This window comes from Balaenoptera musculus, chromosome 6, assembly GCF_009873245.2.
Source record: "Balaenoptera musculus isolate JJ_BM4_2016_0621 chromosome 6, mBalMus1.pri.v3, whole genome shotgun sequence".
Lineage (NCBI taxonomy): Eukaryota > Metazoa > Chordata > Mammalia > Artiodactyla > Balaenopteridae > Balaenoptera > Balaenoptera musculus.
Genome location: NC_045790.1, coordinates 97,184,198 through 97,256,286, shown reverse-complemented (window position 1 = coordinate 97,256,286; position 72,089 = coordinate 97,184,198). Strand labels below are relative to the sequence as shown.

Genomic DNA, 72,089 nt, shown 5'->3' with positions numbered 1-72,089 from the left:
GGTCCCCAGCCAGGTCTCTGGTGCTGTGCGAGGCCACGGTACTCTAAGATAAGGTGGAGATCCCCAAACGCCTGTATCTCTGCTGCAGGCAATCCCATCGAGCTGAATAGCTCCAGCATTCTAATTGGGTGTGGGAGTTTATGTTAATAGAGGCTAATATCAATCTGAAAACTTGAGAGGTATTCTCAGAATACCATGTATTTGAACTGTTTCCTAAACATGCATATATCCATTATCTCTTTTGGTCTTTACAACAAACTCATGAGGTTCACTGGGCAGGTACAGGTATCTCACCTTAGCAGGTAAAGAAACCGTAGCTAAAAAGTGAAGCATTTTGCTCACGGTTACAAAATTAGTAAGTAGTAGAAGTGAAGCCAAACCCAGAGGGTTCATCTTTATAGAGACATATTGGGTCAAGGGTATCCTCAGTTTTTATATCCATCCATGTCTCTGGGTATCAGCAATATGACTTATTTTAGTGCCTGGTCATTATGTCCTGTCATATGCCCCACAGGTTACCCATCCCACCTCACTGCTAAGTGCATTTATTAGTAGCCATGAGATTGTTAAAGAAATGCAAAGGGAAAAAAAAGGAGAAGTAATCACAATTCTTTTCATTCATACTTCATGTTAACACTTGCTACAAATGATACACACCCAACTCTGTAGCAGTTTTTGAAGCCAAGATCCTGGATGTCCCAGTATATGCTAGGAGAGAATTATATTAACTTATGATTTCATCTAAAATTATAACAGCAAGTATTCTGATGAACAGGAAGACATCTTCATTAAGAAAAACATGTTAAATATGGAAAAGTATAAAAATGAAATATTCCATAATTCCAAAGTATGTATGTGTGTTTGTGTGTATGTGTGTTTCTGTGCTTTCCTTCTTTTCTCTGCTTATGAAACTTGTGACCCTGACTCTATTCCGCTTACACTCACACTCTGTGGCCAGGAGAATCATAAATCCTCCTGTTACCTCCTTTCTACTTATAGAGTGCAGTGTGGGGACACCATGACTACGAATCTCATCTGGCCAAAGATGCAGAAAAGCTGCTGTTTCAAAATTTCCTCCTGGTCTTTTCGTAAGCATCACTGCATCCATGCTTTATGATGGTACCCCTTTCTTTAAAAGTAGACAGGCTCTGGGGGACTGCCAGTTCCCCAAAGAGACCTCCATTTATCAGGCAAAGTTGAGTTTTTACTCGTCACATAAGGGAGAACATCACCTTGAGAGGGTTTTAGTGTATCTCAGAAAGGGGAGGTCAAGGGTGTAGTCAACAGTACAGGATTGGAAAATCCTGAAGGGTGTGTTCATGAGTAAACAGTTGTTTGATGAGCAAGAGGGTTTGTGCTGTTGAGTAATCTACTGTCCTGAGAAAGGTGATATTTGCCCAGGTGAGCATTCAATCATCCTGAGCAGGATAAATGGTTTTTATGTGCTGCCTGAGGTTAAGAATGAGGTTATTTACTGGTTTGCAGCTTTATCTTTCTGGGGAAAAATTTCCTGGAACAAATTGTAAAGTCACGTTGGGCCTCAGCTTCAAGTCCTGATCACGGAGCTCTCGAAGTGCAGGTATCTCCATCCACCCCGGAAACCAGAGGATGAACCAAGAGAGGAAAGACCGCTCTCCATCCGCACCGAGCCCTGCTCCCGTGATGGGAATGCTCCCACAGTGGGCTGCCTTAGAGAATTAATATCTGTATTAATATGAGAGGATGAAGATGTGTTTGAGTGGTGCGTGCGTGTGTGTGTGTGTGGTGTGTGTGTGTGTGTGAGAAAGGAGGGGGGTGGAAATCAGGAAGAATCCTCGATTTCTACTTCTCACTGGCAACAATAATTTAATAATCATCAAACTTGGATATTCACCAAACTGGAGGAGGGGGTGTATGGTTTAGCTCCCAGAGGGACATTTGGCAATGTCTGGAGACATTTTTGGCCATCTCAAGTGGGAGAATAGTGCCACTGGCGTCTAATGAGGAGAGCACAAGAATGCTGCTCAGCATCTTGCAAAGCCCAGGACAGCCCAGCACCTGCCTGCAACAAAGGACTGTCCAACCCACGATATCAAGTGTGTAGAGGTTAAGGAACCCTGAACTATAAAAAATAAAGGTTCACTCAGGACATATGAAGAAGGAGGGCAGAAGCAGGGACCAGAAGACAGGAAAGCAAAGACAGGGAATGAGGACCCTCTGGAAAGCAGTCAACTTAAAAAGTGGGTTAGAACAATAGCGTACATATTGTTAGTAATCTTTTATTATGGTTCAGCATTGTAGCGAAGCACCATTTCTGTTTAACATTCTAATATTACGGGACAATTATATATCAGAGAGGACTGGGGGTACCCAAACTCACACAGCAATGTAGCATGAGAGCTGGGTCTTGAACTTAGGACATCTAATTATTTACTCTTCCATACCATGCACTGCACTCAGCTAGCTCATCCAATTACAGTCTATAAAAATACATTCCAGGGGCTTCCCTGGTGGCGCAGTGGTTGAGAATCTGCCTGCCAATGCAGGGGACATGGGTTCGAGCCCTGGTCTGGGAGGATCCCACATGCCGCGGAGCAACTAGGCCCGTGAGCCACAACTACTGAGCCTGCGCGTCTGGAGCCTGTGCTCCGCAACAAGAGAGGCCGCGATAGTGAGAGGCCTGCGCACCGTGATGAAGAGTGGCCCCCGCTCGCCGCAACTGGAGAAAGCCCTCGCACAGAAACGAAGACCCAACACAGCCATAAATAAATAAATAAATAAATAAATAAATAAGTAAATAAATAAGTAAATAAACCCAAAGTTTAAGGAAAAAAAAATACATTCCAGAAGATCTATAGCATAAATTAACTACTCTCCTTTGAATCCTGGAGATCAGAATCTCCATTTGCCCACATAATTGGTGTTTTAAACAGGTTCCATAAAACTCCAGTGATTCATGTAAACTACCCATGATGCAATAGCAGTTTACTTGAGCAAGAGACAGACAGTCATAAAATAAACGTATCAATGACATCTTGCTGGTGGCACCAAAGCAATAAAATATAATCCTAATGTCACTTGCTTCCTCCAGCCCTTTAAAAATCCAGATAAAGTTGACTCAAATCACTAACTTCATGCTCCATGGAAAAGCAAAGCCTGTAAGATTTCTGCAGATTTCCAGGGAGGGATTGCACTCTGATGTCTCCAAATCTGGGTTCCTGATTCTTCAAGTGCTGTTTATTCCACATTGCTACAAACCAGACAAAAAATCCAGCCCTTCCTCAATTCCTACATACACATTCACACACATGTGTGGCATCTTGCACAAAGAGCTGATAAGTATAGTATACTTACTTGAAGATTTACATAGGAGATAGGAAAGGGGTTGCATACCAACAACTTCAAATTGAACATTAAAGATCTTCCTTGTGAAACCTTCCTTTGGCCACCCTGCCACAAGGGAATTCCCACGGGATGTTTTTCCCAGGGTCACCTGGAAGCGGTAGAGGCACTCCCTCCAGGTACTCATAGACCAAGGGACTTGGAGACCAAAGCACTGGTTCCATTGCAGCCCTAACCTGGCCCCTCAGCCAGCCAGCCTGAGCAATGGCAACTTTCAGAACCTGCATACAGTGGCTCTGGCTTTACCCCATGTAGTCCTCAGTCACAGACCATCTCTCTAGTCCCTCCTTCCCCGTCCCCCGCCCCCCCGACTCCCTTATATGTCCCTGATTTCTCCTTTTCCTCACTGATACAGAGATAGAGACATATCTCTAAATTCCTCTTAGGTTCCCAAGTTGGACAGCTTAGCCAGTTTTTCTTTTGCTTGAGCTCTTACCAACCCTCTTGGAGTCTTACCTGCCACTCAGAGTGACTTGACATGTGAGCTTTACAAATAAGAAGAATCCCTTGATAGATGAATTCTGGCACCAGCTATTAAGACAATAAAAAGTTTACTGAGTTAGAAAACAAAAATATACAATACCTCCAAGACATTTTTTTCACAGAGGAAGATACATAAATATACCTCCCTGAAAAGCTGAGGCCAGGGGTGGAAGAGATCATAAAGTCCTGTCAAATGCCCCATTCAGTAGTTGTCACTCTTTGATCCTCCTCCAAAAAGGGCCTGGCCAGCCTCTGCCTAATGGAGAGTCATTCTTTGCCAAGGCAATTCTGACCCACTGTACCTGCCATCATTGGATCTGGTTCCATCACAGGATGAGGGAGAGGTGACATTTTTTATGGCTCCCACAGCACAGGTTCAAATATTTTAGCATAGAATTTGAGATTCTTCACTCTTTGGAAGCCACCTAAATCTCCAGCCTTCCCTCCCTCTTCTCTCCCCTACACACTCTGGTTTTCATGCCTCTGGCCTTTGTATATGTTGTTTTTCCTGCCTGGAATTCTCTTTGTCATGTTCCTAAACCTGGAAAAGTTCTGTTCATCTCTAAAATCCACTGCAACTTCCCCAGGTAGAGTAGTTCAATTGCTCCTCTGTTTTCCTGGAGCTCTCCTACATATCTTTATCATATAGCACATAGCAGACCATATTGGAATGTTTTGTTAAATCCTCAACCTTCCCCTACTACATAAAAGAAACTTCATCATCTATTTCTCCAGCTTTTAGCACAAGGCCTAGGCCACTGTGCATAATATACATTGGTCTGAATTACTGTACAAAAACTGTATCCCCTCTTTGACAGCCTTCAAAGGCATGAAGACAATGACCTTGCCCATCCTATTCATCTCTTCTCCACCTAGACTCCTAGAATCTTTCACTAATCCTTCCTTCACATGGACCCTAGCTCCCTCTCCATCTTTGTCCCCCTCCCTTGTATGCGCTCCCAGTTCCCGAGGTCACTCTGACAACTGGGACACAATGTCATACTTTCAGGAGAGTCCTGCAGGTTCTCAAGAACTGGCACCTGGAGGAAGGAGTAATTGTGCTCATGTAAATATTCAGGACTGCACTTCCCTACAAGAGCAGGGATAGGGTCCCTCAGATCAGGCAGGGCCAGGCTCGTAGATCTACCTCAACATTAGATGGGGCCCCTGGGTACCTCTGCCACACACCTGGCCAACTCCAGAGTCCTCACAGCTCTGAGCTCTATCCTGTGCACTCTACTTGCACAACTGCCAACTTCCAGAATTTTTTCTGCATAGCTGGAGGGATATTTACATTTTTTAAATAAAATTTTGTCATCTCACACATGCCACTTTGTAAACTGTTTTTTCATGCAAAAATTATGCTGTGCACAAATACCTTTCCAGGTTATTAAAGATACATCTAACATAGGGATTCTTAACATAATGTTCCATGGACTGACTTTAGGAAAATTGAGATTTCTAAAATTGAAAGTTGACGTTTATGTGTATGCGCATATATGGCTTTTTATGGGGAGAAGATCCATGGTTCTTGGAGACTCAAAAGCGTCCATGAGCCAAAAATTAAGAACAACCCATCATCACTTTTATTGGACACACAATATTCCATTATATGATTGTGCCATGCTTTATTTTTAAAATTCCCTATTGTTGGACATTTAGGCTGTTTCCACTGCATTGATACTACAAGGAATTCTCCTCTGGCTATTCTTGTGGATACAGGTGCTCATTCATTCATTCCTTCAGATGAATCCCAAGAAGAGAATTGTTTGCCTAAAGCACATGAACCTTTTTAAGGCAATTCTCTGGTTCTTATCTGATTCCTATTTGAAGGTTCTAGCCCTTGGTTTTTCAAGTCCAACTCTGGACCATCTCAAGCTCTGCTCTGAAGCTCCCCGCAATGCAGCATCATCTCAAGTCTGCCTTCATCCAACCACCCTTCGCTCCAGTCAAGTGACTTCACAGAGAGCTCTTTTGGCTTCTCTCAGCTACAGGCAGCCTCCTTGAATGGATCTGAGACAGAGCATTGGACTTAGTCTCAACAGACTTTTGCTCAAGCTACATCTCTGTCACATACTATCTGTGTAATCTTTGCCAATTCACTCAACTCCTCTGTGTGACTGGAGAAGATCATTTTTGCCCTGCCTAAGAATAAGTGTCTCATTTTACAAGTGAAAAATTTGACCCTGACTTGATGTGACTTATTCAAATAATGACCTTCTTTGCACTCCGGGCTCTAGAAGGACAGGTGAGGATTTAGAAACCGAGGCATCCCTTGGAATTTCCTTAAGAACTATCTTGCCATTTCCCTACTTTCCACCAGAGGCGTAATGAAAAGTTTCAAATTTCCAAAGAGGCATTTAATGATGTGAAATTAATTATGTGAGTCACACACTCACAAAGCAATTCAATTCTGGATTAACTGATTGAGAGATTATTTCAAACCTTCTCAAAAAGGGGCGGGGGGGGGGTGGCGGGAAGACTAATCATTTTCAAACTGAAACCTGAAACCTTTAGGGAAAAATCTCCATGTGCTCTTTTCCACCTTCTTCTCCACAGTGACTTATGTCTGCCAAAGCACTAGGTGAAAACTATGGGGTGAGCCCTGAGCCACAGGAATGCATCTGCAGAGACAGGTAGCTGGGGAGACAGAGGAGAAGTTATGAGTCTCTAGGCAGAGCTTCACTCATAATGGCAAAGCTCTAGCCTCACAGCCTGGTCTCCTCTAAACAACCCTACGTGTCCCAACATGACAATGGTATTACCTGCTTTAGGACTGATGGTTTGGCCGATGTAACATAGACCCAAATTGGCAATGGTACAAGCAAGGTTATGTTAGTTCTCTTTCCAGGGCTGGGATGGTGCCTCCATAATTATCAGGGCAGCATATCACAGCATCCACTGGAGTCCACTGCCTGTACTGCTTGGACCCACTTCTTCATATTAGTTCTGTAATAACATTCCTTCAGGATTCTAAAAGGTTTATAGGGAAACTACAGCCCCGACCATACTGCTATTTGTCTTGGGGATTTAAGTCAGTCATCATTCACTGCTCCACTATGCATTCTAGATTTTCCCTCACCCTCAGCTAGAAGTTAATGCCATGACCCATTCACCCATTCATCCTGGAAGAGTCTGAGGCCATGGTCACCTGCCCTCCTTAGACTGTGACTGCTGCATTTGTCCATTTACTATCAAGATGGGGTAGAAGAACACCAACAGAATGCCAAAGTGGATCACCTGGAGACCAAACATTACTTCTTACCGTAATTGAGCACTTTCTCCTCCTTATCAGAAATAATTCTCTTCATCAGGATGGTGACACCTCTTCTTGCATGATGTTCCCTTGGGACAAGGAGCCCAAAGCTCCCTGGAAACAGTAATAAACTATATTTCAATGGTCTCTCTCCATGTTTCCTTGAAAGTATTCCCTTTTGTTAACCAAGACCTCCAAACACTCAGCGTTCAGATTTTCCACAAAGGATGCATAAATTCTCCAAGTGAGGACACTCCCACTGCTACCTCCCTTGGTTACCAGTCCGTATAGTCTACCTTTTGAGGTCACAGTGACATACAAAGATCATTGATTTAGAATACACACTGCATCCTGGAAGATGACACATCATTCTAACACTAGTGCCTCAGCTGTGTCTTCAACAAGCCATTCCATCACTCTATTAGGTTGGCAATTTCTGGATGCGTGGAATGTGATATGATAAGTGAATCTCCAAAGCCTCTTTAACTGTAAAGTGGGTCCCCCCTCCCAATCTGACACAATGTTACATGGGATCCACTGGCAGTGAATGGTACAGTCTTAAAGCTCCCAGATAGTGATACCAGGTGAGGCCCTGCAGGCAAGAAAGGCAAAGCCACACCTCACCTATGTACCTATTCCTGTCAAAAGGAATCACTGCCCCTTCAAAGTGAATCATCCTAGAGTTTATCCCCTACCCCCTAGGAAGGGTATGTATGTGTTGTTAACACCTCTAACGTACTTGACAGTTCTTACACATATGGTCCAATTATCACGACATCATGAATATAAGTGTGACATTCTTCCTAATGTTCAGACAGTTCAGGTTTCCTCGGAATATATTATGACAGAGGGAAAGAGAGCTAACATAGCCCTGGGGCATGACTAATGTATACTGTTGTATGTTCTAAGTGAATACAAACTATATCTCATTCCCTTTTCTGATAGGGATGGAAAGAACACATTTGTCATACAAGTGGCCACATTCCCTGTATCTAAGACCCTGTTAATGACCCTATTAAAGGTACCACGTCTTGTATAACAGCTGCAAATAGAGTTCCATCTAGGTTGAGTTTGCAGTAGACTCGATCATCCTCCAGGAACCATCTGACCTTTGTAGGGGCCACACTGATGAATTAATGGCGATAAGGACAACCAACCCTATGTCCTAGGTCTTTAAGGTGACACTGATCTCTGTCACTTCCCACAGCATGCAATATTGTGCTGACAATACAAGGGAAACTAGAAAACATTTGAATGGAATGACAATAGTACAAACATACGAAAATTTGTAAGAAACAGCTGACACAGTGCTTACAGGTGAAAGATTACAAGCATTAATTTTTAATCCTTTTAATTTTCTAATGTAAATATGTAAGGTAAATTTCTCTCTATGTTCCAGTTCAAATGCTGTCTAGTTTACTTTGTATTACCTTTTAGGACCTATGGATTATTTAGAAGTATGTTGTTTAATTTCCAAATATTCAGGAATTACCATTTTGTTTCTGATTTCTAATTTAGTTCTGCTATTGTCAAATAATGTACTCTTCATGATTTCAGTACTTTTAAATTTATTGAGAACTGCTTCATGGTTCAGCATATAGTCAAGTCTATCTTGGTGAATGTGCCGTGAGTTCTGAAAAGAATATGTATTCTGCTGTCGTGGGTAGAGTGTGCTAGAAATGCCATTTAGGTCAATTTTTGTTGATGCTGCTCAATTCTTCTACACCTTTAGTAATTTTCTGTCTAATTTCATAGGAAGAGCATGAAGAACTCTTTGTAGGAAGAGCAATGTTGAAGTCCTCCAAATATAATTGTGGATTTATCTAATTCTTCTTTCTGTTCTGTCCATTTTAGAGTCATGTATTTTAAAGCTCTCTTAATTGGGTAGTTTAGGATTATGCCTTCTTGATGAATTACCCTCCTGTTCCTATAAAACGTCCCTCGTTAGTCTTGATAATATTCTTTGTTTTGAATTCTACTTTGTCTGATATTAATATAGCCAATTCTTCTTTCTTAGGATTAGCATGTGCACATTACATCTTTTTTCAATACTTTGAATTCTAACTTATCCGTGTCTTTGTGTTTAAAGTGATTTCCTTATAAGCAGCACACAGTCGGTCTTGCATTTTTATCCAGTCTGGACTGATTTCTGCCTTTTAATGGGAATGTTTACCATTTATATTCAATATAATTAATAATATAATTAGGTAAATTTACCTTCTTGTTATTTGTTTTGAATTTGGCCCAAATGTTCTTTGTTCCCTCTTTTCTCTTTCCCTGTCTTCTTTTGGATTAATTGAATATTTTTTATCATTCTAGTTTAATTCCACTATTGGGTTATAAGCAATACTTCTTTGTTTGTTCACTAGGGTTCACAATATGCATCTCTAACTTATCACAATCTACTTTCCATTAATATTATACTACTTCACATATAAATTAAAAACCTTGTAATAGTATACTTCCATTCACCTCCTCATGTACTTTGTGCTATTTTACCATAAAATTTATTCTCACATAGATCAAAATCCACAATATATTGGTTTGATTTTGCTTTCAGTATCAATCATTTTTACAGAATGTAATATACTTAAATTAAAAAATTATGTTACATTTACCATTTCTGGAGCTTTTCATTTCTCTCTGTAGATCCAAATTTTCATCATTTATTTCCTTCCATGTGAAGAACTTCTTTTATAACATTTCTTGTAATCCAGGTCTGTTAACCAAAACTTCTCAGTTTTTTTTTCTGAAGAAGTCTTTGTTTTGCTTTCAATATTGAAGAATATTTTTGTCAGATATATAAATCTAGTTTTACAGTTTCTTTTTTTCTTTCAGCACCTTGAAGACATTCTTCCATTCTTCTGGCATGCATAGTCTTTTTTTTTTTTTTTTTTTTAATTTACTTTTGGCTGCATTGTGTCTTCGTGGTTTGGTCTTAGTTGCTCCGCGGGCTTTCTCTAGTTGCCGCCAGCGGGGGCTACTCTTCGTTGCGGTGCACGGGCTTCTCATTGTGGTGGCTTCTCTTGTTGCAGAGCTTGGGCTCTAGGCGCGCGGGCTTCAGTAGTTGTGGCATGCAGGCTCAGTAGTTGTGGCGCACGGGCTTAGCTGCTCCGAGGAATCTTCCCGGACCAGAGATCAAACCCGTGTCCCCTGCAATGGCAGGCAGATTCTTAACCACTGCGCCATGAGGAAAGTCCCTGGCATGCATAGTCTTTGATGAGAAATTGGATTAATATATTTATTCTTCTATACATAATTTTTTCTGGCTGTTTTTAAGATTTTTCTCTTCATCTCTTGTTTTCAGAAATTTAATTAATATGCTTTTTTTTGTGTTTTTCCAGCTTGAGATTTGATGAACATCTTGGATCTGTGGATTTATATTTTTAAATCAAATTTGTAAAATTCCTTGTCATTATCCTTCAAATGTTTCTGTATACATATGAATTTAATATATGACAAATGTGTTTTTTAAGTCAGTGGCAAACATACATCCTGTGAAATAAATGGTTTGGAACCTTTATTTTTTTCTACTTCACTCCATTCACAAAAATAAATTGCTTTTATATTAACAACCTCACGTAAAGAACAGAAATATAAAAGTTTTCCTTGAAAATAAAAGGATTAGTTTAAGAACTTAGTGTCAAATATTCAAGTTATTGCCCTAGCAAAACCTGTATGTATTTATACAAAAATTACTGGCCCTGATAACACTTAAATATTGGCCAGCTGGGTAGGCACCCCCCAGCCATCCCCCAAATCAGATCTGCCATATGTGATTGCGTGGTTTATGGCAACCATGTTCCAAATATTTTTTTATCAGCTGTTCTTTGAAATAAAAATGATGAAAATCATGTGTTTCTTTTAAAAAAATGTTCCCTGTATCTGGTTCAACTGCAACATATAGTAAAACAATAACAATAATGTTTTAAACAAAATAGAAATCTATTTCTCTCTCATGTTAACATAGCAGTTCAAGGTTTATATAGAGGCTTGAATATCATCAGGTACGCAGACTCCATCCCTCTTATTGCTTTGTGGCTTCCAGCTTGTGATCCAAGCTCCATGTATCTTACCCATTTATCTATTTTATCTTAGCCAGCCAGGAGGAGAAACAGAGGAGAAAATCACGCCCCTCCCTTTAAAAATATTTCCTGAAAAAATGTCAACACTGATTCCATTTATACCCTACGGTCAGAATTTAATAACATGGCCATGTCTAACTACAAGGAAGTCTGGGGAATGAGGTTTTGTCCCGGGCTACGGTTTCCAGGTAATTTTCAGGTGCTGCATTATTGAAGGAGAAGGTGGAGAACAGATATTAGGGGACAAATAGCCTTTCCGTATTGCTCATTCTTTCCTTCAACAAAACTGTCTGGCCACCAATATATAAGGCACTAGTAACAGACTCTAAGAATGAACTTACAGTCCCTCCCACATGAACTAAGAACATGTATCTTTTATTCCCTGCCTACAGCCTATTTTCAACCAGTTTTGTGTGTAATTATATTTTGTTGGTTTAGTTCCTACTAATCACCATTACTAAGCTCCACATAGAACTCAGCACTATATTACGCACCATGAGAGATCCTTGAGTGTTAGAACGAAAGAAAACTTCAGAGATCATTTAATCCTTTGCGGTTAAGAAAACTGAGGTCCAGAGAGAAGGGACTTACCCAAGATGCCTGCTTCAATCTCTTTGTTGGCAGGGACTCAGATCTCTATCTGCAATCACCACAGAGTTTGTCAGGACTCTGAAATTCAAGAAGTAGAGGCTGAGCTTCCCTCAGGATTCCCCTGCTGTATGAGTCATAGAGAAAAACCCCTGGGGACAGCCAGCAATCCACAAAGCTGCTGCTGTATGAAAGTAGCTTGCTAGGCACTTGAACTTCTCACTATTTAATGGGAATTGATCCCACCTAGACTGCTAAAATACCTTTGATACCAGCATCTGTACCTGGAAAGAAACCAGTTAGCTGAACGTGCTGGATTTAACACCCTAATCCAACACCAGCTGTGTGTCCTTGAGCACACTGCTTAACCCCACTGAGTTTCAAATTTCTTAGCTCTAACTTAGAGGTGATCATCCCTATACTATTGTACTAAAAGGATCTAGTGAAATACCATAGATGATACCTTGAACACAATACCCGGTACTTGATAAATGTAACTTTTATTCAATAACATTCATGTATCATTGCTTCCAGGAAGAACTTCCTTTACCAAAACCATTTTGGATGATTCACTACCTCAAATCCTTCAATGGCTCCCAATCACTTACAGAAGAAAGTCCAAACCCCCAGCCTGATGTTCAAGGTCTTTTCTTAAAAAAGGGAAGCTTTGATAAATCCAAGATGGAGTTAAAACATAAGTCAACTGACTCTTGTTCTAATAATCCCTGAACAAATAACTATAGTAAGATGTAGAAGGTTCTACAAGAGAGATTAATATAGAGCCCTGGGGTGGAAGGGAGGACCATTTGTCATAATAATGCTTACATCTTCTCAGCCATTCCCGTCCAGGGATTGGAACACATCCTAAAAGAATAACTGTAGTCATTTCTAGGTGGCAGAGTTGTGGGTAGTTGTTAATAATTTTGTTATCAGTTTGAGTATTTTATATCAGCAGCAAAACATTTTTCATCAGTGTAATAAAAGTAATACGAAAATGATAGTAATATGCGGTGCCTATAACTGAAGGAAGTAATGAAGGGGAAAGTTTGTGAATGAAGTCCGATGTTAGGACATTTAATGACAAGATAACCCCAGTAGTCCTCAGGGTCATAAGAAAGTATATGTCACACAAAGGATCACTGCCAGTTTATTCTATCTCAAGTCCCAAGGTCATTTTTCTCTTTCTGAGACTCTATGGCTACATCTTGAGGCTAGACTTGCAAATGAAGGGCACTCCTCAGCTCTAAGATAATCAGCCAACAAGAGATTCAGATCTAAAATATAACAGAAAATCATGCAAATCAATAACAAACAGAAAGCCACCCCAATAGAAATATGGTAACAGGATACAAACAGTCAATTTCCGAAGAGGAAGGCTCAAACGCTAACAAGCTTTAAAGAGATGTTCAAAATCATCAGCAATTAGAGAAATGCAAATGACATTTTGAACCGAGGAAAAATTATAAGCATTTTGCACTAGCAAAAACAATTTAAAAAAAAAGAAAAAAACTGTGTCATAAACTTGGTTGGTGAGGTTGTGGAGAAATTGGAACCCTATACATTGTTGGTGGGAATGCAAAATGGTGCAGCCGCTATGGAAAACAAGATGGAGGTTCCTTAAAAAATTAAAAATATAGCTACCATATGATCCAGGAATCCCACTTCTGGGTATATATCCAAAAGAATTGAAATCAGAATCTTGAAGAAGTATCTGCACTCCCATGTTCAATGCAACACTATTCACAATAACTAAGGTATGGAAACAACCTGAAAGTCCATTGACACATGAATAGATAAAGAAAACATGGTATATACAGACAATAGAATATTATTCAGCCTTAAAAAAGAAGGAAATCCTGCCATATATGATAACATGGATGAACCTGGAGGACATTATGCTAAATGACATAAGCCAGTCACAGAAGAACAAATACTGCATGATCCTACTTATATGAGGTACCTAAAATAGTCAAACTTAGGGAATTCCCTGGTGGTCCAGTGGTTAGGACTCCACACTTTCACTGTCAAGGGTGTGGGTTCAATCCCTGGTTGGTGAACTAAGATCTCACAAGCCACGCAGTGTGGCAAAAAAAAAAAAAGTCCAGCTCATGGAAGTAGAGAATAGAATGATGGTTGCCAGAGGCTCGGGAGAGGGGAAAATGGGGAGTTGCTAAATGGGGATAAAGTTTCAGTTATGCAAGATGAATACGTTCTGGAGCTTTGCTATACAGCATAGTGCCTATAATCAACAATACAGTATTGTATATTTAAAGATTTGTTAGGAAAGTAGGTCCCATGTTAACTGTTCTTACAAAACAATCAATAATAATATTAATAATTACCCAAAGAGGCTCAAGGAAACTTTTGCAGGTGAAAGAAAAAGAAAAAACAAAACGGAACTAGTAGTGATGTGGGAACTAATGGCCCAGTGGGAGGATATCCTGGAAGGCAAACTAGCAACACTTACTCCCACTCCTTACTCTATGTGTAGATTGTTGGGTATATCTACACATACCCGACAATCTCCCTCCAGGGTGTAAAGCACAAGAAATTCTCACAAAGCTTCATCAGAGGACACGCCTGGAGATGTTTATTGTTGTATTTCTTTCTTGGAGCAAATGGGAAGATGGGGTGGAAAATAATTCTGATGCTCATTCCTGGGAAAGTGAGTAGGTAAAAGTAGGTAGAGACACAGCATAAAACACCATGAAATGTCAGACAGGAGTTCATAGGAACGGTTTAGGTTATTGTTATAGCAACACTGATGGATCTTGAAAACATTGCCCTTGATGAAAAAAAAGGGAAAACCAGAATGGATACATTGATGAAGATTCAAAATACATGCATATAAAATAATATGCATTTTGAGAGAACTCATGCAAACAGAGAGAGAGACATAAACCCAATAGCATCTCTTTGGCCTCTCCTCCTCCCACGCTCCCTGTGTGTCTACACATTCCATGCCAACAATACTGAACTGCTTGTAGTTCCATGAACTCAGCATGCTGTTTCACTATTGTCGGCCTCTGTACATGCTGTTCCTTCCCCCAACCCTCCTGTCTGGTTCACTGAGGGACGGGCACACTGAATCTTACTCACTACTGAATCATTGGAGCTTACAGCTTGCTACTTGGCGCAGAATAGCTGCTCAGTAAATATTGTTGACTTAAACTCAGTTTAGACAGTTTCATCAGGCCTCCCCTGCACCACAAGCCCCCTCCTCTCCTTTCCCAATCTTTTTGTGTAATAGCTACCTGTTATTGAGTACCTTCTAAATCCCCACACCATACTAATATGTGGAAGGCACACACGTGAAGGTCAAGATTCTGGGAGCTCAGTATGGAAAGAAGACTGGGGTATAAAGTTCCATGTGTTCATTCTCATTTAATCCCCACCACCACACATTTTCTGTAAGATAATCCTTACCACTGTACCTGGCATCCACTAGACCAGAGCCCCTCTGGTTCATTCCCATCAAGAGTAAACTTCCAGCCATATACCAGGGCATAGGAGAAGATGTCACATGATGCAGTTGCTTGGGGTGATCTAGAAGACCCTTTGCTTCTACAGATATTCAACCAGTCCTCCTCTTGGAAGGCCCAACTTTGCCCTGTTCAGAAGTTCCAGAATCCAGAACCTTTCTAAGGCTCTAGGCTATACATTTCTTTGCTCTCTTTGTTCTCCAGAACTTCTCAGGTCTGCTAATACCAATTGGACCAGTTGTCCATCTGCTTTCCAGCTTTCAGTATCCTTATCATCCCTTCTTCCCTTCTTTTTGTCCTTGAGTTTATGCCATGCATTATGCTAAATTTCAGTTACTGTCATTTTATTGGTGTTTCGGGAGAGAACAGGGATAAATGAGTATGTTCAATTTATCATCTTTAACCGAAGTCTGCCCATTCTCAGACGATGTAAATAGTTTAAAATGTTTTACTTAGTTTGAGGCAAAACAGGCAACTTGGTAAGATCCGTCTCGCATTCTTGTTTTAACACAGTAAATCTTCAGATATTAGAGAACACCTTCATTTCCCCTTTACACTTTGATTCCTCTCTTCTCCAGGATAAAGACAAACCCCCCTCCGGTATTCATTAAAATTATTTTATTTGTGTGTATAGAAACTACACCCAGCAAACATACAAAAAAAGGTTGAGGGGAGGCGGGTGCGCTGAAAGGAAGAACACTAAGCTAGCTCACAGCTGCCTACGCCATAGATCACTGGTTTTCAACATGCGCTCCCAGAGCAGCAGCAGCGTACTTGGGAACTTTCTGAATTGCAAGTTCTCATGCCCCACCCTAGACCTACTAGACCAAAAAGTCTGGGGCTGGCACCTAGCAATCCATATGTTAACAAGGAGACTCTGATGCACACTCAAGTCTGGGAGCAACTGCCTTAGGATCAGCTATGGCCAAGGACACAGGTACCTCAAGAACAAATCTGGCCACTGTGTTACCTGAGAAAGAGCGATTATAAACTGGAGAGCCACTCATTTGATACGAATTACACTCCAACCTCCCAGTAATTAAGAGTACTCCTACGGAAGAGACAGTTAACTTCCAGACGGTCGGTGTTGAAAACGACGCCCAGGACTTCCCTGGTGGCGCAGTGGTTAAGAATCTGCTTGCCAATGCAGGGGACACAGGTTCGATCCCTGGTCTGGGAAGATCCCACATGCCGCAGAGTAACTAAGCCCGAGAGCCACAACTACTGAAGGCGGCGCGCCTAGAGCCCGTGCTCCGCAACAAAGAGAAGCCACCACAATGAGAAGCCCACGCACCACAACAAACAGTAGCCCCGCTCGCCGCAACTAGAGAAAGCCCACGCGCAGCAACGAAGACCCAACACAGCCATAAATAAATAAATAAATAAATAAATAAATAAATTTTTTTTAAAAAAAGAAAATGACTCCCATCCATTCACACTTTAGTCTCATGCTTTCACTTGCTCTATTGTACGTGAGTGTCTATTCTAAGAGAGCTGACCCAGGTCTACAGCATCCTCTCCACTGGGTATTCATGGTGCTACTCATACTACAGGCTTGAAAACAGCTTTGTGCTGAAGGCTGATAGCCTTCTGGAGAGCTTTGCTCTCAGGAGCTAATGGTTTAAGGTTTTTTCACCAAGAGGTAATCTACAACAAAGACAGTGAATCTCCTATCCTTGGTTTGGTTTCATTCCAGCCTTAGAAAACATAGAGGGAGATGCACCCCAAAGAAACAATTTGATTTTGATCGATACTTGAGTTATTATGATTCAGAAAAGTTTCTGAGAAGTTTCAAGAAGAGAGTTAAAGAATCATAAATTGAAAAAAAAATAATAAAAAATTTTAAAAAAGAGTCATAAATAAAACAATCTATTTTTTTATTAATTTATTTATTTATTTATTTATTTTTGGCTGTGTTGGGTCTTTGTTTCTGTGCGAGGGCTTTCTCTAGTTGTGGCAAGTGGGGGCCACTCTTCATCGCGGTGCGCAGGCCTCTCACTATCGTGGCCTCTCTTGTTGCGGAGCACAGGCTCCAGACGCGCAGGCTCAGTAATTGTGGCTCACGGGCCCAGCTGCTCCGCGGCATGTGGGATCTTCCCAGACCAGGGCTCGAACCCGTGTCCCCTGCATTGGCAGGCAGATTCTCAACTACTGCACCACCAGGGAAGCCCCAAAACAATCTATTTTTTTTGTCACAGGGGCATTGTTTCTCATCTCTGACCCAACTTGCTCAGAGAGCCACTAAGATTCTAATATACCAAGGATCCAATATATTGAAAGGAAAATAATGGTTTCAATTTGAGGGTCTATTGTATGCCCAACAAGGTGCAAAGCTTTTATATGTAGTACGTCAATTCACTTAAAGTTTAAAGCATTCATGAGTTTTATCCTCCTTTTAAATATGATGAAGCTAGGGCTCAGAAAGGATGAACAGCTTGACCAAAGGCACACAGCTAGTAAATCAAGATTAAACTCCTATCTATCTGCCTGCAGCATCCTTGATCTTAACCACCTGCCACACTGGCTCCATGAACACACAGAGCTATGTTTCAAATAAAGCAGTTCCCAGTTTGGACAGAACTGGGTCAGTCCAAAAGGTATTCAGAGTTTTACTCTGCCCAGAACACATCTTAATCTCCACCACCACCAAACAGTCTTATCTGCCTAATAAATGATTGCATTTTCTTCAAGACCCAGTAATGGATCACCTCCTTTATGAAGCTTTCCTACCACCCCAAAACTGAGTCAGTCACTTATTTTATCCTGCTGTTATTTGTTTACCTGTATGTCTCTCCCACAAAACTGTGAGCTCTTAGAAAACAAGATTGGCTTGATCTCTTGCATCACTACCACCTAGGGCAGGGCTAAACACATAGGGTGTATTTAGTAGTTGCTTGTTGATTCAAAAAATAAATTAAAGAATGATGGATGGATGGGTGGATGGATGGATGGATGGATGGATGGATGGGTCTCAAAGGGAAATGATAGTAGCAAATACATGACTTTAGTATGGATAGCTCAAGTGTCAGTTAGGGCAAAACCAAAGCTATTTATCTAAAAACACTGGTGCTTCAGTCCAGTGAGTCTTGCCCTTGGTATTTCTTTTATATCTCTACCAATTTCGCATGTCTCCTATCTTCCCCCTTTCCCCCTTTCCTTTACTTCCGTTGTCTTCCTTCTCTCTCTCTCCCTCTTTCCCTCTCTCTGTCTCTCTCTCTTAAATGCCTATAATATAGAACTTAAGTCATTCATATAATATTTTCATTTGCTATAATATATGATTCAGATATAAATAACGTTCCCCATTCTTAATTTCAAAATACAATGGATGGAACATTTTTATAATGTCTAAAAATAAGATCCAAAACAAAAACACCCACAACTCTCTCCCTTGAGTTAACAGAATACAGTAAATTGATTTTTTCTTTTTTTTTGGTGAGTCAGTGACTATCAATAGGGAAAAAATTATCCAACTCTGTTCAATGGTAAGAATTAACACAGTTTCAGCACCTACTAAGTGCCAGCAATGCATTAATCATAAATATACAATAATTAATCACATATAATATATATTATTAATATATATTAATAATTAAGCAAATATCCTCCATCTTATTATCTGCAATTTATAGGAGACAACTGAGGCTCAGAGAGGGTTAAGTGACTCTTCCAGTACTACCCAGTAAGGAAGAGGAGGTGAGATTCCAATTCAAGACACATACTTTCTCACTCGAATTAAACATTTTCTCACGTGAAATCAAGAAGCCATATTGGTAGGAGAAAGGAAGAGGAAATTCCCCTAGCTAAAACAAAAAGGATTAAGGAACACTTTTTCAAGGAGAATACCAAGGTTACTCGGCCATGGTTTTGTAATCATGGGTGTAGAGCTTGCATGCTGACACTTCCTATGATTCAGCTCGCCGTCTTACCTTCGGCTTCTTTAACAGAATTAAACCACATTTTAGAAAAGGAAACAATATCAGACTGATAATAATTTCTGTTTAAAATCTGATAATTTAAAACAAAGGTGAAAGCCAGTGGAAGACAGAGATTTTATCTCACCTTCTAGTCACAGAAATGTTGACTGTGAAAAAAGTTTGAATTCCAAATTCCAGAAACAAAACTTCTTTGCTAACTCGGAGGTTTGTCATATTATTTCACAACCTACACTCCTCACGCCCCACTCTCATGAGTCTGCTTCCCCTTCCTCCCTCAGTCCATGCCATGAACCCAAAGACAGGCTACAGGAAGGGGCTGTTAGGGAGGAGCCCAGGAGTCGTTCCCTGCTGTGGCACTTCTGAGAATCTCTAATACCACCGCCCGTGATCCTCTCAGCGGCTCGGGGCTGAGCGAGAAGGAGGAGGAAACCGGGCAGTATGTTAGCCCCCGCTTGGGTTCTGAGAATTGCTACTTGGCCATAGTTTTTCTCTGGCTTGAACCATAGCAGCAGGCAAGGTGGAAAGTGCAAGAAAAGAAAGTGTAACTGATGTCCTCGGGCAAGTCATCAGAGTGAAACCAGTGGGGTCTGCAGGAGACCTCAGTTCTGGGCCAAGGCCAAGGTGGCCTGCCAAGTGTTGGTTGCCAGGCTTGCACCCCGTCCAGACTTGGGGAGCCTTGTAGACATCAGCGTCTTTCTCTCGCACCTCATTAGGTTACTATTGCATTTTGCACCTTCATTCTTAAGAAGTCACATGTCCCATTAAATGTGAGTCTTTCCCAAGGCCAGTCTGAAGCCTCTACTCTTCTGGGCTGCACCTCCTTGACAAGTTAGTACACTATTGTGGTTGAACATGGTCTGTGGATTTAAGCAGATCTGACTTCAAATCTGGGTCTGTCCTATTGCCATCTATGTGCCTTCATGTCATTTGGTCCTTCGACTTCTCTGTGAGAAGAAATCTCTAATCTATGTTTTCATTCCCTACCTCTAACATAGCCAACTGTCTGCTAAACATTTCCACTTAGATGTTCCTTTATTGCCTCAAATATGACAAACAAAAGCATTATCTACTCTTCCCCATCCCCTCACATCCTTTGTACTGTTCTTTCTTTCTGCTAATGGAACCACCAGCCATTGAGATCCATTTTTAACTCCCCATATTGAGTTAGAACATAAATCTTTTTGATTCTTCCTCCATATAGTTCTCTGTAGTCCAAATCTTCATTTCTAACAGGTTCTGGTCAGTTCATGACATTTCATTCCCCTATATGTGTACTCCTTTTGAAACAGGAGGGAAAGGGGACAGGGCACAACCTTTAAAAGAATGACATAGCCATAGGACATGACAAAAACTGGTTAGAACCAGCTAGGTCCAAGATGGCAGAAGATTCGACTTCCAGTGGACCTTGAGCCTCATTATATGCTTATTGTAATACATTAGCATCTAAATAACACACCCACCAGCACCACGACAGTTCTGAGGCTAACCATAAAAGGCCAAAAAGCAGGCAGTGGCCCAATTCCTGGAAATCCCCACCCCTTCTCTGAAATAGTTGGAATAATCCTCCCACTCATTAGCCTATGAAATTACCCAGCCCATAAAAACTAACCACGCCATATTTGGGGGCCTCTCACCTTCTGAGATGGCCCACACTCTGTCTGCAGAGTGTGTTTCTCTCTACATAAATCCACTTCTTACCTATTACTTTGTCTCTCACTGAATTCTTTCTGCAATGAGATATCAAGAACCTGAACTTCATTAAGTCCTGAGACCACGTGTGTGATCTCAATTAAAAGACCATGGGTTTAAGTCCCAATCTGGTTTTGGCCAGGTTCGAGTTCTGGCACGTGGGTTCAAGTCCCAGTCTGAGTTGCACAGTTTCACTCTCAAACTAGCCTTTATTCCACAGCCAGAAAAATTCTTTCTGAAATCACCTTGACCAAAATACCTTTCCATCACCACCTTCACTGCCATTAAAACCATCAACAAACTTCCAACTGGAAAAGTGTATACTCCTTGACCTGGTGCTCAAGGCTCTTCATATCCAGGCTCAGCTTCTTCCAGCATCATCTCCCAGGGCTCCCCACCTAAGGCTTCTGCTTCCATCAAACCATTTCACTCAACATGTACTCATTCCATTCACTAAATATTAGTAGAATGCCCACATTAAGCCAAGTATTAGGGATACAGGGGGTGAATAAACAGACACAGCCTCTCTGTAGTAGAACAGTCTTTAGACACATAAACACATGTATGATGACAAATTGTGAACTCCTGGTTAAACATGACAGATTGACCATAGCATTTATATCTTTTCTTTCCTCCAATGAAATAAATGACAACAACAACAGCAAGAAACTGTTTAACATATAAGTGGACAACACATCATGATGAAACTTTGGAAGACAGGCTATAGATAGATGAGCAATGATCAACTAAGCAGAGTGGAGAAAATTTCAACCTTAACCACCTGGAGAGGCGTATTCTGACATAATCAGTCATGGACCCTGTGGAACCATCTGCAAGGCAAGGCTCTCATGGGCCTGATCTTCCACAGAGGCATGAGGCTGCACATCCGGACACAGACAGGATTAAACTCTTAGATTCCCCCTTGGCCCTGCAGAGCCTGACAGCCACCCTACAGGCAGAAGACAGAAGAGCTAGTGTCTGGAGAAATTGTTTGAGGAAGCTCCAGACTCATGAACATCAGGCACAGAGCAGGACAGAGATGCACGGGTCTGAAAATGATCATGTCAGGGCCCATCACCGTGACATTCCAGAACTCCATGGATAAAAAGATGATCCTAAAAGCTCCAGCTGCAGAGTGGTAGGGAGACAGGAGATGATCGTATGCAAACAAACAGGAATCAGAAGTGCAATCAAGCTTCTACCAGAAATGCTAGAAGTTGGAAAAGAACTGGAGAAAGCCTTCAGGTTTCTAAGGAAATTTTTAATCTAGAATCCATTACTTAGCTACACTATCAGCAAACATAGGGGGAAACATATAAACATTTTCAGACATATGAAGGCTCAGAAAATTTACCTCCCATACACTCCCTCTTTTTTAGGAAGTTAGTTGAGAACATCCTCCTGCTAAGCAAAGGAATGAAGCAAAAAGAGGAAGATGCAGAGACCCAAGAAATAAGGGGTCCAAAACAGGAAAGCAATGAAGGGAATTTCCAGGATGCCAGCGGGGCAAGACACAAAGAGAACTCGCTGTACGGTCAGCACAGGGTGGAGGGCTCCAGAACAAGGGCTGTAGGAAAATTAAAAATGACACACATTAATATCTGATATATTTTACCAATTAGAACAGGGCTGGGCAAACTCCAGCCCGTGGACCAAATTCTGCCCGCCACTTTTTATTGGCACACAGCCATGCCCATTCATGTACATATTGCCCATGATTGCTCCCTCTGTAACAGCTGAGTTGAACAGTTGCGACAGAGACTGTCTAGACTGAAAAGTGTAAAATTTTTACTATGTAATCCTTCACTAAGAAAGAATTTGTCAATCCCTGATTTAAAAGGGAAAAAAAAAATACTGATTTGATGGACTGGGTGAAGAAAGAATAAATACAAGGAAAAAAATTCACACCAACTGGAGGTAAAGAAGCAACTGTGAACTCAGGAAATACAAAGTTGTGCGAGAAAAGAAATGATCATAGGAAACTACTTAAACTCTGCAGTGGACAATATTCTCATGATCATAAAAACATAAACTCTGATTCTGATTTATCAAAAAATTATGATATGCATATCAAGGGAAGAAGAGAGAAGAAATGAAGAGATGTATAAAAGATCTAAATTTTCATCTACTATAGCAGGAAGTCAACAGAAGTCTGTCACCGAGAAATCAATAGATAACAATATAAGCATATTTGCTAGAAATACAGAGGCATATGCCACAAGAAATAACTAAAAGAGCTAAAAGGTGATTTGTCTGGTGAGCAGGACCAAATGAGGTAGGGATTAGTAAACAGGCACTGCTATCTTCATTACAAATCTTTTGACATTGTTTTTTTGTTTTTAACTGTGTATACATATTATTTAATAAAGTGGCAGTTAATTTTCAAAAACACACAATCTCAAAAATTACACAATAGGTGTTATGAAGCCCCAAAACAAGATGCCATGATAAAGAATAATGAAAGTGGATAAACTATAAATTTACTTTTGTCTTCAGAGAAGTGGGTTCTAAGGAGATAAAATTTAAACTGATAACTTGCAAGCTAGCCAGCCAGCCGGTTTAGGCAAAGGGGACTCCCAGGCAAAGGACTAGCATGTGCAAAGGCCTGGGGTGAGATCAAGCATGATGACTTAAAGGACTTGAAGTGGATAGGATCGGCTGAGGGTGAGAAGTGTTCAGGAACAAACTAGCAAAGACAGCAAGAAAGAGACCATGATGCCACCATGAAGCACAGCAAAGGGACTGCTGACTGACTCACTGGCTGAGGATACCATCAACGTGTTCATAACAACATGTTGCAACACTGTGACCAACGTTTGCAGCACATTTCTTCTTTTCATGATTTTTTGTTTAAAGTATAGAACTTTGTACAATTAACCCCTTATAGATACACACCGTTATTTATTATTTTTTTATTATTATTTATTATTTTTGGCTGTGTTGGGTCTTCGTTTTCGTGCAAGGGCTTTCTCCAGTTGCGGCGAGCGGGGGCCACTCTTCATCGCGGTGCGCGGGCCTCTCACTGTCGCGGCCTCTCCCGTTGCGGAGCACAGGCTCCAGACGCGCAGGCTCAGTAGTTGTGGCTCACGGGCCCAGTTGCTCCGCGGCATGTGGGATCTTCCCGGACCGGGGCACGAACCCGTGTCCCCTGCATTGGCAGGCGGATTCCTAACCACTGCGCCACCAGGGAAGCCCCTTTCCATTATTTTTGCATTAGAAACTGACTCAAATCCACAACCCAATAGAAGGAGTTAACTGTGTAGTCAGAAAGTTGAGCCAGACTGTAGCTGTTTCTTTCAAGATGACATGTCAGACTCATCCATAAGCAGTGAGGTGACCTCCCAATGTCCCTGAGGGCTTTGCAAGTGACGTGCCTTTCTCAAATAAACTTCTGCTCCCATACCTTCCTACTCCATCCCCTCAGTTCCTCCAGGAATTCTGGATGCAGGATTCCCTGCAATCTCTTCTCAGGCTCCTACTTGCCCCTCTTTAATCAAATTCCAAAGTCTTGGTTTTTGCCATCACTTGATTGCCTTCCTAAGTGCCCTATTATCCACCCTCTCATAATTCTGTCCCAAATGTCTCAAAACAGATTTGGATCTTCCAAGGAAGGACCCAAGAGATGCTTTCTCCATACTTTTATGAGGAAAATCGAGCCCAGGGTCCATTTCCCCAACATCAGGCAGCAAGCTGATGACAGAACAAGGGTCACAATGCAAACTGCACCACTTTCGGTTTGTGAGGTCCTCCCTTCAAGACTCTGCAGGAAAAAACCCCAAAACACAGCTACTACACATCTACGGGCAGGAGCCTGAGACTTTGAATTTCCAAGAGGAGAAATTTCCTTTTCGTACCCTCTATTAATAGAGTTTTTTCATCTATTAAAGAAATTATGATGAATATTCGGGAAATATGTTCTAGTTACATTTTACAATTCATGCCCTTCGGTTAATATGTACCCAGATTTAAATATTTCCATGAAATAGCACTTATTCTCTGTATATTAACTCTTGCTTCCTTAGAAGCATCAGGAAGCCTCTACATTATTGCTGCTCGCATTTTCTTGAAGGCATTACTAAAGATTAATTACAAATTATTTTTATTGTACTGGGACAAGACAGCACTGAATTAATAATGTGTCCTAAACATTAATTTAGTCAGTGGCTCTCAGTCACTTGGTCCCAAAACTCCTTAGCTTTTTAAAAATCAAGGACCCCAAAGCTTGAGTTGGTATAGGTTTATTTATAGATATTCTTAGGAATAAAAACTGAGAAACTTTAAGAATCTTTACTTATTAATTTATTTTAAAATACCAACAATAAATCCACTACATGTTAATATAAAGGACATTTTTTATTTTTTAACAAAACTATATGTAAAAAAAAGTACTAAGAAGAGTGGCATTGGTTTTGCATTTTTGTAAATCTCTTCCATGTCTGAATTAATAGATGACAGCTGGATTCTCACATCTGCTTCTTCATTCAGATGTAGATAAAACACATCATGAAGCCTCTGGAAAACTCCATTTACACTGATGAGAGAATGAGCTGGAAAAAGGCCAAAATCATTTTGGTATTGTCTTGAGAATAGCTTTGACCTCATGGGCACCCTAAAAGGGTTCCAGGGATCCTCAGTTGTCCCTGGACCACATTTTGAGAACCGCTAGCTTAATTAAAATAAAAAAGCAGAATATATTTATTTATTCGAACATTAGTGTTTTCACATGAGAGATTTCACTTAATCTTCCCAACCAAGCAAGCAGAAGGTATGTTTACATCCTATTGCATATAAGAAAGTGTTTGTTAGGACATCGGTAAATTTGTTTTTAAACATTTCGACCCATAAGCCATGATTCAGGGTCTGTGGGACTCTTTGGGTGTACACCCAATGGCCAAAGTGATGACACTCAAAGGTGCTGGACTTACCTTAAAAAGTAGTTCACCCCGTTCTTGAATAGTCATTTGTGGGCAATTCATTTGGATCCATCATTCATTCAATAGCTTATCTCAATACTATTTCACTGTCTAGAGTATAGATTCCTATTTAAGGAAGCAGAGTGTCTTATTTGGGTGCCCCTTTGGGGGGAAAGCACTGCCCTAAACCTGGCATCTGCTGAGCAAAATGATAATCATAGTAATAATCAGCTGAGCAAACAGGGATTTGCACTTTGCTGAGTGTTGGAGTTGAGGGGGAAGAGAGGACCATGGCAAGAAATAATGAGTTCAGTATAAGGACTGAGGTTGTGCATTAAGATGGTATTGGTTTCTAATCCCTTTCCGCCACTTACTAACTGTATGACCTGGGCAAGTCATAGGATTCTGTGAACCTCAGTATCTTCACTGGTAAAATGGGGAGAACAATGCCAATCTCCTGGGGTTTGAGGGAAGTTCATATAGGATAATGTATGGAAAGTACCTACCACTGGGCCTGACACAGTGAGAGCTCCCAAAATGGCAGCTGTGATGATGTGGACCATAGTAGTGATGAGGCAGCAACACCCTGATGCTGGCACAACCAGTTGATTCCAGGACCCACAGAGGGGCTTCCATGCAGAAGCTACAGCTTCCCTCCCCTCGCTGTATCCCAGCCACAAGAGCTATCTTTCAGATTCTCAATTATGCCAGGTTTCTCCCAGCCTTAGGGCTTTCCTAAATGCTACTCCCTCTACTCAGAAGCACTCTGAACCACTCTAAATTCACAGTCACCCAGTCTGTCATGTATGTTCCATAGCTAAACTCTGGTTTAGCAATGGTTTTCTTTATCACCCCTACCCAGTCTCTTCAAGGATACAGTTCACACTGAACTATTTGCTTGATGCCAGCTAATCAGTTTACCCAGAAAATGTGCCCCTGAGTTCACTTTTCCTAGACTACCTGCAGTTTTTTTGTTTGCCCTCTCTTTTTCTCTTCTATAAATCCTATTTGGGACCTTTGTTAATTAAAATGATTGATCTCTTTTATCTACAAATAAACAGTGTGCTGATAATTCACCAAGTTTCTCTGCATAATTCTTTGACATTGCTCAGGAAGTGATGGGTCCTAGTACAATTCTGTAATGTGCCCAAGTTCACACAGGTTACAGGATAGAGAGCTATACCCTCCTCCTCCCCACCAAATCAACAAGATAAAAATTAGCAGACTGCAATTCACTTTTGCCCTCAAAACTCTTGTTTTATTCCAGTGAAGACACCTCACTTTGTTCCCAAATATTAAAAATTAGCATGGAAAGGGACCAAGTAAATAACACCATATTTTAGACCACAGCCAACATTTCAAAGATAAAACAACTCTTATTAAATTAATAAAACCTGATCAATGAATTCAGCAAGGTAGCAGGATACAAGATTAACATACAGAAATTGGTTGCATTTCTTTACACTAACAATGAAATATCAGAAAGAGAATGTTAAAAAAAAAAAACCTTTGAAAATTGCACCAAAAAAATAAAATAAAATACCTAGGAATAAACCTGACCAAGGAGGTGGAAGACAGATATACTGAGAACTATAAAACATTAATAAAGGAAATTAAAGATGATCCAAAGAAATGGAAAGATATCCCATGCTCTTGGATTGGAAGAATTAATATTGTTAAAATGGCCATACTACCCAAAATGATATACAGATTTAACATGATCCCTATTAAATTACCCATGACATTTTTCACAGAACTAGAACAAATAATCCTAAACGTTATAGGAAACCATAAAAGACCCAGAATTGCCAAAGCAATCCTGAGAAAAAAGAATAAAGCAGGAGGCATAACCCTCTCAGACTTCAGATAATACTACAAAGCTACAATAATCAAAACAGCTTGGTATTGGCACAAAAACAGACATATGGATCAATGGAAAAGAATAGAGGACCCAGAAATAAATCCACACACCTATGGTCAATTAATCTTTGACAAAGGAGGCAAGAATATAAAATGGAAAAATGTCTCTTCAGCAAGTGGTGCTGGGGAAGTTGGACAGCTGCATGTAAATCAAGGAAGTTAGAACACACCCTCACACCATGCACAAAAATAAACTGAAAATGGCTTAAAGACTTAAATATAAGACATGGCATCATAAAACTCCTAGAACAAAACATAAGCAAAACATTCTCTGACAAATATCATACCAATGTTTTCTTAGGTCAGTCTCCCAAGGCAATAGAAATAAAAACAAAAATAAACAAATGGGACCTAATCAAACTTACAAGCTTTTGCACAGCAAAGGAAACCATAAACAAAACTCAAAGACAACCTATGGAATGGGATAAAATATTTGCAAATGATGCAACTGACAAGGGGTTAATTTCCAAAATATACAAACAGCTCATACAACTCAACAACAACAACAAAAACAACCCAATCATAAAATGGGCAGAAGACCCAAACAGACATTTCTCCAAAGAAGACATACAGATGGCCAATAGGCACATGAACAGATGCTCAACATTGCTATTTATTAGAGAAATGTAAATCAAAACTACAAGGAGGTACCATCTCACACCAGTCAGAATGGCCATCGTTAAAAAGTCTACAAATAACAAATGCTAGAGAGGGTGTGGAGAAAAGGGAACCCTCCTACACTGTTGGTGGGAATGTAAGTTGGTGCAGCCACTGTGGAAAACAGTGTGGAGGTTCCTCTAAAGACAAAAAAAAGAATTACCATATGATCCAGCAATCCCACTCCTGGGCACATATCGAGACAAAACTATAATTCAAAAAGATACATGCGCCCCTGTGTTCATAGCAGCACTATTCACAATAGCCAAGACATGGAAGCAACCTAAATGTCCATTGATGGATGAATGGATAAAGAAGATGTGGCACATATATACAATGGAATATTACTCAGCCATAAAAAAAGAACAAAATAATGCCATTTGCAGCAACATGGATGTGACTAGAGATTATCATACTAAGTGAAGTAAGTCAGAGAAAGACAAATACCATATGATATCACTTAAATGTGGAATCTAAAATATGACAAAAATGAACCTATCTACAAAGCAGAAACAGACTCATGGACATAGGGAATAGACTTGTGGTTGCCAAGGGGGGAGTGGGGTGGGGAAGGGATGGACTGGGAGTTTGGGGTTAGTAGATGCAAACTATGTTATATAGGATGGATAAACAACAAGGTCCTACTATATAGCACAGGGAACTATATTCGATGTCCTGGGATAAACCGTAATGAAAAAGAATATAAAAAGAACGTATAACTGAGTCACTCTGCTGTACAGCAGAAATTTACACAACATTATAAATCAACTATACTTCAATTAAAAGAAAAAACTAAATTAACAAAACCACACGAGCTAGAACTGAGTCTCCACAGTGATTTTCTAATCACTGCCTCACATTTTCCCCCTTGGAGCTATCCAGCCTTGTCCTGCTGGATTATGTTTCTAAACACAGCTCTAAACTTACCATTCTTCTCAAAAATGTCCAGTGTCTGTCCTACCACTGCCCACAGCCTAAAATCCCAACCCTTTACCCTGCTATTTGCATCCTTCTGTGATCTGGCTACAGCCCACTTTACCAAACTCTTCTTTCTCTCTCTACCCCTCCACCTCTACCTGTAAATGCCAGATGGCCCACTGCAAAACTCTCGTGATGAAGGAAGCAATGTATTGATTTACATTCAGATGCAAGTTTCTTATGTCATTGGTACACAGACTAGCTACTTTGAATAGTGCTGCCAATACAGTTCTCTTCCCTGGAATGCCTTTCCATCATCAATATCTAACATCTTTCTATCCTTTAAAGCCCCACTCAAATGCTACCACTTCCAGGAAGTCTTCTCTATTCATCTCCACTGAAAACAATCTGTCATTGGTGCTCCCTCTTATACTACTTAAATCATGTCTTGTATTAGCATTCTGTATACCCATATCCTGACTCTTCCAGTAGGCTGCTATTTGATGGAAGGGCTATGTCTTCATGCCTCTACATCTGCCTCCTTCTCCCCCATACTCTGCACAGCTCCTGGCATAGAGTAAGTGTCAACTAATGGCCTTAAGCAAACTAATAGATAAATAGGTCAAATCTGATATTTACACCCTCCTGCCTAAACTCCTTCAATGGCTTCCACTGCACTCAAATTAAACCCAAACTCCCTAATAGCAGCTATAAAGCCATGTTTGATTGTCCCTGTTCACTTCTCCAGCCTCATTTGGGGTTACCTCTCCTCTTCCTTACATGTGTGTCTCTCCCCTATATGTCCCTTGAACACATAAAATTCTGTCGGGCCTAGGGCTTTCACACGTGCTCTTCCCTCTTTCTAAAACCCACTTCCTCCCATTAATTTTCTGGTCCACAATTTCTGACATTTCAGTTTTCAACTTAAAAGCCACATCCTCAAAAAGACCCTCTAGGTTATCTATCAGTCAGGGTCCTGGCAGGAAACAGGTGTCATATGCCAAGTGGGCTAAAATGATGATAAAGGGGCTCTATACAAAGGTATGGCCAGGGTTTAGGGACACCAACAGGAGATAACACAGCACCCCATGGCTAGCAACAGTAGGGATCCATTACCTCTCTCAGGCCTGAAGCAGGAGGGGAGGGAACATGTAGCAGAACCTGGAGAGAGTAGTGTAAAAGAAGGCTATCTTAAAGTATTGGTGGCCACCAGTAGAGGGTCACAACTAAGCAGGGGGATCTGTAGAGAAAGGAACAAAGGAAGTAAATACCCCAGCCTCATTCTTCTCCCACCATCCAAACGGCCAATCCCCAACTGGGAGCAGAGGAGCCTTTTAAGGCAGTCCCTGCAGGCCAGCCTCCCAGGAAAGATGGAGAAGGGTAGGAAAAAGGATGACAGGGGTGAGCAGAAGCTACCCAGCCCACCATCCATTCTCAGGTAGACCCTCCTGTTATTCTGTCTCATAGCAATCTGTTTTCTTCTTAGTATTCAGTAAATTATTTACTTTCATATCTTTTTGCTGAATGTCTATAAGCACTTTCAGATGGTCAATTCCATGGACATGTAAATCCCACATGTTCACTGCAGCACTCTGGATCTAACATATAGTAGGTGCTGAATAAATACTTGCTAGTTAATGTGTGAACACATGCATCAGTCAGAGACATAATAGCACATATAATTATGCACGTACACATTTCAATTTCAAAGGGAGAAACCTCCTCTACAGAATTAAGAAATGCCAGGAAATTTCACATCAAAGTCAATTCGATGAAAACAAAATGCTGCCTAGCATAGAAAATCACTCTAACTTCAAAAAGAGCTGATCATTTTCTAAGAAGAGAAGACAAAATGTCCTTCCTATTAACTTGCTGTGAAAACAGGCTGAGCCAGACTAGATAAGCTATCACTGTGTAACACAAAATTGTTATCGTCCCCAATCCATAATGCAGACTGAAATAAGGTCAAGTGGAAGAATTCCTCCCTGAGCTCTTTCTTCTCGATAAAACCTTGGTAGCTCCCACAACTAACTTTATAGCTTCAAAAGAAGAAAAGTGCTAGCAAGCCCTAATTCCCTCCTCCTGGTCTTGGGGTTTTCTGCATCTTCCAAAAGCCCCGATTTCTCTGAGCTCTTGTGGTCCCATTATGAAGAATACAGACAACACTTTTAAGTCTAGTTCTACATATTACCTGGTAAGTGCATCTTATTGATAGCTGAATCTGATACCCAAACACAAACTTTCACACTTGCTTCTCTCCTCTGTCCCCCAACACATTTGCGCTTTGGTGAGAAGAGGCGAAATCTTTTTCCTGGTAGCATGTAACACAATATGATTCCAAACACTTCATCTTTCTTTCAGCCCCTCAGATGACTCATTTGCCTTGTTCTCTCCAACCACAGGACTCTTGTAGTTGGGGCTCCCTTTTACTGGAAGATGCACCCCTCTTTTCTACAATTTGTTCTGTGAAAATGGGCTAATATTAATGCCTAGATCATAAAGTTGTTGTGAGGAAGAATCAAGGTAGTAAGATCATTGAGATCATGCATATAAGGCACATAAAACAGCACCTGACACATAGTAAGAGCTCAATAAGTGTTGTCATCATTATTAATGATTACTTCCAAATTACCCTTCAGATCTGTGATCAATATCACTTGCTCCAGGGAGATTCTGTGTTCCCCCAAATGAGACTGAGTGCCCCAATCATGGCATTCATGTGTCTGGGTAACTTCCCTTCATAGCGCTAACTACAATCCCTATGATTCAAATACCATTAACCCTTGAACAGTGCAGGGGGTTAGAGGTGCCAATCCTCTGTGCAGTTGAAAATCCAAGTACAGCTTGTGGTCCACACTCCAGTATCCACAGTTCCTCCATATCTGCACTTCTGAATCCTCGGATTCAACCAGCCACAGACCATGTAGTACTGTAGTATCTTTAAAAATCTGCATGTAAGTGGACCATGCAGTTCAAAGCTGGGTTGTTCAAGGGTCAACTGTCATCATAAAATAATGTATGTGTCCCTAAATAGGCAAAAAAAAAAAAAAAAAAAAGTGAGGATTTGAGCAGCAAGTGAATTTGTTGTTGACCACCATTGTATTCCTAGTTTCTTGGAAACTGTTTCACACTTAGTGCTCAAAATACATGTTAAATGAAAAGATGAACAGACAACCTCACCTCCTCTGTGGCACAGTAATCACCATCCCTTTCCATACCTTTTTTTTTCATATTCATTACTTCAAGAACTCTAAAGGTAAATATTTGAGGAAACTGATGCATCAAGAAGCCACATGACCAGAGACTCCAGTTCCCAGAGTCACAAGTGGGCCAGAACACAAGTATCCTTATTTCCAACCATATAGTATCCTGGGTCTCGGCAGAAAATGGCAGAAGGTCTCTGTTATGGACTGAATGTCTGTGTCCTCCCAAAATTCATATTTTGAAGTCCTAACCCTCTGTGTGACGCTATTTGGAGATGGGGACTTTGGAGGTAATGAGATTTAGATGAGATCCTCAGGGTGGGGTCCTTATGATGGGATTAGTGCTCTTGTAAGAAGAGAACAGAGAGCTTGCTCTCTTTACCTCTGCCATGTGAGGCACATCGAGAAGGCAGTCATCTGCAATACAGGAAGGGAACTCTCACCAGAACCCAACCTTGGTGGAACCCTGATCTTGGACTTCCCAGCCTCCAGAGATGTAAGAAATAAACGTCTGTTGTTTAAGCCACCTAGTCTATGGTGTTTTGCTACAGCAGCTGGAGCAGACTAATACAGTCTCCTATGGCGGGCAGGAGTGGAGGTGGGGGATACTCTGCTATACTCATGAGGCCTCGAGTCTTATTTATATAGTTTGCAATTGTTAACACCAACTGTTAAAACATAGTTCTGAGACAGCGTGTGGAGAAAATGCTTTATGTTTACCACACTATTTCCTGGACACACGGAAAGGCTACATTTCTCAGCCTCCCCTGTACTTAGACTGGGGTCCTATGACTGCGTTCTGGCCAGTAGAATTGCAGGCAGCAATGACATAAGCCATTCCCAGGCCTGACCCATGGGTATCCCATGTGCAATCCTCCAACACTTGGAGGCCACAAGGGCTACCTGTCGCTCACAAGGCTTCACATAAGTGAGGAATTTTGATTTTATTAAGTTCCTGATAGTTCAGGACTAACTTGTTACTGCTGCATATCCTACTAGTAACCTGACTAATACAAAGAGGCAGAGTGGCACACTGGGAAATGAAATGAAGAAAACAAGAGTTTGAAGCCCAACTCTGTCATCAGCTTATGAGGTGACATTGGAAATTCACCTGTCTGGCTCTGAATTTTCTCATCCATGTTACTCAAAATGAACAGATCACCGTGGATGGCTCTTGATTTTGCATATTACCTGGAAGCTGAACTCATACTTCATTATATTACTCTCTCCCACACACATTACACAGCTCCAAAAGCAATGGTAAACCACATTGTTTTACTGAAGAATTTGTTGGGTGATAACAAAATGGATTATATCTAGAGTGACCATATGTGTTAGGGTTTGGCTAGGACAGTGCCCATTTAGACCTACTGTCCCAGTGTAATTCAGTGTAATTACTAATAGGAGAGCCCCCTTTGCCTCTTAGGCATCCTGGTTTAAACAATACATTACAGAATAAGCTGGTTATATCACACACGACATATAGCAACTCTTACCAGACATCTTTCAGTTCATACTTTTATTCTCCGTTCACCTTGAGACTCCACCATCCCCCCCCCAACATGTTCCCTGGAGTCCTTTACTGGATCCTCTGTCCCCAGCTCAGTAGCTAAGAGGGAGCTCAGGGAAATATGCCAACTCGTACCTCCTCATCATTGCTTCAAACTAGCCAAGCTTCAAACTCCACCCTTACTGCAAGGGAAACAGATAGTTGTAGACTTCATGGTGATCTTCAGAAACAAAAGCAATTTGGGGAGTACGAGTAGAGGTTTAACAAAATGCCTTTGCTTTCTCCACAGGAAAGTGACTATGCATTAACCTCAAAGCACTATTCCCTGGCAACGGTGGAATGACACAGTGAATGGGGAAAATGATTTTTAATTGATAAACTGCCTTTAGACTGGGAAACCGTGAATGAGCTATGAATACCTGGTAGAAAGCCATAGATTTGGGCTTATCACCGTGTGGGACCTAGAAGCTATGAAAAGAGATACTGGTTCCACTGGAGCTTGGGGCTTTTAAACCAGAGTGGTCCCTATGCCCAAGTGCGTAGTCTCATTACAAGGACAACACCTGTGTTGCTGGGGACAGGGAGGAAACAGCTCTTGGACTGCCATGAAGAGACACATTTGGTGCCGCCTCTTGGTCTGCTGTATTTCCTCTGCTGTGCTCTAGGTGAGGCAGATCTCTGTGGTTGTGTAGGTTTGGTTATGCATCCTTGCTATTCAAAGTATGGCCCTTGGAGAGACAGCACCAGCATTATCCAGAACTTTTTAGAAATGCAGTCAGCACCAGCCCAGACCTACTGAATTAGAATGGACATTTTAACAAGATCTTCAGGCAATTCCTATGCATAATTAAAGTTCGAGAGGCAGTGGTATAGATGAACCCAGGACCAGAACCGGTCGTCACATAGAATGGTCATAACTGTGGGCACCAGCCAATTTCTGCCACTCTTAAGAAGCTCTCATTTCCAGATCAAATCAATATCCGTGCATATTTTCCCCTTGTTTCTACTTTTTACTTGTAATTCTTTAATCACAACATTATGATGTTCTCCAGAGAACTCTATAAGAGTGATGAGGTCCTCTTATTTTAACCTACAATTAATCAATTAGCCCTTAATCCCAATGCAGCAGGGGCTACAACTTCTACAGTGTTTTTAACGTATTAACATTTGAGCTTTATTTCCTCTCCCCAAAAATACTTATCAAGGTCTATCACATCAATGCAAGAAAAAGAGGAAAGAAAGGCAAAGCCATATGGCCTCAGGGGTGGCGTTTCCCCTGGTCCCATGAAGTCCAGGAGAGCTGGGCCAGTTTTTCAGCCTGGATGTTCCAAGGGGCATTCACAGGGAAACCAAAGGCAGGACCTCACGAGAGGAGCTCGCCACCAAGAGCACCTTGCCAAGCCACGCCTGGGTTCGAGTCCTCTAAGGCGGCGGAGTGGGGGTGGGAATCATCTTCTAAGGTTTTGCCAAACTGGCAGATGAGCCATTTATACTGATACCTTATGCTTTCTCAGTTCCCATAGAAGATTTTCAGCCTGTCCAGCTATTTGTCAGCTACGCCTATATTTTCCAACCTGAGGACAGAATGGGATACCCCAGAAAGAAACTTTAAGATCAAGAAAAAAGGGCACACAGCCTGTGTCAACCACTCCGTGTGCTGATTCCAGAGGGAGAAACTTAATTTTATTTCTTATATATTCCACATTCCCTGGAAAGAGGTAGTGAAAGATAGTACATGATATACAGACAAGGAAATAGCAGATTTCCTATGACCTATAGGAAACTACATATATTTAAAAAGAAAACAACTGTATAATATAGATTTAGTATGATCCCAAGTACTACTTGCCGTCTCCCCTATGGATACGGATTATGGGTTGCTTCTAGTATCTTCTATACAAAAAGCAATACATATTCATTATAAACAATTTGAGACAAACAAAAAAACTCATAACATGAAAATAAAAGAGAAAAATATACTTGGTAAAATTGCGGCTCAGAAGTTATTAAACCAAGGAGGGCACAAGGACAAATGAGGAAAGAAAGGGAAAGAGCTGGGGAGGAGAGAAAGAGGAAGAAAGGAAAGGGAGAATAGACATCTTTTGTGATTTGACCAGGGAAAATGGAGGAAGAGTTCTGTTGCCTGGATACGCACCCAGTGGCGTATTTAGCTAGACTGGCGTCTTAACACTTCAAGTCAGCAGAAGAATAGGGCAGATCTTTTCATCGAATGTAAACCAATTGCCCGCTATGTACCAGGAGGTGTTCTAAGGTGTTTTATTTTATTTTATTTTTTCTTTATTTTTGGCTGCGTTGGGTCTTCGTTGATGCACGCAGGCTTTCTCTAGTTGTGGCGAGCGGGGGTTTCTCTTGTTGCGGAGCACAGTCCCTAGAGCGCAGGCTCAGTAGTTGTGGTGCACAGGCTTCGTTGCTCCACGGCATGTGGGATCTTCCCAGACCAGGGATCGAACCCGTGTCCCCTGCACTGACAGGCGGCTTCTTAACCACTGTGCCACCAGGGAAGTCCCTCTAAGGTGTTTTAAACACAATATCAATCTTTTAACCACCCTAAAAGTGACAATGATTGTTGTCACATTACCAATAAAAACAACTGAGACTTGGGGTGACTAAGTAGACCCCCCTCTCAAAGGTTACAAGCGTCTTACTGCGAGTGCTCAACAAATGTTTGTTTTGAGTAGAAGGAAGGGAAAGGGGATTTGAAGTCGGGTCTGTGTTTCCAGGACACTTCTCTGAACCTTCTCCAAACACCTACACTCCTCCATAACTTCACTGGGGATGCATTTCCCAGAGAAGTGCTCCACTACCTGTTTTTCCATTTTTCACACCGTTAGTGTCTCCCTCTGTTGATTATGCTCTGTGCAAGCACTCACATTTTGGCATTTTTCCATCTGCCAATACCCCCTTTCTTTGCACAGCTGAAAATTTGATGTTAAGAAGGCAAGGTTAGGTTGGGACTCCTTTGTTCTTCCCAGTAAAAATAATAGCCACGAAAAATGAATTGGTGCATTCTGTTGTGGTTCACATGTTTTCTCCTTTGCCTGGCCCTTTGCAACTGAAACTATGCAGCATTGCACAGCTAAAGCACCTGTTCAATTTGAATTGTTTACTCCAGGGATAAATAGATTTTTACTTCAAAACCAAGACCCATCAAGCTTCAAATTTCATAGAACTAGAAAAAAAGAAAAGTTAGCCCACTTTAAAGAGAAAAGAAAAGGTCACTTCCTGATTTTGCTAACATCAGGAAACGACACTTTAGGACATGTTTCAGTGTCAACCTCCACCTCCAGTGAAATCCGAAAATCTAACACAATCAGAGAATAGAGGCTGGACTTTACATGACCTGTGTCAGAATGCCAGATCCAAGCCTAAGTTTCCTTATCTGCCAAATGGGAATAACAGCATTTATGGGATAACAGTAAAAATTAAGTGAGATTATTAATGTAATGTGAATGGCGTACAATATGAGCTCATTAAATGTAGGTGGTGGTTGTAATTATAAAATAATTATTATTACTCTCGTCATTATTGACTGGGGGTATAAGTATGCTATGAAACCCTGCAGAGAAAAGAGGGATATATTTCTTACTGGAAGCTGAGGGTGGAAGCTCAGAGAAGAGACAACATTTGAACAGCAGCTTAAAAAAAAAAAAAAAAGGAAGAAAAACCTGCTGGAGCAGGAGAATTGCTGGAGCAAGGTAGGGCATTTGATGTTGCAGTGAGGATGTTGCCTGCACAGAAACGGATTCTGGGGAAGGGTTAGCAGGTAAGAGGAACAGCATAAACTGCACCTGGAGTGGGGGGAAGGTTTAAGTGGGATCAGAGGCTGAAAATGAAGCCTCAGGAAACGCCTGGGAAGTCTTGCAAGGAAACGCAACCAGGGCTCCACAGGCAAGGAGAGATGCTAAAAGATTTTACACTGGAAAAGAAAGAGAGTGAAACGACCTAGTAGAGTTTGGGTGGATTTTTACTCATTAAACTAATGTAGACGTCAAAGAGGTCACCTCAAGGAAGTCCCCTAGAGAGTGATAGGAGACCTCGAGTCTTCCCACTGTGCACATATAACACCCTGAATCATCTGTTATTAATATCAATCATGTTATAATTACTTATTTAATTGCCCATCTCACTCACCCAATTATAAGCTTCATGAAGGCAGGGATGACATCTGCCGTGTTCATTGTTATATTGACAGGGCCCGGCACACAGTAAGCTCCCAAACACCCAATGGGTGATGTAGAACACATCATCCTATATGTTCCCGTATCTTTTTTTATTGATATGGAAGGACCTTTCCTCAGCTTTGCAAAAAGTGCAAACTCACCTCTCTTTTTTGAATAACAATTGAGTTCTTAAGGACCATCTAACTTAAGAATTTTCTAGTCCTTCAACTCTACTGTAAGACCCTAGAGGCTAGGAAAGTGATGCTTTTTTTTTTCTTGAATCTCTCACTTCCTTAGTATTTATTTATCATTAGTTCTGCTTCATTGAAAATCATAAAACAACATTTCTTTTTAAATATTCCAGTATTTTCACTTGTTAAAATGGCTTTTATCCTAAGTCATTGCAATGTCATAATTTAAATTCATAGATTACATTCATTTGTCATTTGAGAACATGTTATACAGATCTTCCTCGACCTAGGATGGAATTATGTTCTGATAAACCCACTGTAAATTGAAAGTACTTTTTATAATTTAAAAGTTGAAAATGTATTTAAAACACCTAACCTCCAGAACATCATAGATTAGCTTAGCTTACCTTAAATGTGCTCAGAACTCTTACATTAGCTTAAATCTGGGCTAAATCATCTAACACAAAGCCTATTTTATAATAAATGCTGAATATCTCATGTGTTTATTGAAAACTACACTGTAAGTGAAAAACAGACTGTTGTATGTGTACAGAATGGTTGTTTCCCCTCGTGTGATCTCGTGGCTGACTGGGGGCTGCAGCTGCCGCTGCCCAGCATCAGGAGAAAGTATCATACCCATATTGCCAGCCAAGGAAAAGATCAAAATTCAAAACTCTAAGCGAGCTTTCTCCTAAATTCATATTACTTTCACAGCATCGTCAAGTCGAAAAATTGTAAGTTGAACTATCTTAAGTCAGAGACTGTATATTTCAAAGCACCTATACAAGCAACAAAGGGTCCGTTTCTCTGTTTGAACTCATCTGCTTTTTACCATCAAAGAGTTATGCAACCCAATGTGTTTTCTTTCTTCTTTGCCCTGGTTACCAGGAAACTCAGGGGTATTGTGCTCATCAGCCAGCGTTCCTAATCCATGCACTTTACGCTCTACCTTTATAGTTTGGCTCCTACCTTTTGCCTTGTTTTAATGGCTTCAGTTCTTATACATCTGTGCATTTATTTTAAGTTGTCTCAAAACCTTTCTAAAGTAGGCAGGAGTAACATGTGTGTATTCATGTATATATTCATATATATATGTTTACTACATATTATTTATAAACACACACATATATCCAATACTAAAAGTATACCTATCTATGTATTTCCCAGATGTTTTCTGCCATACCTCACTCTCAGTTCTCATGAAAGCATGACTTAATAATGTAACCATAAGTGAAGATTTTATAGAAGAGTCTTAGGAAACGCATTTCTGTTCCTTTCTCCAGATCCCTTCTTTGGTTATTCTGCTTTGAGTTTAATACACTAAACCAGGGATCAGCAAACTTTTCCAGTAAAGGAGTAGATAGTAATTTTTAGACTATGGGTCATGATGTCTCTGTTGCAACTACTTAACTCTGCCGTTATAATGCAAACAGAGTCATAGACGTGTATAAACAAATGTGCAGGACTGTGTTTTGATAAAACCGTATTTATTAAAATAGGTGGTGGGTTGGATTTGGCCGGTGACCACAATTTGCTGACCCTGACCTAACCCTTCCTCTACTATATCTGTCGTCACTGGACCCTCTCAGGGAAGTGCTGCTCTGGCCAACTCCAGTGTCCAGTCTCTCCAAGTTAGTTAGCCTCAGCGAAGCAAAGGCCTCTCCAGTTAATGGAACGGGCCCTCCCTCCTCAATAGGCAGTTTCATTGCAAGTTGTATTGCTTGAAGATACCCCGGGGGAGTTTGTCCTCTCACATACACCAATAGTTTTTTAAAAGATTTCTTGCTACTACATGCAGTGATCACCGCAAGAGAACTTTAGGTAAATACGACAAATATATCTCCATCTGCATAAGCAACAGTATTTTTGCAGCCTACAGCCACATTTGAGGTTAGAAAGAGGGCTCAATCCAGGGATTAAAAAACAAAAAAAAGGAGTCCTCATGCCGGTACTCTCCTCTTCATGAGCCTTAGTTTTCTCACTTGCACAATAGGGGGTAGAATTTCACCTGCACAAAGGCCAGAGTCTGGACCAGATGATCCCTTATAGGTTCTTTCTGGAAGCTGGACAGGTTATTTTCCTAAACCAATGATTTCCAAATGGTTTCAGGAATCAGAATTCCCTTGGGTGCTCTTTAAAACACAGATTACTAAACCCCAGCCTGAGTTTCTGATTCAGTAGTTCTAGGGTGGAGCCCAAGAATTTTTGCAGTGCCACCAAGTTCTGCTATTGCTGGTTCAGGGACCATGCTTTGGGAACAACTAGTCTGTCTACATGATAGAGATCTCACAGTCCCTCTTATGGGGAAGCGATGGCAGGGGAGGAGGGGGTCCTACAGCTGGTTCCTCTTCATATTTTCAAAATGGGGTTCCTTCTTGAAGGGATGAGAGATTAGTTCTGTTTGCCCACTGAGTCTCAGGTGCTGCAGCCACACCTTAGCAACTGATTACAGGCTGAAAGGAGGCTGGTGGTGACTCTCCTGGAGTCATGGTGGAACGTAAAAGGCAATGGGTGAGCCATCCGGAGAAGGACAGGGAAAGGGGGGGGGGGCCACTGAGAAGTGACAGATATGCCATCACACAATCCCTTTGTATAAGCCAAACTTCTAGAACTTTCTCTTTCCATAAACATAAAATCAACACAATCATTGACTGCAGATTGACCATATGTAGGCCCAGCACTGAGTAATGCAGGGTGGGCTGCAAGGACTCAAAAGACTGGAAAAGTGCAGACCGCCCTCAGGAACTCTTAATCTTATGCGGAAGGCAAAGTTCACGACAGGTGTCAAGACAAGTAGATGATGAGATGCAATGTTATGTGGCATGAAGACAGAGGGCTCTGGAGAGAGGCTGCTGGTGGACTTGAGAGGTCCAGGCAGGCTTTCCTAGAGGATGCAGCCAGGCTGGCAGGGGCCTCGGGGAACAGGGAGGATCTGAGGCGGTGGGAGAGTGAGGAGAACGTGGCAAGAAGCCAGGGTGTGCCTAGGATACTAGCAGAGAGGGCATGAGAATGAGCACAGGGTCTTCTAAGTATGTCTCTACCCCTCCCCAAGGAACCTCCCTCAAGTCACTTCCATTCCTTTGTCTCTGTTTCCTGATTTGAGGATTGAGGGCTTTGAGCTAAATCACAAGTTTCCAAATTGCGTTCCATCTTAGAGAGATCCCAGGTTATTAAATGATAAATGAACAGTCTGTGCTCAGCCCTTCTCCTCATCCTGCTTCTGCTTCAACCAGAGAACTCCACTTTCCTGCACTGTTACACTCACTGTACAGTTTCACTTCCAGAAAGGATTTGAAAATCACTGAGCAAGAAACTCTGTAAAAGCTCTTTCCATTTGTACACTGGTTGGCTGGAGAGAGAGGAGAAAGAAGCCAGTTAGCACAAGGGATGGGACCACTCGGTGGGCCAGGCTAGCTTCTGGCACAGCTTGACAGCAGAGAGGAGTTTAGACCAATGGAGGTGAGAATTAGGAAACCACTGATGGCTCATGAGTGGAGGAGTGCCACAGGGAGAGGAGTGAAATTGGGCCCACAAGCAGCCAGGGAAGCAAACTGCTCTGAAAATCTCAACTGCTCAGAAGGTTCTGAGTGAAAAAAAACAAAAGGGTGATTTTTCCCCCTTGTCAGCCTTCCCTCCCAGGACATTGTACTGTATGCAAAATGTGTAACTGTAAGACAAACATTTTTTTCCACTGCCCTTCTGAGCCCCACGGGCCTTCAGGAAGACCTGCACTTCAAGCAAAGCCTTTTTATTTTTCAACACCCACAGCTTCCATTCAACAATCAGAAGTTTTCCACTTTCATCAAAGAGACTGCAGAGAAAGGTCGAGGGGGCAGTCTGTTCTCAGCAGCTCTGGGAAGGTTACAGAGCCCCCTGCTACCCACTCACTGCTCATGCCCACCACAGGACACAGTCTTCTCCCCGAATCAGCCGGGTGCATACCCCACAAAACACTGGCTTGCTTCATTCCCACCTCCGTTACAGATCAAATGAATGCGTGCACCTACTTCTTCCAAAACCAAGTCCAATGTGGGATCAAGGGGACCTCAGCTTCCTTGACTATAAAATGGGTACACTTTACACCACTCTATTTAGCACCCCCAAAAATTTACCTCTTGATGGCTCTTCCATCTCCAGAATCTATCATTTTATGGATTCACTTGGAAGGAATATCCAGACCAATTCCTAGAGTGACTCAACTTAGGTGACGGTCAGCAGTGGGATCTCTGCAAAGGTGGCAGTGGTAATAATCCAAGCTTGGCTTTGGACACAGGACCTTTCCTTGGGGGGATCTGGGATTTCTGCTTGCTCTCAGAGATATACGGCAGCCAAAAAGTGAGCAGAAAGGGGAGGGGTGCTACCAAGACCCGGGTACTTCCAAATGAAGTTTTCAAAGAGCTACATCCGGAGGCACCAATTATGCAGTGATTCACTTTTTAAATGGTATTTTGAAATGGAGATCATTAGTAACCACAGATGTGACGCAGCTCTGCCCCCCAGAGAATCTATCTACTCTATCTGTCTAAATTGCAGACTATTTGGAACGTTGAACCAGAATGGTCCAATACCATCTGCCAAGTCTATTCCCGTTCATGAAGTACTCTTATATAACTATCTCATTTGATCTTCATGGTGGCTGTCAATGCAGATGGGGAAAAGAGAGGGGCATAAGGATTTGTACAAGGACCCAAGACCATTATGTGGTTGGGCTGAGACAAGACCTCAGGTTTTCAGCCTTCAAGTGCAATGACAGTTGAAGGGGCCAGACGAGTATAGCTATGCACCCAAGTTATCTTGCAACTTTGACTGAGGCAGTGTTCATCCTCTCTGATCCTCAATTTTCCCACCTGTAAAAAAGAAATATTAGCTGCCTCAGAGGGCAGAGGTGAGGGTGAAGTGAGGCATTGTGTAAATCTCCTAGCACTGCGCCTGAGACAGAAGAGGTTCAAGTGTAGTGGTCACATACACACACACCACACAGCACACACAACACACAACACACACATAGGCACACATCATGCACCACGCGTCACGGAGGCACACCACACATGCACAGCATACACGTATCACACACCCACCGTCCACAGGCAACACGCGCACACACCATACAGAACACACACCCCCCCTGCGTTCTGCCCCATACCGCTTCCCCACACCCACCCTCACTGCCAATTCCTTCCCCTTTTTCTGAGTTTTATGGCAGGCCCAAGTTTATATGCAAATTTAACAGATCCCAGTACACTCTGCAGGAATTTTTGTTCAGAAGATCAGTGTTTCCAGATTCCTCCTCTCAAACAGTATCTTTGAACCTGTCACCAAATTTCATACTGCCATGAGCTTATCTCCCTTTGGCTCAATCTCCACATTTGTGGGCCCTTCCTTCCCAGATATCTGGTAGTATTTCCAGTTTTTAGCAGGAGCCAATATTATCAACCCTTTTGAGTCATTCTACCACAGTCCAAGAAATCCAGCCTCCCCGAGGCCCAGCAAAGAGACATTTTTCTGATGAGGACTTCTGAGCCACAGGCCTTGCTAAAGAGAATGTGCAGCTTCTCAAGCCGGAAGGCGTTTTGTGGCTGAGTGTGATTGAAACAGAAGTTGCTTTGTACACGCACACACACACACACACACACACACACACACACACACACATACACAGCAGAGTAGGGAAACCGTCATTTTCCTACTCACCCTCTGACATCAGCCACCTTCTCTGTAGCTACAGTTTCTCTTCACTCACATTAATCCCTGGCGATGAAAAATGAACCTCTCCCCCACCCGCGCTGCTGCCTTTCGCCTCACGCCCCCAGAGAAGCATTTCTTCGTGAGGCAGACGGTGAAGGTTTTTTTCCAAGTCACATGATCCGGGATGCAGGGGGAGAATCCTTCTTGGAACAGAGATGGGCCCAGAACCGAATCAGATGAGGAGAGATAAGGTGTGATGTGGGGAAGACTATATAAGAATGGACCCAGGGCTGCAGCAAGCACTCAACCCACTGGCCCCTTCTCAAGACCCAGCCATGCATGTGCCCGCAGGCTCCGTCACCAGCCACTTGGGAACCACTAGCCGCGGTTATTTCTATTTCACCACGGCCTCACTGGCTCTGTGTCTCCTCTTTGCTGTGGCAACCATTATGGTGTTGGTAGTTCAGAAGACGGTAAGTGGACTTCTCTTTCTTTGCCTTTGCTTTCTGATTTATGTTCAGTTTTCTCCAGAGAGAGAGAGAGACTTGTAAATGAACTTAAAAAAGAACCTGTATCATGCAGAGAAAGGGAGCAAAGAAATGGGAACTTAACTCTGTCAAATAGTTTGGCTTTTTGAGAGAAAATTTTGTTGAGCCATCATCTCCAAACTTTCCAGACTCACAGGCGCCAAAAGAAGGGCGAGGAGCTCTTAGCCTTGAGAAATTAATATTTAAATGTTGCTGAGCCAGAGCAACATTCCTATCAAGGAAGGAAGTGAGAAGGAAACTTGGTAACACATTTGTACAACTTGGTATCATGTCTTCGATGCCTTCAGACCAGATTCCAAGGTTCTATATTCTCTGTCCAAATGTTCCTGAGACTTCGGAGGCCTCATCCAACGCTAAGAGCTTTTTTTAACCTGGAGCTAAGTTTCAGAGGCCAAAGTCTATAAGAGAAAGAGGCAAGAGAGAAGATCAGGGCTTCTTAGAGCTTGGGCACTTCAGCGTTAAAGCTCACAAGACAGACTGAAAGCTTCCTCCTGAGCCACTGCTTTGAAGAGCTTAGCTCTTCCACAAAAACATAAAAAGCACAGAGGCAGAACCTAGCGATGTTTTTCACACCTGTTCCCTTGAGACTGCTCAGAATTCTGAAACTACAAGCAATTATGGGTACACACTGTGAGGTCAAATGGTCTCAGGAAATTCACCTTTTTTTGAAGTAAATGGTAAGATTTATTGTGAAAACAGAAGAGATGAAGGCGGAAGCTTCTTCATATTTTAGGAAATTGGTGTTTACAGAGAATCCACCAGCATGTATTTTATAGAAAATACTGTACTGATAGTATATATTGCTCATGAATTTTTTAATGAAATAATTTTGATAGTTTAAGAACTGTACCCCCCCCAACCTGCCACAGTAAGTACATTTTTATTTATTCCTTCAAAGCTCCCATTTTTTATGGTATTATCATCCTGCAGAATTTGTTCTGGTTTCCTTTAGTTGTCTTAGGTTGAATGATCTTTAACTTATTGATTGCTAAAAAGAACCAGGCTTTAAAAGGCTTTGGTACCTGTTTCTCAAGCGTCATCAAGCTTTGAAATTTAAATGAAACTTTGAGGCTCATATCTCCATAAAAGTGAAAGAAAACAGAATTGCTAGCATTTGAGATTTAGATTGTAGAATTTATGAAAGTCATCATTTAATGGGCTCATCTACATCTACTAGGAATAATACTCTTGAAAACATTCTAGGACACTTTTTTTTTTTCTGTAGAGGCTCTATAATTTCTATAATTCTAATCTGAAGTAAACCAGAGGTGTATCATTTTATAGCAAGAGCCAAAGCAAAGAAATTAAAGTGGTCTTTGAAAAGTTCTGTAGTTAAAGGTTGCAGCTAGAACTGCTATGAGACAGAGAGAGAGAAAAGGAAGGAAGGAAGGAAGGAAGGGAGGAAGGAAGGAAGAAGGGAGGAAGGAAGGAAGAAAGGAAGGAAGGAAAAGAGAAAGAGATGATGGGGGTGTAAGGTGTGGTGGTAACATATAAAGCTAGAGAGAGCTCCAGAATGGTCCTTATTCAAATCCCACTTTTGTTTGAACTGATTCTTTCCATGAAGGAACTAGAGTGGAACTTTCGCCCTCGTTTTTGTAAATGTGGGAAATGAGGAACAGAAAGGGGACAGGGCTTGACCTAAGTCGTCCTGAGAAAGTGGTAAAGACTGCTTGACTATTTAATCAGGACACCATTCCCTTTGATGATACAGCCAGCCACAGAAGCACTAAGAAACTCTGTTCCTGCTCTTCTCTTGGGAGCGCTATCTTCTTGGCATCCATCTCCCTGACTTACCCTCACGTTGGGATATGAAAAGATTCACTTCAAAGCCTGATTGTAGGGTTTGGTGTACTGTGATTTGTTAGCCGGAGAAATATCAGTTACTTGCTTAAAAGAACTGCAACACTAAAAGTTAAGTGTTTTACACATACCATTTCCAATAATTTGTTCAGATATTAACTGTTAGAAGAGCTAAGAAGAGAAAGTTATCCCCTTGAGCTTGAGTTATCAGGAAAGGCTTCCTACAGGAGGAGGGAATGCAGGCTGGCTTTAGGACAGGTACAAATGACAGTGAAGAGACAAATGAAGAGACTCTAACAGGACTTCTGATAAAGAAGTCAATGGGAGATAACCAAGGACCTTAAACTCATATCCCAATTATTAAAAATGGAATGGATTGGTGGCCACATAGCACTCTACTGTGAGGGTGGATAGGGGCAGGGGTGAGGACCATAAGAATGGTTCTATTGGCCTAAGAAGTCACAGTTCTAAATAAAAAGGCACATGCACAGACAAAATTTAAAACAAGCTTAACTCATAATATATAATAAGCGATGGAAGGTAGGCACATAGGGCTACCATGAGACCACAAGTTAAGGAGACAGAACATTTTCCCAGGCAGATCTAAGAAAAACTTCACTGGAGATTGAAATTTCAGTTTGGCTTGAGAAAGGTGCACAATTTCAAATGGGTGAAGGAAGAATAGAGGAGAGAGCTTTCCTGGCCAGTGGAACAGTGTGAGAAAAGTGATGGAGAAGAAAAGTGAAGGGCATGTAGGAAAATCAACAAAGATCGCCTTGAGATTTGGCTTCAAGGCCAAATAACTCCAAGGCCAAATTCCTTGGGGGAGGCAAAGAAAGAACTTAGGTTTCAACCTCAAATATTTATTGAGCATCTGCTCTGTACAGGACATTGTTCTAAGTAATGGGTATAGAGCCTTGATCAAAGCCAACAAAATCCCTGCTTTCATGTTACTTATGGAACTTATTGCCTACTGATGTCTTAAGTCTCTGTGGTGGCTGTATTTTATTTACCTTTAAACTATTATATTTAAAATATTATATTCTTGTGGTTTAAGAAAAGTGAATAGTAAACAAGGGAAAAGAAAGAAAAGTAGAAATCTCTCACACTCTCCCCACCCAACCACCAATCCCTCTTCCCTGAGATAATGACCATTAACAGATTCTTCCATGTCCTTCCAAAAATCTATGCTTCTACAAATATACAGTATACACATGTCATTATAGTAAACTCATAAATTTGCACCTTGCTTTATTGACTTGACAGTATATCTTGGAGATCCCTCCATGCCAATACATGGAAGTCCATCTCATTCTTTTGAAGAGTCCCATAGTATTTTACTGTACTTCATATTTCATCTGTGCCTAGTGAAGGACACTCAGGTTTTCCTCTAGAAGTTTTGCCCACTGTGCACATCTACAAGTATATCTGTGGGACAAATTCCTAGTGGTGGTAATATAATGTGTTTTTCATTTCTATAAATAATGCAAATCAGCTTCCAAAGAGATTGTACCAATATACTACTCTTGAGGAAGTAAAAGTCCTACCAACAAAGAGACAGATCTTCATGGGAAAGACAGAAAATTGACTTCTTACTGAGTAAGCACAACAGAGTACATGCATATGTGTCAGGATGAAATTTCACACAATTCATACAGCAAAGAAAGAAAAACAACAAAAAAAGAAAAATAATAAAATTTCTCATATCTCCTCCAGAGACGAAGGGTTATATATAGATTATATATAGGCTACAAGGTTGACACCAGAAGTGTTTACAGTTCAAGTGGCTCTGAGGTCTTCAATCTTAGAGACATCTCTGTTACAAACCAGGAGCCTGGACTTATCCAACCCCTAGAGAGATCCATTTACAGTCCACAAGTTTAGAGCAAGGGCTTATTATGTCCTCTAGAAAGAAGAGAAAGCAGCTGCCTTCTTTCCCTTTATCAGCAAAGAAAATTCTTTTTTAAAAAAAATTTATCCTTACAATACCACTCCTACTTCCCCACCAAGAGTGGAGTATAGGGGTGGTGACTGGTGGTCATGGTGGTAAGGTTTTTTGGTTTGCTTTTCAGCCCAGTAAAATATAGGGGAGAATTGAAATGCCCTGTGATTCTTCTCTCTACCCAAGTTACTCTCTCCAATGCATTCAATTTATCTATCCAAAAAAGTTCACTGAAAATCTTCTCCAGGGAAAGCCCTATGCTGGGCCGTGAGGGAAGGACCCAAGTAGGTAAAGCAGGACGCTTTTTTCCGAGAATCTCTAAGTTGGAGAAATGAGGCCCAAACACTCAAGAGATTGAATTTGGGGCAGAATGGCACTGAATGCCATACCAGAGGAGAGGAAGACAATTTCTGCTTGGGATGAGGGAAGGCTTTGCAGAAGAGCTTAGAAGGGAAGCTGTGCCTCCTCCAAGAATTAGTAGGATCACGTCTTATGCCCAAAGTTTTATTTTGAAAAACTTTAAACCTACAGAAAAATAGAATGGTAAACACCCATATAACCTTTCACCTAAGTTCATTGTGTTAGTATTTTGCCATATTTCTGCTCTTTCTATATATATGTAAGTAATTTGCAGATAGTGTGACCTTTCACCTGCATGTATTTCAGCACCCATTTCCTACTTACTGCAGTGCCATTATCATAGCCAAGAGAGTTAATGTTAATTTGGTAATATCACCTTATTATAATATATAGTCCATATTTTAATTTCCTTCACTTGTTCAAAAATGTCTTCTACAGCTGTTGTGCCTTGTTTTGTTTGTTGATCCAGAATCCACTCTCAGGTTATCTGTTCTAATCTAGAATGTTACTGTTTAAAAGGTGGTCCTTGGAGCTTGTTAGCAATGCCAAGTCCCATTCTAGACCTGCATTTTAATAAGGTCCCTGGTGATCTATAAACACATTAAAGTTTGAGAAGCACAGATCTAAAAATCTCCTCTGCTCTTTGTTGTTTTTCACGGCATTGACTTTTTCAAAGGGTCAGTTCTGTTGTAGAATAGTTTACGTTTTGGAACTGTCTTAGTGTTTACGCGTGATTATATTCAGATAAAACATTTTTGGCAAGAATAGTACATAGGCGATGTTATATACTTCTTATTGCAGCAGGGCTAGAGGCATATGTCAGGTTGCCCCATTATTGGCAATAATGTTTAGTCACTTGATTCAGGCGGAGACCACTGGCTATCTCTTTAGTACAACACTTTGTTCTTTCTTATTAATAAGTAATCTATGGGGTAATACTTTGAACACATACCAACATCCTTCACTCCACGTTTTTGGCATTCTTTGATGATGACCCTCATCTGAGTCAGCTAATGCACTGAGGGTTGAAGAATGATAATTGCCTAATTCTATGATTCCTTTTGCGTTTATTAGCTGACATTCTTCAATGGAGAAGAGCTCTCCATTGGAAGGATGGTGGCAGGTGGAGATGGTGCCGGGCATTCCAGGTGAGGCAAGAGTGAGGAGACGCACAGTCTGGGAGAAGGCAAGCCCAAGTGTGAGGACAGGAGTTGCGGGGCCAGAACAGAGGTCAGTCCAGACTGCACAGAGGGGCAGCAGGACTTAGAGCTAGGTGGCAAGAAGCATTGATAGAGGAAGATGAGAGGAAAGGAAGCCACCCTACAAACAGACTAGGAAGACTTCCTAAACCCATACATGAGCTCAGCTCCACACTCAGCCTCCAGAAGCCATTCCCCATTCCTTGGGGAAGGAAGGCCTCAGTATCCTGATTGCCTGTTGAGTAACGTCTTTAAGCCCTTGTTATTCAAAGTGTGGACCCTGGCCCAGCCGCACTGGTATCATCTGGAAGCTCATGAGAAATGCAAAACCTAAGGGCCCATCTCAGACCTACAGAATCAGAATTAGCATTTTAACAAGATCCCCAGTGGGAGAAGCAGTACTTTAAGCCACTGTATTCCAATGACCACTTTCACTAACATTACCAAAACAAAGGCTGCCAGGGAAAATTTTCTATGACCTCCATCCACTTTCTCATGGAGTCTCAGGAGGATTTCCTGCCCCAGCTTCATCCTGCCCTACCCTAGAGAGGCAATGTGGCTTGGCATTGAAGAGCATTGCCTTCCAAGTCAACACGCCAGAGTTTGAATACTTTCCTTGCTATTCACCATCTATGGGACCTTCTATAATCATTAAGTCACTTCTCTAAGTCTTAGTCAATCACTAACTCTTGGGGTAAAGATCAAATAAGATAATGCATGTAAAGCATTTAGCCCCCGAGGATTAAGCACCCTCATTAAGTGCTTAATCACGTTCACTGGAAAATAAGAGAGGCATTCCTGGCAAAGGTCTCCATGGCCCACCTTACAAGATGTGAGGCCACCTGGCATATTCGAAATATTAGTTGCCTTTGGCCATTTTCCATCAGAGAGGGTATCTTTTTTCAAAGTAAATTTGGGAGCTGACTCCCCTGCTTTTCAGCCCAGATAAAATATAGGGGTGAATTGAAATGCCCTGTGATACTTTGCTCTGCAAAAAGAAATAAGACTTTCAAGGTATTGAGGCAAATTAAGCACCTCATTAGGATTAATAGGGTAACCAAAATAACTACAGTTTTCAAGTACTTGCTAACACTCTATGTATAGTATCTTATTATGTCCACAACAACCCAGCGGAGGGAAGCATTATTAGCCCTGTAATCACAGTGATTAAAGGAAATGGGAAAACAGACTCCTAGGCGGGGAAGATGGTCGGAACAGGCCATTTCACCTGGAAACAGGTTAAATGTGACGTTTCCTCCCTCCACACACAGAAACATTGTTGAGGATACCCATTAGACACACAGAGTCTGGGGAAAAAGAGAGAGAGAGAAGTGCACTTAAGGAAATGTACCTGGTTGGTAACCTCGGAGATGAAGTTTCCTGAGCTACTCAATGGAGCTGAGAATGACAACTTGGGAGGGTCCATTTGCTTGTGTCTATGTCTAGCCTATGTACTATTGACCGCAAAGCCAAGTTGCTAAGCAAGGTAGTTCACGTTTCCCCAGCCAAGACCCGGACCCCCAGGCTAGGTATGGGAAAGAATTCTAAGACTGGGAGGTACCTTACTAAAGAGTAATAGATAGGTGGGCAGCACTGAGCATAGCACCTAGGGTATAAAGAGTCCTCAGCAAAATTTAAGTCATCATCTCTTTACACCCTACTTCTGCACCTCCAAATACAAGGACTACTAAGGGGCGGGGGGCTGGGGAAGAATAAGCTTTTCTATCCTTGGCTTCTGAAGATAGCATCTCTCCTGGGGCATAGAAAGAGCATTGGAGAATTTCAGTCTGGGATCTGGGATTCCACTGACTTATGAGTGTCTCAGTCTCCTTGCCTGTGAAACTTAGCTTGATGGACTAAAGGATGCCTTGGTTCCCCTCTGGCCCTGATTCTCTGATCTTGTCTACCATGGGTAGCCAAGGGAAGCTCTGGAGACCTGTCCTCATCCCAGGAGCTCTTCAAGATAGGAATAGTCACACTTCTGTCTTAGATGTCATGGGTCCTGGGTGAAGGTTCAAGCAACAGGATTCTTTCCTGTACTATGAAGCTTTGTTTCTGACATCCTCCTGTCTGAAGCTAGAAAACCAGAAAGCCCTCAAATGGCAGAGACTCCCCCTGTACCCCCAACCGCCCATGTAAATTAGATCTCCTTCCAGATATTATCTCTTAAAACCTTTCTACTCAAATTGTGTTCTGTGGGCCAGGAGCACCGATGTCACCTGGGAGCTTGTCAGAAATAGACTCTCAGGCTCCACCCACACGTGCTGAATCAGCACTTGCATTTTAAGGAGCTTCCCAAGTGATTCATACACATGCTAAAGCTCAAGAAGTACTATTTTGCAACACTCTGCCTCTCTCCTGGCCGCTCTTGCCACAACTTGCAATTCTAATTAGATATTTACTTGTATATCTTAAATGACTGCTTTAATGATCGAGCCATAAAATCCACAGGACGTCTTCCAATGACTAACTTAGAGCCTGGCACACACCAGGTGCCCAATTCAACATGTGCTGAATGTATGATTCCCTGGTATTTCCCAACTGCCAGTGGCCGCTGGGATGGCTCCACGGGGGCTGCTGCTCTGGCAGCCTCTCACTGTCCCTGGACATGTTCCTGGGCAGCCGATGAATTCAACGGGTCTTAGCACCACATTTAAACGTAGATGTTTTCCTTCACGTCTTTGCACATCACACTAATCGACGGACATGCTTGGCAGTAAACTAGGTGTTTATTAAATTATGAAATGCTGTTTGTTGTCTCACAGAGGCAACCTGGAGGGGAATTTTGTGACATCAGGTTTTCCTTTGAAATACATGTGCAACTGAGAGACCACAAATGTACAGCACTGTTACTTAGGTTAAGAGCTTTCAACTAAAGCAACAAAACCATAGACTGTTAGAGCAAGGAAGGAAGGACCTTCCAAGCCAAGTTCACTTCTTTTCCCTGATAAGCTGAAGCTCCCAAATCTATACTGACTTCCATCTCCAGATCAGTGCTCTGCCGGGGCTTTGCTTCAGGAGTCTCCCTCGACTCACCGCCACCCATCTGGGCTGGAGAAGAGAGTCACTGATCAGGAGAGCTGGCAATCGAAGGCAAAGGACAGAGCCCCTAGAGCAATGGTAGAATAAAGAGGGGACTCTAGATGGTCCCAGGTGTTCATACAGAACACTAAGGAAATAAGATGTGGGCAGCTGCTAACTTCTTGCTCCGTTAGAAGTTGGGAAGTTGTTTTCACCCTTGTAAATGCTCACATTTCTCTAGGTCTTTATTAATATTTCAATCCAATGCACTATAGGAGATCCTGACCAGGATAGGTCAAAAGATAAAGACGACACTTCATTCCTTATTGGCAGGACAACTGAGGGGTGTCTCTAATGGCTGAGGTGGGGAGAAGGGGGAGGGAGACCGGGGAGGAAGCTAGTCTCTGAGGAATTAGGGGTGAAGAGCTGTGCCCATCTGCTCCTGTTGCCCGTACTCAGAGCACCTGGGCAAGACCTCCTTTCATCCCCGCCACTCCCCAGCCTGGGGGCCCTCCTTCAGAAGACGATCTGCTATCAGATTATCTGCTATCAACCTCTTACTTAACTATGTAAATGTTTATGTATATATTTATGCTTATTACAGAATAAATAACATAAAACATGTGAATATTAAAATAAATAATAGACATTTATGCTTATTTATGTTATATATTTATAAGTATTTAGATGTTATAGTCAAATATAAACTTGTAATAAATCCATGAGGGCAGGGACCCAATTTAATTATTTTTGGTATCTTCGCAATGCTTGGCACGTAAATGTTCTATTAATTCAGAATTTCCAACCACAGGAGAAATAGAAATGGACCTTCCTAGGTATGTTTACAACATACTTTCACTGTCTACTGAATCAAACATAGAAAAAAAAAACAAAACCCACATATATTTATATACTACACTTGTTTGCTCTTACGTTAACCAAAGTAGGAAAAAATAACACATGTGGTGATAGAAACAAAAAGCACTGGACTGAAAGTTGAGTTGCAGATTCTAGTCCCTGAGCTGCCATAAGCTTTTTACCTCTCGGCCCCCAGTTCCTCACATGTGAAATGAGGATAGTAATCCTCCAGTTGTGTTTCTGATAAGCAGGTTGTTAAGCAAATGGATGAGAAAGCCCACTGTAAACTAAGTCAGTGAATTAATTTTTTTTAAATCTAAGAGTCAGATGGAACATGAATTCTAAATTGCACAATACTTTGAGGACAACCAAAATGGAAAAGAAAAAGACCAGCTGTTTCAATCTGATGACATTCTCATGCTGCCTTTTTTTTTTTTTCTTTCCTCTTTCTTCTCTTCCAGGACTCCATTCCCCACCCGCCGGGCAAATTCCACCTTAAAGGAGGTAAGACTTTGGAATGAGGAGTAAATGTGCAGGGGCGCATCCAAATCACATCACAGATGATTAATAACCAGAAACATCATGATAGTGTCCAACAGAAGAGTGGGTGGAGGCGGACGTGGGCCGTCAGGGCAGAGCTGATGCATCTCCATTCATCTGAGCAGCCGCTGAGCTGCACTCACATCCCCACAAGTTCTCCCACCAGCCCTCACCTCTCCCACTAGTGAAAATTGTACCTCTGGCATAGGCTGTCACACGGACACAGAGAGGAACACAAAGCAGCGTTGTGTTAAGAGCTTAAAATCTGGAGTCAGGCAATATGGGTATGAATCTTGGCTCTACACCCCACCTGAGAAACTCAGTTCCTCATCTGTGAAATAGGACTAATAATACCCACCTCATGTAGGTATTGGAGAAGCTGTCAGATCTCTTCCAGATATTGCTTAGCATGGTGACCAACACATAGTAATCATTAAATAACTGATAACAGACAAAATGCATAATGAAGCTGAGGGCTTGTGAAACAGACCTCCCCACCCCTCATATTTCCTATCACTTAAGTCACTAATTAATGCATTGTCTCTACTAGCCCCACAGTGGTGATATGCAGAGTTAGGTTAACATGGAAAATGAAAAACTTTGGGATCCTCTGATGAATGTTTTCATTGCACAGAAGAGGAAAAGTAAGACCAAGTGAAGGGTCTTGTTCAGAGTCATATGAAGTCAAACCTAGAACCCAGATGTCCTCATCTCTAATCCAGTGTTCTTTCAACCCAAAATCTTTAGCCCCATCTCAGTCCTGTAACCTTTAGAACCTAGCTAGCAGCTGGATAACCAGACAGCTCAGAGAAAAAAAGTAAAAGAGAAAAAGTGGGTCATTATAGGCACCTGGATAGAGACACCAGGTCATGCTTGGGGCCACAGGACATAAGTGTCTGGACACAGCTCCTCACACCAGCAGCCATCGCACTTGGAGTTTCCTTCAGGACACCCTTAGTCATGCTTCTCCTGCTATTTGTCACCCAGAGACTTAGAAAGTAAGGGCAAAATCCCCTAAGAGGAGCAGCATTCTGGATCTTTCAAGGCAGACTAATAATTACAGCTTTGTCAACAATAGCTTAACTTTGGCTGGAATTACTTAGCATGTGACCTCAGTTCCCACAATGCCTCTGTAGACAGTCACATTAAGGTAAAAAGGAGCATGGCATAACGCAGAGGTAAGCAAACTTTTTCTGGAAAGGGCCAGACAGTAAACATTTTAGGCTTTGCAGGCCATAAGGGTCCCTGTTGCGAGTCCACGCCACTGCTGTGGTGCAGAAGCAACCACAGACTCTGTGCAAACGAGCAGGCATGGCTGCGGGCCCACAGAGCTTCATTCACAGAACGAAGTGGTGGCCTGGGTCCCACCCACAGACCAGGGCTTGCTGCCCCCCATCATGGAAACAGTCCCGGCTTTGGAATCAGAACACCGAAGCTTGCAAGAAACCAAACACACTGAGTAAATGTCACTTTCCCTTCCCCAGTCCCACTGTCCCACATCCATCCAGATTTTCCAGGTTTTGACGAGAACTTCATTTTTCAAGAGGGCGAGATGGATCTTTAGGGAGAACATGACCTCAATGACAAGGACAATTTTGATCAGGCAACACGACCTCAGCCATTCTGGGTCTCAGTTTCTGCACTTCCATCGCAGGTCACCAACTACAGAGGTTCTAACCAGTGATCCCCCTTTTCCCATGGCCAACTATGCTTTCCTCTGAGAGCACCTCCTTTTCTACAGCTTTTTTTTTAAAGGGAAATTTATTATTTTTATTTATTATTATTTATTTTTGGCTGTGTTGGGTCTTCGTTGCCGCGCGTGGGCTTTCTCTAGTTGCGGCGAGCGGGGGCTACTCCTCGTTGTGGTGCGCGGGCTTCTCATTGCAGTGGCTTCTCATGTTGAGGAGGATGGGCTCTAGGCGCGCAGGCTTCAGTAGTTGTGGCACGTGGGCTCAGCAGTTGTGGTTCATGGGCTCTAGAGCGCAGGCTCAGTAGTTGTGGCGCACGGCCTTAGTTGCTCCGCGGCATGTGGGATCTTCCCGGACCAGGGCTTGAACCTGTGTCCCCTGCACTGGCATGCGGATTCTTAATCACTGCGCCACCAGGGAAGCCCTCTACAGTTTTTTGGTATTAAAATGTCCTTTCTTTTACAACATGAAGCTGATATAGATGGGAATTAAGTTGGTTTGCTTTTAGTCAGAGTTATTTTGTTTGTTTGTTTTAATGGTCACAAGGCAAAATAATAAGCTGCCCATTGTATACTGGTCACTGAATTTACATTTTGGAGTAATTATTTTGATCCATAAAATTCAAAGTTGTGGAAGCTGTGGACTAGATCACTTACCAGATCACTTCTTACATGGGCCATCACTGTAGATATCAGAACACAAACTAATCCAAAACCAACCACAGTTTACAATTCAATGTTTCTGCAACCAGTTAGAAAATGCTAATAATTCTCACCAGGGCCATGAAACTTTTGTTAAAGACCTTCCCACAGCTCCCCTGGATTAATCTTAGCCTCCATCCTGTAAGCAAACAACATGGGGATTAATAGTCCCATTTTGCAGATGATGAGCTGAGGGAATCAAGGTGACTTGCCCAAGGTCATCTAGGGAGTTGATGGCAGAGCACGGATCAGAATCCAGGGCTCCTCTCTAGCCCCCGCATGATGTGCTTCAGCCATAAAATGTCAGTGACCTACTGTGCGTGGTCCCTAGCTTTCTCCTGCTTTTAATGCAAGTTTCCACTTCTCTTAACTTGGCAAACTACAGACACAGTAGCAGGGTGAGGTGGAAAGAACACTACCTTGGAGCAAGGCCTGGGCTCCAGAACTGACCTTCACACCAGCAGGCTGTGTTTCTCTGGGCAAGTCTTTCCTCCTCTTTGGGTCTCATCTATAACATAACAACGGTGTACTGAATGAACTGGAAGGGCCCTTCCAACTTTGACGCTTTATGATACTCTACTCTTTCATTCAATATGTAAATATAGAAAAGTCTAAAAAGATTATTCCTAATAACCTTGAGGAAGTCTGCATCCGCAGCCTCCTCCCCCAACAAACCCCTCTTAAACAGGCAGAAGCAGCAAACTCCCTTTTGAAAAGCCATTGCAAGACATTCCAGACAGAGAGGCATCGTCTCCCAGAAACTCCAGGGAGGAAGCCCCAGGGGGCAGCATGTGGTTTGTCACTGGGGCGGACAAGAGCAGAAGCCAGACACTTCCCAGGGAGACCTCTGCCACCGACTGGCGGAAACTGCCCACCATCAGCAGGAAGCCGGCAGCAGCCCAGAGCCTGGAAAACAGGGCCATGTCCGTACACTAAAGTAATGTAACACAGGATGACACTTAGCTGCAGGGAAACCACAGAAAGCCAAGGCTTTTTTGTAATGAGAAGATGTCTGAGTCTCAACACAAGCTTCCCACTCCCAGCCAGGAGACTTGTCACTGGCAGCCTGCCACCTCACACACACTCCGTCGTGCTCAGGACTCAGTGGCCCATGCGGGGGCCCAGCCGGGACTAAGGGCAGGAGGGGAGATGGGAGGAGAACCTTTTCCCACACGCTTCTCCTCTTCCCTGGCAAATGCAGTCATGAAGGACTCCTGCACAGAGCCACTACGAGGGTGAAACGGGACAGCAGATACGACCCTTGTCTGCCACGTGGTCGAGCATAAGTCCTCTGGACACAGAGTCCAGGCGGGCTGGGCGAGGGAGGCTGGTGCTGCTTCTCGTCACTTCTTGTTCCAGTCTCCTGCCTCCACGGCGTTTTGACTCTCACCTATGCTCGTGTATGTGCCTTATTTGCCCAAACCCCGGAACACAGCCCCCCATGCCTGAGGTCCCCAGAGCTCCAGACGCACCCGCAGCTGTGTGTAGCAAAGCTGACAGTAGCATTTAGGGTGCTTGGAGAAGCCGGTGGGGCAGTGCCTTTCGTCACGGAGGGTGAGGCAGACTTGAGCTGCAGACCCCCCTGTGCTTGTGAGGGCTCTGCGCCCCAGCCACCGGGGCCTTCTCGAGGGACCGCCCTGCTCCCTGGGGTTCGGCCCACCGCCATGCATACTGCCCTGCTTCCACGCTCTCCTTCCCATTTTCACCACGCCTTCGCTTCCCCTCACAAACTCTGCAGACATTCAAATTCTACTGCCTTTATTGCAAACTAATTTTGGTCACCTTGGTCTCAGCCCCAGGCCTTCCTAACTTCCCAACAACAAAATACCAGTTCCTAGCTGTACTGGAGGAATTCTGTAGACAACCTGTAAATCAGTTTTCCTTTTATTCCCTTACTAGGGACGTGTGAGGATCTGGTGGAGTGAAAATAATAAACACTGATGGGTCACTCACTCTGTGCCACGCACTGAGCCGAGTGCTTCGTGATTCACTCGTACAGTCTCACAACAAGTCCGGGGGATAATTATGAGCCCCTTATTATTTATAAGTAGGGAAACTAGAGCACAGAGAGGTTTACCGACTTGACTCGCCTAAGATTGCACAGCTAGCAAGGAGTGGGGAGACCTCCAAGTCCAGGCTGACCGCCTTGGAGCCCTTTTGCCGAACCGGGATTGTACGATCAGATGCTGAGTACGGCACGACTGTGTTTCCTTCCAGTGCCCCTATCAGTCCTCCAAGGCTAGGAATCCTGCCAGGGCTCTCTGTCACTTCCTCAGCACCTGCTCCTGCAGCTGTTTGTCTTCTTGTCACTGAAGTACGCTCTCTGTTGTCGAGCTCTGAGACAGAGAGGGCCACTAGGGCAACCACACACGTGGGTTTGCACAAGAGGTGAGGTGGTAGGGGGCATGAACGGCCCACGGCAGGGGATCTAGAGGCCAAATTCAAGCCCCAGCTTTGCAGCTGAGGAGTCATGAGACCTGGGATGATTCCTTCCTCCCCACAGCCTGCCAGTTAGAAGAGTTTGTCTTTCCTGTGAATGTCACGTGGCCCCTAATATCCCAAGGTTCCCTGGAGGCCCTGAGGAAGTGGGAACAGTGGATAGACCACATGAAGTGGTCCTGCACCCCTTCTGTGCATTCCCCACCCTCAGCCTGGATTCAATCTCCAGCTGGGGATGAGGTACAAAAGGCAGAGAACTGGGTTGAACTCTGGAATACCTACATTCCAGTCCTAGGACGTGAACTCCCAGGGACTGGAGTTTCCTGTTCTTGAAAATATCAGGCATGAGGGGGGGCAAGCCAGCTGACCTGACCTGGCATGGATTTTGCTCTGAATAGAACATTCCAGGAATCAAATATCTTAGGATTCTTTGACCATTTCACCGTTCTAACAATTTATAATTTTTGCATGGCTCGGCAGGCTACCTTCCTCCCCATTTCCCCTGCTAAAGAGAAAATGTGGGCATTACAAGAGATCAAGTAAGTTGGCTCTCTAATTGTAACTAGTGAACCCACCCCCAGGGAAATAATACAAGCTGCCCATCGAAGGCAGTGAAACTAAACCAAGGGGCTGGCTACTCACCAACCCCCCCGCTCGCCCTGGTGTCACACAGCTGGGATGCAGATGACTGCAGCCCCGCCAGGATGCTGTGCTGGCGGCAGAAGAGGCAGGTCGAGAAGCAGCAGCCCCCTCCCCTAGAAAGGCTGAAAGACAGCAGAGACCTCACTTCTATCAGGTGGACTGATCTGGATCGAGACTGCCCAGTCTACAAGTTGTTGTCGTTTTTTTTTTCCACAGCAAGTGGGGATACCCCTGCTCATGGGGTAACTGCTTTTCAGACAGTCACAGGCTTCAAAGAGCTTATTGGCTTCTCCATTCACGTTAAACCCATTCACTTAAAGCCCACTCTTAAACTGTCTTTTTTTTTGGGGGGGGGGGCCTCACTGTGAGGCACGCAGCATCTTAGTTCCCTGACCAGGGATCGAACCGGGGCCCACAGCAGTGAAAGCACAGAATCCTAACCACTGGACCGCCAGGGAATTCCCTTGGGGTCTTTTCAATCCTGACCTGTTTCAGTATGTAAGATAAAACTATCTGACTTGATAGTTTGATCAAGCCTCGCCATGTGGCCAAAAAAAAAAAAAAAAAAAAGACCTCAAAATCCTAAGTAACCTTCAAGGGATTCAAATGAATTTCAGCTCGATCTCAATTTGTACTTACTGGTGACTTTCTATGTGCTTAACACTGAGCATGCCGTAATGGCTATTCCCCAAATGCTGTTTGTAAACCCAGGGTCACCTAGTTGTCCTTTGTTTAACAAATAACCCATCCTGGAGTTTCTTCTGTTACTAGTTGGCCTGGTGGCATCGAGAAAACGGTCCAGCTGAAGCCAGCTGAAATGACCCTTGGTGAAGGATTCATTTTGATTCTGAATTCAACTGATAGTAGACTCTCCCCTAGATGTCACTGTTGGGACTCTCCTAGATATTCCGCCAAAGGGAGGAACTAAGAAGCCAGGACATAGTAGATGCAGAGTCATGAGGATGATTCCTCTCTTTCTTGGAAGGATTCAAATATTTTCAGCAGATGGGAGGAGGATTATTCACACTTCCCTGGGAGCATCAGATGGCTTCAAACACTTACGTACATAATTGAGAAACTTCAATCCATCAGACAATGCCATGAGCTCTGGTTTAATGAGCATTTCATCAGCCAGATCATTTCATCAGCTAAGCAGCACTGCTAAACTGTGCCACTGTAACAACTAGGGAAAGAGGAGTGGGGGAGGAAGGGGCTACCATGTGCTGTGCCGGCCACTTGATATCCATAATCTCATTGCATCTCTGCAACATCCTTACATTTGGGTTGTTACCATCCCCACTTCACAGATGCAGTAATTGAGGGTCAGTAAGGGAAAGTGACAGGTCTGAAGTTAAAAGCCTTGACCAGGACCCAGGTGCTCTCTTTGAGATGCACTGTGTTGTTTGTTTTGCCCTGATATCAGCCTGGAAGGTGCCTGGCACTCAGACCACATACTTTCTGGCTGGAATGATAAGTGTGGTTTGTTTTGCCCCCTTGGGCATTGTTGCATCTTAATGGAGGTCTGATTGCCCCTGACTTATGACTTGGCAGTGTTCAGCACACCCGCCTGAAGTCACCTGCTGCCATTCTCCCAGGAAGAGGGAGCCCAGAAGGCTCATTTGTGCTTGTTTTCCCAGCACCACCAGCTGTCTCATCAGTTTTCAGTCCAGTGTGTATGGTGGCCACAAACCCACTTCTTCCTACATTTAACCCTTCCTGCTACATGGAAAGACTAAAAAATGGGACTGAGCCCTGGGCTAGGAGTCAGGAACTGTGTGCTCTGAACCCAGCTCTGCCACTAACCTACGGTGGGGTCTTGAGCCAGACCTTCAGTCCCTCTGGGTTCAGTCTCCCCACTCATAAGTCTAGGGTCTTGCTTAACTTGGCATCTAATGGTCCTCTTGGGTCTAATGTTTTGAGATCTCAAGGTGGGTTCCCATCTTCAGGATGCCATTATTCTGACCTCTAGAACATGACCCTTTCAACCACCGTAAGCAACATCTCTCTCCCTATCTCTGTCTTACGTGCACCTGTCCAGGACGGTTTCATTGGCACATATTTCTCTCCAGGCTTCCAAACAAAGCCCAAGAAAGTTCCATGATCCCCCTAGAGGAGGCCAAAGCTTGGGAGAACGCTTACAAATCTTGCCCATCTGAAGGCCTTGGTCTTCAGAAGTATTCACAGAGTACTTGAGTTGTCCAAAAGATGGAATGTCCCACAGGAGCACGGAGTCCTGGGTTTTGGCCTTGCCTCTGTCACTGACTCATGGGGTGACCTAGGACAAGTCTGCTGGGGGGGTAACATTGGGGAACACATGTGTTACGTAGTTACCCAGCCTGGACCAGATGAGTTCTCAGGGAACTTCCATTTCTATGAACCATGAAAACCATTACAGAACCAGGCTCCTCATAACTTCGATTGTCCCCAGACCTAAAATGCTCTGTTCTACTGATGCAGGTGTCTGGAAATCTTAATGTGTGAAGACAGATTCCTAGCTGGGGTAGAGCAACATGCCTCAAAAGACAGACAGTTGGAGCTGGGACTGACTTTCTGTCCCCACAGCAAGCCTGGTGGTGTACAGCTGGGTCTACACAGCCTGCTAGAATCAGCTAGAAGGGCCCTTCTAGATCATCAGATTCATACTGCTCTTCATCTAGCTAGGGACATGACAGCCCAGAGAGGGACAATTCCTAGATTCTAACTCCCAGGCCATCTACTCTGCCATGACTTGCAGATTGTTCTCATTTCCCCACCCTAGTGTTTAGTTCTTCAAACTAAACCCCTCCAGACAGCAAATCTGGTTGGGAAATGAATGAAACAGAGGTGTGTTTTGCTCCCAATGCTCCCAAAATTCAAAATTCCAGGAATACTATAGGATTCCTGTCTCATAACCAAAAAAGAAAGTCAGAGCATGGATTCACAGGATGATGAGGAGACTCAAGCCACATGACTAATGACCCATGAACCATTCATCTAGGTCTTGACAAGAGCCTCACGACCCTCACATCAGTCCAACATGACTTTGAACAGCACTAATTGGTCAAATATTTGAGCTGCTGGCACTGTGACTTACAGTGTGAGTTGTGTGTCCTTAATGAAGGTCTTCCCACTGCCTCATCTGAGAAATGGGAACAAGAGTGGTGTTAATCATTAGCTGAGTGCATCATCTCCTTAAACTTTCATGGAGCCTTCGTGTTTGGGCCCCAGAGAGCCGGCCCCCATCAGCTCTGGCCCTCCTAACAGCCTTGGCAGCTGCTAAAGGCCATCAGTGTGCCCTCCTCTGGGCTCTTCTCCAAGTTCAGCAGCCCCATTCCACCAATAGCTCCTCCGGTGTCCTGGTTTCCCAGCCCCTTCATTTAGCCAGCTCTAGCAATGTCATTCTTCAAGGGAGTTGCCTCTGTTTTCCCTTTCTCTTGAAACATCTAAAAGATTCTTTAAGAAAAACTAAGATAGGCCATGGCATTTGACTTCAGGAAATGCAAATGCTTCAAAATAAGGTGTTTTTTTTTTTTTTCCATCCTTGGGTTTCTCAGAATTACAACTGAGGTCAACCCAGCAAATATGCAAAGACCAAAGGGGAAATAAAAAAACAAGAACATGCATGTGTGAGAGGCAAGCCCAGGCTTGTACTTCTACAGCCACCCATTTACAGAAGCTCACCTGATAGAGGCCACCACAAGTGACATGGTGTGAGGGGGTCTTCAGCCAAGGAGTAGAGCCTGTTCCTGGTGTGATGTGCTGGCTTCAGCCAAGGGGTGGAATCTTAACCTCCCGTTTAATCTAACCTAACCTGCAGAACCAATGGGAGACTGAGGCCAGGTGTTATTCCAGCCCGGAAGGGAAAGCAAGCCAAGACTCTGCAGTCACCTCACTCAAGCCTTAAGAACTTAGCTGACACCCACAGAGGGGAGTAAGAGAGACAGACTAGATGATTCAGTTCAACATTTGCAGAGCATCTTCTGAGCTGGCAGTGGGGATAGTTAAACGGTAGTCTCTGCCCTGAGGATTCACCATCTAACGGAGGAGGTAAATACCAAACAGACGGAGGGGTCAAAGAAGGGTTCCCAGAGGCTGTGCTTTACACAAGGAACAGCTTATCAGTGAAGAGGGGGATTCCAAGTGGAATGGAAAACCAACATGGTGTATTTGGGGGCACCCCAAGGCCCCAACCTTCAGTAAAATGGTCAAAAATCCACTCGGGCATTACAGTCAGATAGCCTGGGTTTGACTCTCCACTCCACCACTTACTAGCTGTGCGGATGTGAACTTTTTAAAGCCTCCGTTTCCTTATGTACAAGACAGAAGTCACTAGAGTTCCTTTCTCGTGGGACGATTGTGAGAATTAAGTAAAATAATGCATGTAACGTGCTTGGCAGAGTGCCAAGAAAACAGCCATCAGTCAATATGTATTAGCTGTTATTATTATTATTACTAGCACTACCACTACTACTATTGGGACAAGTACAAGAGAGTACAGGGAAAGAGGGAAAGTGAGGGAGGAGACTGCAGAATTCCGTAGGGATTAGAACACAAGGGAACACGAATGCCATGTGGAGGAGCTGGGCCCTGATCCTGCAGTCACAGTAGTGTCAGAAACGGGTTCCAAGCAGAGGGGAGATGCAGCCAGACGTGCCTCTCTGCGATTCCTTTCGACTTGACGTTCCACATCCCAAAAAGAGAAGGCTGAGCCAGGGGGGCTCCCTACCAGTAGTCAGAGCACATTTAAGGATGAACAGCCCTCGGGAGTTCCCTGGTGGCCTAGTGGTTAGGATTCCGGGCTTTCACTGCCATGACCCAGGTTCAATCCCTGGTCAGGGAACTGAGATCCCGAAAGCTGCACCTCACGGCCAAAAAAAAAAAAAAAGAATGAGCAGCTCTTGTTGCCTCGTTGTTGTGAATGTGGCTGGACACACCCCGAGAGCATGCGCTGCAGGCAGGACAAGAACGCTAGTTGGAGGATGCGTGAGAGATGGCATCAGAAGAATGGCAGCTGGCCTACCAGCCCTCCTCAGCCAAGAGACCTTCAGACCAGAAGCTCTACATGCCTTGAGGGAAGAAAAGGATGAAAACTGCCCCCTGCTTCTGCTGTGGGTGCCTCTAGCAGTGAGCTTGTTCAGACAGCAGAGGGGGCTCTTCACTTAGCTTTGCGCCACTCCCAGGACCCCACCCCGCTTTAAGGAAGGCCAGGAGGGATCTTCTCAGGCCTGGACATAGAAGGCAATGGGGAAGATGGTGAGCCCAACGTATACTACTTGAAGATCCAGTGAACAAGCCTACTAGGATGTGGCCACTTCGACTGAACGGCTGCCTAGTCTCTGATGGATGGAATGAGTGATCGTCTCTGGTGACACCGTCAAAAAGATGTCAGTGTCAGGTCTCAGATCTCCCAGTTTTACAGATTAGGGAAACCAAGACCCAAAGAGAAGAAAAAATTTGCCCAGAATAAGTTGAATTCATGAGTCTTTGCAGGAAATGTATAACTTGGTTCTTTGCATACAAAATAGTTACTATAATAAGAAGCTAAGCTGCCATCACCAGTGAATATATTTAAAATATTTTTATTTCTTAAATTCCACACTGACATAAACATTGTCTTTTCTCCCTGCCAAGGAAGCTCCAAATAGCAGGCTCCCTGATTAGATCTCTTTGATCCTATATCCTCTTAAAATTGAGCACCAGGATGTGTTTATCTCCTTTGTCTAGCAAAATGGCCCTGAGGAAGAAACCTGATTCTCTGGAATCAGATAGACATGGGGGTGGATCTCAGGGTTTCCACCAACTTGCATGACCTTGTAGCACTGACCGTGTATCGACATTGTCTAGGATTAGCCTTACAGAGTTATTCTGAGAATTAGATTAGATGAAATATGTATGTTTCAGCTAGTGCACTCTTAAAGGAAGGGTGGCAATAATTACTCCCAACCTTAGTGTTCTGACTACCACTGCCTGGCTGAGTGACTGATGTAGGACAATGTACTTAATCTGTCTGGTCCACACGCTTTTTTCCATCTCTCAAAGGGACGTAATAATACCTCTCTCATGGAGTTATTGCAATGATCAAGTGAGGTGGCATATATAAAGCAACAAGAATGCACCTGGTACATATAGGGACTCAGGCCCTATCTGTTTCCTCCCCCCAACTTCCACAGTCTTTTGTAAAAGCCCAAGTGGGAGCAATCACGTTTTAAAAAACCTTCTAAGGTACTTGATAGCAAAATGAGAAATAAACAGGTCTCCTTTTGTCCCCCAAACGGAAACAGAATAGTAATCGTCTCCATCAAAGGGTCACGGAGAAAGATCTGGTGGCTCCAGTTCCCGGAGCAGAGAGAGGCATTTAACATGGGATCTCCTTATTTTTAGGGAATTGTTCAGAGGACATCTCATGTATCCTGGAAAGGGCTCCATTCAAGAAGTCATGGGCCTACCTCCAAGGTCAGTAACCGAATCCAGGAACCCAACCACATGAGGGCCACTTCTTGTGGCCTTTCTGAAATTTCTAAGCCAGAGGTCACAAGCAGAAGCCCACGGCCAAATGTGACCTGCATGTGCATTTTGTTTAGCCTGCATGATATTTTTTATAATTTGAATTTAAATGCCTTAGGGGGCGAGGGGAGAGCATTACTCTTGAAAGCTACAAGGTTCCCACTTGCTCAGCCTCATTCACTCTCTCAAGTTTGCGTCCCTGGCCTGTGAGGGCATTTGTGCCTCACCGCACCACCCCTCTTTACTCATCCATCTACGGGCTGCAGGCCAAGTGTGCAGTACTTTTCCTCAGGCACGGGAAGCAGGCTCTTAATCTCTGCCTCTATCAAGTTATTCATAAGGGAGCCACAAAATTGCCCTGTGCGCAGATTGACAGCTTAATGACCATGTTGGCACAGGGTCTATTTGCATATTGCAGCATGCTTCGGGAGAGAGGCCCCTTATAGATGAAATAATAAGAGGCACTTACACTGGGAGAGATGAGGTACAGAGGAGATGGCCAAGATTCTCTGAAATAGCCATTCTGCTCATTTAAAAAATTCAATTTTGCAGTCAGCTTAGTTCTCATTCTTCAGCTGAATTGCAACGAGGTTTAACGGGAAGCAATTAAAATGAACATGCCAGCTTCCCAATTCTGAAAGACACCCTGACCAATCAGTGCCGATTTTCACTTGTTAAGACTCAGAGACTTGGCTTCCGACGCCAACTTGTCAGCTTAGAGGATCTGCTAATTCTTTGCTTTTCTATAAAACCCAGCTGGGAAGAGGCCCTTAATGTGCACTTGAGGGGTCTACAAAATTATGGCTGGCTGCCCTTTTAAAGAGAGGAAGACATTTAAAAATTCAGACAATGAATAGTTAAGGGATGTATCTTAATGTGAAAGTTAACAAATTGAGATTCTCCTGGACCTCTTGATGCCTAAATTGTTCACTAATTGAACAAAATTGTTTTTTTCTCTGATACTTTGTGCAATGCCTACCAAATAGCAGTCCCCCATTGATCAAATATTCCTTGATTGGTTGATTAAATGTCCATGACAGTCCAGAACTTATGGGGAATACAGTCCAGGAGCTTATAGTCTGAAAAGGGAAAAATAATAATTATAATAATAACAGAATGATACAACGATTAAATGGGAAACAGTTCCGTAGGAGGTAAAGGTCTAATACCGTGTGTGTTCTGACCCTCCAGCTTTATGCATTAGAGAAAAGGCAGGGGGTGGTTTTGTACCTGTACCTTGAATACTCAGTAATGCCTAGGAGTAACATGGAAGATATTCCAGAGGGTTGAACCAGCAGCCAACATTATAGAAAACACAGGACTTGAATGGGGAACCTTGAATAAAGACTTCAAATTTTCCAATCCACATCTGAAATTTGCCTAATAATTCTGAGGTTCTTTTGTCCTTCTCTTTCCAGTGTCAAAGCATATAAACAAAACCAAGTTGTCTTGGAACAAAGATGGCATTACCCATGGAGTCAGATATCAGGATGGGAATCTGGTGATCCAGTTCCCAGGTTGGTACTTCATCATTTGCCAACTGCAATTTCTTGTGAAATGCCCAGAACATTCTGTCGACCTGAAGCTGGAGCTTCTCATCAACAAAGATGTCAAAAAACAGACACTGGTGACAGTGTGTGAGTCTGGAGTGCAAACCAAAAACATATACCAGAACCTCTCTCAGTTCTTGCTGGAGCACCTCCAGGTCAATGCCACCATATCAGTCAAGGTGGATAAATTCCAGTATGTGGATACAAACACCTTTCCTCTTGAGAATGTGTTGTCCATCTTCTTATACAGTAGTTCAGACTGAACCATCCCTCCTGGCCTTCAGGAAGAAAGCAACTCTCTACCATACAGCACTTCATCCTTCCAGACATTTGGGGAAAAAAGAACACTTTAGGCCAAGACTGAAACCACAAAGGGAATTAAATAGTACACTTCTCCTTCTGTTTCCTGGGAAGATACAATTCTGGGTTAAAAAGAGAGTTTTGAGTGAAGTATCTTCCAGATAGAAGGCAGGGACTCAATGTGGTGTGGTGAACAAAGCCACACACGGCAATCAGAAGGGATGGGTTTATGCCCAGCCCGATCACTAACTCACTGTATGACCTGAGCTAGTCCTTTCCTCTCCCTGGAACTCAGATTCCACGTCAGAAAAATCAAGGGGCTGAGTTTGAATCTCTCCAAAGGCTCTTCCATCTCAGAAGATCAGGCTCCCTCATCACAGACCTGTGAACTAAGATTCCAGGCAGGGCTTCCCTGGTGGCGCAGTGGTTGAGAATCTGCCTGCCAATGCAGGGGACACGGGTTCGAGCCCTGGTCTGGGAGGATCCCACATGCCGCGGAGCGACTAGGCCCGTGAGCCACAACTACTGAGCCTGCGCGTCTGGAGCCTGTGCTCTGCAATAAGAGAGGCCGCGATAGTGAGAGGCCCGCGCATCGCAATGACGAGTGGCCCCCGCTTGCCGCAACTAGAGAAAGCCCTCGCACAGAAACGAAGACTCAACACAGCCAAAAATAAATAATAAATAAATAATAATAAATTAAAAATTTAAAAAAAAAGATTCCAGGCAATGTTCTCGAAGCCCCTGACCAAAGGAAAGTTCCCCGCACTGGCATAAAACCAACCGATGGTACTAGCAGTATCTGGCTGCGTGTCACCTCAGCAGAGTCAGGATTTGGGGACAAGGTTCAGGGCACCTTGACAAATGGTGTGAACAGTGGGATCTAAAATGTGTAAAACTGACCATCCTGAATCTAATACCTTCTGGGTATTTGGAAAACCACCTGACCAGGCTTGACTCCATTGCAGTTAAGACTGACAATAAGTCAACAACAGACAGCTTTTGTTTCCTGTCAGGAAAGTGCCATGAATTCGGCAAGCGCTCAGGCAAGGTGATCAGTCATTTGCTCAGAGAAGAGCTGCCGCCATTGCCCACGTGAACTCTTTCCCTGCTTCAGATACTCTCGGGAAACCATTTCTGCGGAGGGCTTTTAAGGCCCCACAGCATTGATGATAGACAGTGATGACTCTGAAAATGGTGAGAAGGACTTCTGAGCGGCAGCTACCTCCCCTCCTGACTTTAGGCACGACATTTCAACCCACATTCACATCTGTCCGTCTTTGAAGGAGCACCTTGTCTGTTTGAGAGAAGGACCACTGACTTGAAATATAAGCCCGTGAGGTTATGCTTCAGAAGGAAAAGGGACCGTTAACTGCTATGCAAAAGAATGGAGCAAAATGTACATTTTTCTCAATTAGCAGGAGAGAAAAAGGAGTAGGAACTCAGGAAAGTTTGTCAGAGAAAGACTAGAAATGATTTAAAAGAAGAAAAAAACAAAAAACAGCAGTGGTGGTACGGATGAGAGGGACTTGGGAGAACAGAAATAGCTAAGGGAAAGATTTAAGTAATTTGCTGAGCAGGGTGTTACGTTGACCCCTTCCTAGGTCTCCACTATGAAATATTCAGTAAAGTCTACATTTCTCTTTAACACTTTCTGGGAGTAGATTCTTTGGGAGGAGCGGGCACTGGAAGAAGTGTTGAATTCATCAAGCCAAGTGGTATGTGGTAAAAACAGACAGGTTTTGAGGACCCGAGGTCACAGAATAAGGGGGCACCTGGCATTTATACCCTAACTCTGTAGGACAAATGAATCCTGCTTAAACCAACTCACGCACTCTTGAAAAGATATCTGCAACCTAAGCATGTGTAACCTAAGCAAGTTTTCTACCGTCTCATATTCTAATTGGAGAAAGTTTCCGTTTTCGTTTTTCACCAACCCTCCTCTGAGCAGAGGTACCTGACTGTCACCTCGTGAGGGGCTCCTAATCTCAGTCTCTGTCAAGCAATGCCCTGGAAGTCAACATCTGAAGACACAAGGGGGCACAGAATTTGAAGGAATCCAGCAGCATGACAAAAAAGTATAAGAGAATAATCATTAATAACCCAAGGTAGGGATAACCCATAGGGAGAGGACAGCCTAGGAAGTTTAAAATGAAATTCTGTCACTCCCCAAGGGTTACGCACCCCCTGGAAATGCTGTGAGCAAATGACACCATCTACACAAGTAAAACAGATCATTTTTCTAACTGGGAACCCAGGTTACCTGAAACATATGCCTCTTTGGTAAAAACTCACCTGGAGCTCACTGATTCTGCCCTCTCCCACCTCCAACACACACACACACACACACACACACAGTATACTGGTAGAACCTGGACAAGAGGCTGATGGGTGAGTTGATGAAAAATAATGAGTGTAAATGTATTTCTGCCTTTGGGAAAATTCATAGGACTTTCTCCATATTCGGTGACTTTCTTCACCCCGTTTCTCCATCACACATCAATGTCTCCTGTAACTTCCTTGTCCAGTTCCTTCTCAGAATCCCACTGTCACACAAAGGTTGGCTCAGAGAAGGGCCCAGCTCCTCCAGGAGGGTTGATATGAACAGGCACTAAAGCAAGGAAGTGCTGAGGGAAACTGGGCAGCATTCCCCAAACAAGGGAGGCTTCCAGAATCCCTGGAATACCACTGATTGTCCTGGCACTGGGGGACAAAGCCCTTAAGTTAAGAGGATACAGAAGTCAGTCAGTGTCATCTCTGGAAAGATCCTGAGAGATCAGCTGAGCCAGTGTTTGAACGGAAGCCCAATATGGGACAGAGACTAAAATATTCACATGTGGCGACAGCTGAGCGGGGATTTGAGCCCAGACTCCCTACGCCATTATTCCCCACCGGGCCGTACTGGTCCCCACTGTAGCCTTTCTGTAACTCCTCAGGTCACATCTTTCCAGCCCTGCACTGCAGTAGGCCCCAACCTTCGGGGATTCTTCTGTTTCTCCCTGCCCCTCTCAAAACAATCTGGGATCATCATTCTAATGTGAGACACAGGTGGTCTATAGATTCTGTACATGGTCAAATCACAGAAAAATGTTAGGGTCCCACGATGTCAAAGTTCTCTCTCTCAGAAACTGAAGAAATATATGATAAGGACAATATTTTGCAATAAAAATATTAAAAGCTTGTCTTAATTTGAGGTTACGCATATATGTGTGTATGTATATATATGTATATATGTGTGTATAAGTAGGTATGTGTATATGCATGTACATATATGTATATTATATATACACATATGTGTACATGTGTGTATATGCTTTCCTCTAATAATTGTTGTATAGGTCATCTGCTTAACCTGGGGTCCCGGGAAGAAACCTGATTCTTGCTCTGGGCATTGCAAAATTTATATACTCTTGTATTTATTTTTAATTATGGAAAGAACAGAAAGTAATATTTCTCCCATGCCTCACCAGTGTATTTAATAACTATTAATATTTTGCTATATTTGGTTCTGCTTCTTTTAAAAAATAAAATAATACAGATAGAGCTGAAGTCTCACCCCTCCAACCATTTCCCTATGCCCTCCCCAGAGGTAAAAACTACCTGGGAGTTTTCATGTCCCCTTCATTTACATAATTTCATATTTCTTGTCCCATAAGAATATACAGTACAATTTTGTGTGTTTTTAAAATTTTCAATAAATATCATACTTTATATAACATTTGTGACTTGAAATTTTTCATATAATGTTAAGTTTTTGAGATTTTTTCCAGGCTGACCCACGTAGATCTAGGTCATTCATTTAACTGTTATTATACTATTTCATTGTTTGAACACACCAGAGTGTGCTCATTCTCCTAAGGAGAAGCATGTAGTTGTCTCCGCTTTTGCTGCAATAAGGATCTTCCTGTACAGTTCCCCATCCTTTTTGCCATTTTTCAATA

General features: G+C 42.8%; 1 protein-coding gene across 1 annotated transcript; it reads left to right on the top strand.

The window, feature by feature from the left end:
* Window positions 1-44,069: 44,069 nt before the first annotated feature.
* On the top strand, window positions 44,070-68,516 carry TNFSF8 (TNF superfamily member 8). The gene is made up of 4 exons (XM_036854268.1): window positions 44,070-44,553; window positions 54,270-54,312; window positions 66,179-66,250; window positions 67,720-68,516. Exons 1-4 carry the CDS (start codon window positions 44,359-44,361, stop codon window positions 68,112-68,114), a joined length of 705 nt encoding a protein of 234 aa, XP_036710163.1. The 5' UTR covers window positions 44,070-44,358; the 3' UTR covers window positions 68,115-68,516.
* Window positions 68,517-72,089: the final 3,573 nt, after the last annotated feature.

Bases quoted from the DNA above. Each gene is read 5' to 3' on its own strand.
- TNFSF8 (XM_036854268.1), top strand. From the start codon at position 44,359: ATGGACCCAGGGCTGCAGCAAGCACTCAACCCACTGGCCCCTTCTCAA. The intron at 44,554-54,269 runs GTAAGTGGACTT...CTTCTCTTCCAG, and splicing joins TGTTGGTAGTTCAGAAGACG to GACTCCATTCCCCACCCGCC. The intron at 66,251-67,719 runs GTCAGTAACCGA...TTCTCTTTCCAG, and splicing joins GTCATGGGCCTACCTCCAAG to TGTCAAAGCATATAAACAAA.